This window comes from Spodoptera frugiperda, chromosome 25 (genome assembly GCF_023101765.2).
Source record: "Spodoptera frugiperda isolate SF20-4 chromosome 25, AGI-APGP_CSIRO_Sfru_2.0, whole genome shotgun sequence".
Taxonomy (NCBI): domain Eukaryota; kingdom Metazoa; phylum Arthropoda; class Insecta; order Lepidoptera; family Noctuidae; genus Spodoptera; species Spodoptera frugiperda.
Window position 1 is genome coordinate 15,703,937 of NC_064236.1, and position 60,948 is coordinate 15,764,884.

General features: G+C 36.5%; 1 protein-coding gene across 1 annotated transcript; it reads left to right on the top strand.

Moving 5' to 3' along the window:
* The first annotated feature begins 14,835 nt into the window (after nucleotides 1-14,835).
* Nucleotides 14,836-59,090, top strand: LOC118266331 (arf-GAP with Rho-GAP domain, ANK repeat and PH domain-containing protein 2). Its single transcript, XM_035579742.2, has 13 exons — nucleotides 14,836-16,732; nucleotides 17,085-17,283; nucleotides 40,443-40,563; nucleotides 42,807-42,928; nucleotides 48,411-48,534; nucleotides 50,646-50,790; nucleotides 52,241-52,308; nucleotides 52,903-53,093; nucleotides 53,687-53,923; nucleotides 54,252-54,608; nucleotides 55,108-55,229; nucleotides 56,012-56,158; nucleotides 56,994-59,090. The coding sequence occupies exons 1-12, from the start codon at nucleotides 15,171-15,173 to the stop codon at nucleotides 56,142-56,144; spliced, it is 3,381 nt and encodes a 1,126-aa protein (XP_035435635.2). The 5' UTR covers nucleotides 14,836-15,170; the 3' UTR covers nucleotides 56,145-56,158; nucleotides 56,994-59,090.
* The last annotated feature ends 1,858 nt before the right edge of the window (nucleotides 59,091-60,948 follow it).

Consider the following 60,948-nt stretch of genomic DNA (forward strand, 5'->3'; position numbering starts at 1 on the left):
TATAGCAGGACGTACTCGACATTTATGACAAGCATTATCGCAAAAACCTTTAAACAAAGAGGATGGTACGATTGGTACGGAAGCCTTTAACTTGTAATAGGATGATCGTGGCTGAATTTTAAACCTTAAGGTACACTACTCTTTATCTATTAAGTCGGTCATTAAGGGCGTGTTCACAGAATAATTTTGATATTTTCGCATTTCTTGTACCTAGTCGTGTGTCAGGATCTAGCATAGTCATTTGAATTTTAGCAACAAAGAAGTCTGTCCGCTCATCAAAATAAAATTCGCATGTATTTATTTCTGCATCCTGCCACGTAGGTATTTACATGAAAGAATCATTGGCGTATTGGATGTTGAACCAAGAGTGTTTATATCATTTGAAAAAGATTGATCTATATTATATTTCTCAGTATGGCAACTTTTAACTAGCTCGCCGAAGAATGGAGATGAGAGCCAATTAACATGTAAAAAATCTTACGATTCCCGAAGCGAGCTAAACGAATACGTAGGTCACCTAAAGTTAAAACTCTTGAATAAACAATAGCTAAGACCGAAACTTTATAAGAATGAGAGCAAATCCTTTATAACATAAGATGTCATCTTAAACTCAAGGGTTTAAAACGTTAATTGGCAACTTTTAAAGTAGGATTTTCTCAACAACCGCAACACTTCATGAAGATAACTTTTATATTCGCATAATTTACACATCAAATACATATCACTAAAATTAAATGATATTTCATTTCTGTTTGTTGAACGTCCAATTTCCATACTAAATCACCGGTGATCCTTTCTCGGCTTACATCGATAAGATTCTAAAGAAATAAAATGGGCCAATAAAAAATAATAATTACAGAAACTTCTTATTTCCCAAAAAGAGGCACCATGACGTCAAACAAATATCTGTACGTTTATCATGCGTTTACACACACATTATTTACTGACCGGGTACAAAGGAGCTTTGAGCCGGAGCCCCGGTAATCTTTTACGTTGTCCGTAGCTCCAGATCGGGCATCAGCCTTAATGGGGCCCATCTGTGGTGGTCTCTTTCTTTAAGAGAGAGAGTCGTCTGCGTATTAATAATAATAGTTCAAGCAAACTTTCCGTGTTCGACCACCTCCAAGCGTACATGATCCGGTGCGTGTGAAAAAAAAATGTGCCTCGATGGTCTCTGAGCGGGTCTGTGTGAACGGACCCTAAGAAGAACGATGGTGTTGATGAGGCGTCGCACAAAATATATCGTCATAATTATACATATATGTAAAAGTCCATGTCATGCCACGATAATTTGATATTTGACATCTCAAGTCACGAACAGTCTACGCTCAAGCTTTCGCATGTCGAGTACGCGCATCTATCGTCTATTTATGAGTGGAGTTATGGCAAGCAAGCTTGGACTTGTACAAATTCACGTATTTCGGAGCCGACCACAAACGGCTCAATCATGCTTGCACAAATATCATTTCACTGATACAAGCGTACAAGCGTGCGTACCTGCTCCATTTAAAACAATATCATTATTCTTGAAAATGAGCTACCTGGTTGCGTTGTTTTGTGCTATGTATGATGCAGTAGCATTAGTTGGCTTTATTTTAGCTACGAAAAAACTGAAAACTCACAAGAGAAATCGAAAAGTAAGTATGGACTAAAGACTGGTTAATAAAATAAAAAGAAACCATTATTCGCACATCAATTTGTTAAATGAATTGTTAAAAGAAGCCTCGTTCATTTTGGCGCCAAAACGACGTGCGTCGGCGGCGTACGGTGGCTAGAACAGACTGAAACTTGCGCGCGCTCCCCACACACGTTCATGTAAACTTGCACAAACGCAAATTTGCACAAGTTGGAAATTGAAATTTGGAACTTTTTAATGAACTTGTGCAAGTGAATAATTTGCACAATTATCTTCCAACACACGATACAGTATACTTGCGCAAGTCTGGACTTGCGCAAGTATACTGTATCGTGTGTGGCTGCCATTACGTTCATTAATCAGTCCGTTACTCAGCAGATGACTTACGGCGCATTCCAATAACCTACCTATCGGTAGATTTGCCTACCAGAGGTACAGGTAGGTTATTGGAATGCGCCGTTAAACCTAATTCGTAACTTAAAGGCAAAAATAATCATGTTTATTAATACCGTGACCATTGGGCAACGCAATATTGGTATGTACTTATTAAGTGAGGGATCATGACTTGAATTACTTACAGGTACGACTGTTATTCGTGTAGTAGCTGGTGCTCGTGATACTGGTGCTGCTGCGCTGACTGCGCTGCGGGCTGGGCGAGCTTCTATAAATACGCGGATTCTGTGGGCTGCGGAGTCGTCGTTCGGCGGGTAAGTTGTGCTGTCTGCTTGTTCTTCGGCTGACCGAGTCGTTTGATCTTCGATGGCGGAGTGAATTATGCGGATTATGCAAAGTCCAATTGTTACGTGGGCTTGGTGGTCTTTGATGGCGGAGTGAGCTACGCGGATTTCGCGAGTTACGTGAGCTCCGCGAGTTACGCGGGCTTGGTGGTCTTTGATGGCGGAGTGAGCTACGCGGATTCTGCGAGTTACGTGAGCTCGAGTTACGTGAGCTCCGCGAGTTACGCGAGCTCTGCGGGCTGCGCCTATTCCTTGGGCTCCGCGGGCTGCGCCTATTCCTTGGGCTCCGCGGGCTGCGCCTATTCCTTGGGCTCCGCGGGCTGCGCCTATTCCTTGGGCTCCGCGGGCTGCGCCTATTCCTTGGGCTCCGAGGGCTGCGCCTACTCCTTGGGCTCCGCGGGCTGCGCCTACTCCTTGGGCTCCGCGGGCTGCGCCTGCTCCTAGGGTTCCGCGGACTGCACCTGCTCCTTGGGTTCCGCGGGCTTCGCGTGGTCCGTGGGCTGCGCGACCTTGGTGATTTTCGCGGGCTGCGTGAGCTCCGCGAGCTTGATGAGCTCCGCGGAGTCTGCGGACTCCGCTGGCTCCGCGAACTCTGCGAGCTCGTTGATCCTTTTTCTGCTGACGGGCTGCGTGGGCTTAGAGGGTTTGGCGGAGTTTGATCTTGTGCACTGCGCGAACTGCTAGGTATTAATAGTGGGTTTAACGGTTCTTGTGGGTTAGGTTTTTGTTCTTTTGGACTGTACGGCTGTGATTCACATTCCACAAAGACCTTTTGCGAACAGGGCTGTCTTTCAGGACTGTCCGGGCTGCGCGGTGTTTTTGGACTACACGAGATGCTCTTAGTGTGACAACTGCTGCTATCATCATCACTGCTGCTTTTTTTGGCGTCAGCCATTTTTGTGTAATAAGCAGAAGTTGGTTTCCAGTCTTTTAAGACACTGTATTCAGTAGGCAGAAGTAAGAAACAAAGTACAATATACTTTAAAATAAAGTACAATATACTTTAAAATAAAGTACAATATACTTTAAAATAAAGTACAATATACTTTAAAATAAAGTACAATATACTTTATTTTGTACTTGTCTGTTTGTAAACTAAACTTTGTATTAATTTCACTGTTTAAGTTCCAATTTCAAACAAATTATACCGCCTCTATCCAAGCCTGTTACATTGTGAAAATATTTATCGTTTTCGTCCTCAAGTAAAATAAAATAGTTTTATCTCTGTCATATCTTTACAATAGTTTTATAAAGAAATAAAATGTAATAAGAACCTGAATTATAAGGAAAGTACATAAATAAATATATACAATTTTATAAAATTATGTTTAGTATTTAGAAAACCGAAACAAGCTTGCGTTGTGTTTTATTGTGTGAGTGAGGTCACCGGACTTAGGTAATAAGTAAAACAGTGAATAAAAAAACGACTAAAAGAAATTCTCTCAATTAGGCCAATGAACCTTGTAATTTTGTAAAAAACAAACTTCGAAACTTTCGAAAGCGTATTGATAGTACATTTATCAATACGTCTCGCCTTGTAATCCTCGTATAGGTTACATCTAATGTCTCATGTTAAGCTTAAGTTGAGGAATATTTTTTAAACTAAAAAAAAACCTTTATTTTGTTTATCTTATATTGTTTTTCTTTATGTATGAAAAGTACTTTTTGGCAAGTTGTTTTGCCCCGGGAAGAAATCGACATTGTTACGGTGTATATATAAATGTAGTTTAAATCTAACCCAACCATTAATTCTGTATATTCGGGTGTTTAGTAAACAAACAAACACATGAAAAGATTTTTGGCGATCACTATTTTTATCATCCCGCTTTTTTTCAAAGATTAATTGATAAGTAACTTCACTTTCACTTCACTTCACACTTGACGCTACTAAACGAACTAACAGAGGACCGGCCGTGCAGTGGAGTGGACTACGACTACTCTGGGTACTGTGTCGACGGGGGCTCGAATCTGAGATAATTTCAGGCGCATGCGTACAAAGTATACCTGCAAGGGGTGTAAATCTGGCTAGTCAATGTGTGCGTGAATGCCATTCATGCTCATTCGCTATGTACAGGATGAGTGAAAGATCGGTGCAAAGCAAGGAAACTTCTCTCAGACAAAGTCTTTACGTAGGGTCGTTACTTTCAACATCTATTAATTTTGATGTATCATGTTTAGCCGAAGCTATGAATGACTGGAAATGCGAATATTTGTAATGTATTATTTTAATTGCCCGAATATTGACCCTCTTGTCAAACCATTCTCCCAAAGACAATGGGATAAGCCGTTCTGCAGAAAAGTAACCGAAACTTTAATGAATTCCTCATTCTCCTCTTTTGTTCTACATACTGCGGAGCGAGTTTGCCTATTGGCTGTGGGTGAATGGGAAGTAGGGCTATGGGTTCTTGCGTTGCCTTCGTCTAACCTAGGTACTTTGTTGGACGACACCACATTCCGTGCTGCAAGTTGTCTTCGAATTGGAGCTCCCTTTTGCTTACCTCATCATTCATCATCGGTGAAGATACCAACAGCATAGGACACCACGTCTTGTTGTGTAGCTACAGTGCAGGTCGTTTTGCTCTACACTCTAGCTTTAATTATTAAGTCTAGCTTTAAATATTGCTAATATTCAATGAGCTTTTGTCTCCGTCGCGTCGGCGTGCCAGCTACCGCACAGCCTAGGTTTGGTACGCGACGACGCAGATGTGATGGGACTGTGTACATTAACTTACTGGTGTTTGTGAATGTATATGTGTACCTACTATCGTCAGTAGGACAGCCTAGGTTTGGTACGCGACGATGGCAAGAGAGACCCGACGCAATGTCTTTATTCCCCTGGAAGATGGGTAGGCCTTAAGTATGGGACGCCACTTGCGTTGCTACTCTTGCGCCGTCCCATCTTCAAGTTCATCGTGTCAAGATCGTGCTGCTGAGAACCTCAAACGGCGAAAGTATAATAGTCTGATTGGCAATTATACTTTCGTACCTTATATTATATTATACTTTTGGGTGGATTTTTTTTGGGTCGTGGGAGCCAAGTGTAGTGAGCATGGATGACACTTCAGGTGATCGAAAGGCTGCCAGCCTTTTGGGCACCCTACGTCATAACTCAGATTACGATCATATTATTTCGATCCTTATTTTCGATCGATATTTTTCTTTTCCTAGTTTTTATGTTTCTTTTACAAATACAATATTAATTTTGTAAATATTATAGTTATTGTATTTTAGTCATACCTTCTCGTAGTTATTATTATTATTCAGGTGATGTAGGATATATTTAAGTTAAATAATTTTGGTTTAATTAGGTACAGTTTATTAACGTAATATTTAAGTAAGTATGTAGTTTTGTTTCTATTCAAATTTTAAGATTAAGATAACATAACCAAAAATATTTTTTCTTCAACCTGTACCTGTGCCAGAATTAGTTACCATTTATTTATACTCAAATAAAACTTCATAATTCCCAAGCATTTTGCATTATTAGCATTTATGCATTATTTAACAGGCAACACTTGAGTCAAGTTGAGCACAACAGGAGTATTATAATAGGTATTAGGTATAGTGCGAAATATTACGGATTACCCCTATAAGCTTAGTTTCCATCTTCCCAACACTCTGTATAATACACCCTGTAGTATGCCGCCCATGGCACACAAAAAAAAATGAATGCGTATGGAATAAATTCAATAATATAAACTAAACTTTAGAACATATTGCAAAGAGTTCACAGTCCAGTGTTTATGAAAGCTTAGCTTGAATTTTCACGGTGCACACAAACAAATGCAGATGTGATGGGACTGTGTACATTAACTTACTGGTGTTTGTGAATGTATATGTGTACCTACTATCGTTGGTGTAGGGCGGTCCGGAGCTGCGGACAACGTAAAAGGTTACCGGGGCTCCGGCTCAAAGCAGGAGAAGGAACGGGGTGGTTTTTAGTCAGTAAGAGTCTGACACTCCCTCCCGCCTCACCCAAGGTGGGAGAAGTCATTGGATGATTTGCCCCGTTTAAAAAAAAAAAAAAAGGGCGGTGGCTAACTGCGACTAAAAGTAGTTAACTGCATATATTACATGTAACTAAATCTAACTTCATAAAGTAGTTATTAATTATTAATTCCATTACTGCAGTATACCTAGTAGTTATAAGTAGGTACTGATTATTCTTGTCGTCTAACGGCGCATTCCAATAACCTATCTATCGGTAGATTTGCCTACCAGAGGTAGAATTTTGACATAAGCTCCATACAAAATGTGTCAAAATATATGTAGATAGGTAGGTTATTGGAATGCGCCGTATGTCTAATATTTTGCAATGAAATAAACATTTTAATGTGTTATTAAATAAGTTTTGGGAACTGAATGCATAAAAAAAAATATCAGTTTATCTTCAAGCGATCACGACAATTTCACGGTATGTATTATAGCCACAGAATATGTGTAGCTTCTGTATGTAGTAGCTTGCTATACTATAAAATATTTTGATATATTATGTATTAATATACTAATGAATAAGCTACATCTGTGACGGGTTCTAGCTTTTTATACAAAGCAATATCATTTTAAATGTGTAGTTATATGAAATTAATCTCGTAATCGCGATGATGACAACTACAATTAGGTATAATCAAAATACTGTGTGTATGATGCATTTATAGGTACCTCTTTAATAGATCTACAAAAACTGCGTTAAAACGTAGTTATTGTCGCAGAAACCGATTTGATAAAGTAAAAGCTAATAAAACCCTAATAATAATCACACCAATTGTATAATAATAATCAAACCATAGGTGTAAAGTTTTCATAAAAAAAAATTATTAAGCCCGAACACACGAAGCTACCTTGTAGAAAGCTACCGTTAACCGTCGAGGACTTTCTTCAACTATCGTACTAAACTACCTCTCTTTATTATCAGACCCCTAATGACATTCACACTCCTTCTGAGTAAAGACCAAACACGGGGTCATTGCTGTAAATCCTCGGAGAATTCCCTCAACAGTCTCTCAGTTTTAACTATCTACCTATCAAATAACAAACTTCACTGTACGTCAACGTACTATTACTACTACTACCACCTACTTGTCGTCTCAATATTTTTTTAAAGTTGACCTCGCTTTCCCTGGTATCTCCTCATCAGATCCTGACGTCGTAGAAATGGGACCACTTCGGAGCCTCGGACCTATCACCTTTCCAACAAAAAGAAAGCATTTGACGTGATTTTTTTAAATGGAGATTTGTTGAAGGGCTAGAAGGAGCCATAGGCTACTATTTGTTCGCTTTTAACCCCCCACTTTCTTGATATGGGGGGTGTAAGTTTGTATGGAGTAGAAAGCTAAAAATTTGTTTGCTGACTATTCATTACTAAATAAAGAAAACATCATTTTTTCATCAAGGGTCGGGTGGTATCAAAAAAAAAAAGAATTCACGTTAGCCAACTATTTAATTAATGGACTAGCTTCTGCCTGCGGCTTTACTCGTACACTCTTAGGAGGTTGGGGCAGATAAAAAATGAATAAAAGAAATGGTGCACAATTTTATTTGTTGGGCACAAATAATCCACATACTTTAGCTTTCTACCCCGAAAATTGAGAAATGCTTCATACAAACTTCCACCCGATATTTTAGGGGTTAAAAGAGACAAAAAGTAGTTTACGTTACTCTCCAACGTTTCAACTCGTAACCTCCACTTAAAAAAAATCACGTCATATATTCTACTGCCCTTACCTACTGCCGTGTAAAACAGACAAACAAACAGACACATACTTTATACTATTCGTATTCTGGGCAACTTATGGCGCACCTTACTTAGTTCTATTTGTTCGATTAGTTTGTCACAATCCAATTTGTTATTTACCAATTTATAAATATTTCTATAATATTTTATATATCAATTTATAAGTATTTCTAAATTGGTTATACAATCCTTCTCATGACAATGAGGAATACATAAAAAATCATCCAATTTGGTGCAGTCGTTTAGAAGTTATGCGCGTACATAGATTTTGGCGATTTTTATTTATATAAATAGATTATTTTGATGGCAAGTTGTAGCACCTCAAGAAGATGGCAAGTTGTAGAAAAACGGCACGTTTACACGTAAAGGTTCGCCATCTCCAAATAAGACGTTACCTACCGATGTATTATAGTAAAAAACAAACCAACCTGCAACCTGTTGACTTTAAATTCCTCTCTAAAATGTGCGAGCAATATTAAACTTTGCAATTTGTTGCTCACATAAGTTTTGAATTCAGATAAGTTATATTTAGCAAGTCTTGTGAGTTTACCATCGAGAGTTTTGATTCAAAATAAATTGGAAGTTTTAAGTTCATGTCTGCATTGCTAAGTAAGATTTCTAAATGAACATATTTTTTTTAGATTATAAATAAATATTTAAAACTCGAATAAACAAAACAATACCATCAAAAAAATCTGTAAAATGCCAAAGTCTCGCACCACAGTCCATCTATTTTATTTAAAACGTAAAATTAATGTAATATTTAATTGATGGTAAATAGGCTGTAGGGTATAGCTAAGGTACATTATAATAACAAACATTTATACGCATAAATAAACAAACATAAACATATCATTTACAGTCATACATACATAAATACATACATAAATAAATATAAACATTTACATACATACAAATACACAAATACATATACATACAAATCTACATACTACATACATTACATTCACATTCTTACCATACATACTACTTTATAACTTTATTTCATCTATACACGGCCTTATGCCTGCGCAAGTATGTACACGCCCTTAGCTATACCTACACACCGTCTGGCCGCTAGCGGAGCCCTGGCGCCCGCGTTGACAACATGCTCGGGACACTTCGGGAGTTCGCGGAGCCGTTCGGCACGCGGCGCGGCCGCCGCCTCCACCCCGCGCTTCACTCGCGCCCCTCGCTCGCCCACGTCAGTGACGTGAGTCCGCCTCGGCTAGCGATCGCGCGCGCATTGAAAAACTTACTCTCGCGTTAATTTTATATAATTTCGTTGATCTCATAACTAAAACTGTATATTTTATTATTTTATCAATATAGACTATTTAAAGTTAGTGTCTAGTATTTTATTTATCTCTTAATACTATAAACACTACATTGGTGACCCCGAAGACTAAACACGTGCTTGTGCTTGTGCTACCTACTTTGTGCGCGGTGAACTTAGACTCAAACGCAGTAAACTTAGTGACTATATCCAAGTGCAATACGTATCGTAAAAGATGTGCGAATCAGAGAACATGATGACAAAATCCGATTTAACGGGTTCGAAAGACATTTTCCGTGTAGGCGTGCGCGTTCCGCCATTTTGGCCTGAAAAACCCGCGATTTGGTTCGCACAAATAGAAGGCCAATTCGCAATATCGAACATTACGGCGGACACAACTAAGTTCTTCTACGTCGTGAGCCACCTGGATCCAAGATATGCGTCCGAGGTGGAGGATATCATAGTGAGCCCACCAGCGGACGACAAGTACGGCCGACTGAAAACGGAGTTAATTAAGCGGCTCTCCGAATCCAGGGAAAAGAAGGTGCATCAACTCCTCACCCATGAGGAATTAGGCGATCGGAAGCCATCGCAGTTCCTCAGGCACCTACAACACCTCGCCGGTCCTAAGGTACCCGACGAGTTTTTGCGGACAATTTGGTCCAGCCGGCTACCGAGCAACATCCAATCAATCATAGCATCCCAATCATCATCGCCTCTGGAAGTTCTCGCTGATCTCGCGGATAAGATCCACGACGTCGTGCCGAAGGGTCAGGTCGCGGCCGCATCGTCCCAAGTAAGTGATGTCCTCACCTTAACTAAACAGATGACAGAACTGGTGAAACAAGTAGAGATTCTAACACGAAAGGTCAATGACCTTACCCGTCCAGGACGATCGCGATCGCGTTCATCTTCCCGCCATCGATCTCAATCGAGATCCGACGTGCACCCTACGTGTTGGTACCACTACAAATTCGGTAAAAAGGCTACTAAGTGCAACCAGCCGTGTAACTTCGCTTCGGAAAACCCCGAAAGCAGTCAGTAATGGCGGCTGACGACTGCTCTACATGTAAAGGCCGCCTATTTATTTCGGATAAACGTACCGGCGTACAATTTTTAATAGATACGGGTTCCGACGTATGTGCCTACCCAAGGACGTATTTAAAAAATCAGCTGTCGTACGGTAAACTCAGTACCTACGAGCTTGTCGCGGCAAATGGTACTCCCATACGTACCTATGGTACTTACCAACTGTCACTGAACCTGGGACTACGTCGGGAATTTGTCTGGAACTTTATTATTGCTGATGTGTCGAGGCCTATAATCGGAGTCGATTTTTTAAGTTATTATAACTTATTAGTCGACTGCCGACGGCAAAAATTAATAGACTCGATTACGAATTTAACTGTTGGCGCGCCTGCAACCCACGAGATAACACATGAAGTGCTATCATTAAAAACCATCACAGGGCATTCAACCTTACTGGACCTACTACGTCAATATCCAGAAATCACACGTCCAGCTGGGTCTTACCACCAACCCATACATAATACAAAGCACTACATCCGTACTACTCCTGGCCCACCGGTAACATCACGACCGCGTCGTTTAGCACCTGACCGTTTGAAGATCGCAAAACAAGAATTCGAGGAAATGTTACGTAACGGAACGGCTCGCCGCTCGGAGAGTCCATGGTCTTCTCCACTACATCTTGTTCCGAAAAAAGATGATGGTTGGAGGCCGTGTGGAGATTACAGGCGGTTAAACGCGCGAACGGTGCCAGATCGCTACCCAGTAAGACACATTCACGATTTTGCTTACCAACTATCCGGTTCCACTATATTTTCAAAGATTGATCTCGTTAAAGCCTTTAATCAAATCCCAGTTAATGAAGACGACATTAAGAAGACAGCGATAACTACACCGTTCGGTCTTTTTGAGTTTACAGCGATGACCTTCGGCCTAAGGAACGCAGCTCAGACCTTCCAGCGATTTCTAGATGAAGTTCTACAAGGTTTAGATTTTACGTTTGGATATCTCGACGATATTCTCGTATTTTCAAAAGGGGAGAAAGAACACATTGAACACTTGACGAAAATATTCGAACAATTAAAGAAATATGGAGTAGTCATTAATACTAACAAATGTGTCCTAGGTGTTAGTGAAGTTACTTTCTTGGGTTATCACGTATCCGCAGCTGGCATTCGACCCCTCCCAGAAAAAGTTCAAGCTATTCGTGACTAAAACGGCCCTCCCTAAAACAGCTAAGGAGTTAAGAAGGTTCCTGGGAATGATAAATTTCTATCGTAAATTTCTACCTGCTGCTGCACAAATTCAAGCCCCCCTCAACCAAGCTTTAAGTGGTCCTAACATTAAAGGGTCAACGCCCATTACAGTAACAGCTGATATACAAAAAGCATTCGACGCCTGCAAGAGGAACCTGCTGGAAGCTACGCTCATCGCACATCCAGACCCGGAGGCCGAGTTAGCACTGTTTACTGACGCATCAGATGTTGCCATCGGAGCCGTCTTACAACAACGAAGACAGGACAGCTGGCAGCCACTTGGATTCTTCTCTCGCAAGTTATCTCCTGCTCAAACCAAGTATAGCACTTACGATCGTGAGTTGCTCGCGATACACGAAGGAATAAAGTACTTCAGGTATATGCTCGAAGCGAGAACGTTCAAAGTTTTCACCGACCATAAACCCATCACATTCGCCTTCACAACAAGCCGAGATAACTGCTCACCCCGTCAACATCGCTACTTCGACTTCATATCACAGTTCACCACAGATATCAACCATATAACTGGAAGTGACAACGTAGTTGCCGACGCATTTTCACGTCTAGAAAGCGTCGACACTACCATCAACTACAAACAGCTACAAAGAGAACAGGAACATGATCAAGAATTACAGAGCTTACTAAAGAACAACACAGCATTAAAGTTAGAGAGAGTCAAAACGATGGATGCCTACATATATTGCGACCAGTCTACTTCTCGCCCTAGGCCATTCATCACACCAACTTTCCGTAGGCAAATCTTCAACAACCTGCATAATCTCAGTCATCCTGGTCCCAACGCTACAGCAAAATTGATCTCAGAAAGATTTGTGTGGCCTAAGATTCGTCGTGACTGCAGAACATGGGCTCAACAATGCACAGATTGCCAACGTAACAAAGTCACCCGTCATACCCATTCTCCTCTTTCCTCATTTCCTGTTCCTTCCAGCCGCTTCTCCCACGTCCACCTTGACATAATAGGCCCTATGCCACTATCTTCTGGTTTCAGGTACTGCCTTACAGCCGTCGACCGATTCACCCGATGGCCTGAGGCGTACCCTCTCGCTGATGTCACAGCGGAGACCTGCGCCAGCACCTTCATTGCTGGCTGGGTCGCTCGTTTTGGGTGCCCAGAAACCATCACCACGGATCGAGGAAAGCAATTCGACTCTCAGCTGTTCCAGAGCATCTCGTCCATCATAGGCGCCTACCATCGCCCCACCACATCTTACCACCCACAGTGCAACGGGTTAGTCGAGAGGATGCACAGACAGCTGAAGGCCGCCATCATGTGCCACAACAACGCACAATGGTCAGAGACGCTTCCTCTGGTTCTCCTTGGCATGAGGAGTGCCTGGAAAGAAGACCTGCAAACCTCTGCAGCCGAACTGGTATATGGCGAGCCACTCCGGTTACCTGGTGAGTTCTTAAAACCAATAACTCACCACAGCATTGATGAAGCAGACTTCGCAGCACGGCTGAGACAGCATATTTCTAAGCTATCACCTGCATCAACTTCATGTCATGGCGAGAAGGTATTTTATGTTCCCAAAGATCTCAATACAGCTACTCATGTCTTCCTGCGGAAAGGACCTTTGAAGAAGTCATTGGAATCACCGTACTCTGGTCCACACCTAGTCATTGAAAGAGGACCAAAAACCTTCAAAATAGACGTCCAAGGGAAACATATAACAGTAACCATTGACAGGCTTAAACCAGCTTACATGAACAATGATGATGGCTTGTCACACAAAACATCGCCGTCACCACAACCACCAGCTGCTTCAACGCCGTCACCACCACCGTCATCTGCTCCATCGCCAGTTCCACCTCAACCACAGTCGCAGCCAGAGACCACCACAAGGAGCGGAAGAACTGTGAGATTTCCACGACACCTGTCTCACTATCGACCGTGAACCGGTCTCAGCGGGGGAGTGATGTAGGGTATAGCTAAGGTACATTATAATAACAAACATTTATACGCATAAATAAACAAACATAAACATATCATTTACAGTCATACATACATAAATACATACATAAATAAATATAAACATTTACATACATACAAATACACAAATACATATACATACAAATCTACATACTACATACATTACATTCACATTCTTACCATACATACTACTTTATAACTTTATTTCATCTATACACGGCCTTATGCCTGCGCAAGTATGTACACGCCCTTAGCTATACCTACACACCGTCCGGCCGCTAGCGGAGCCCTGGCGCCCGCGTTGACAACATGCTCGGGACACTTCGGGAGTTCGCGGAGCCGTTCGGCACGCGGCGCGGCCGCCGCCTCCACCCCGCGCTTCACTCGCGCCCCTCGCTCGCCCACGTCAGTGACGTGAGTCCGCCTCGGCTAGCGATCGCGCGCGCATTGAAAAACTTACTCTCGCGTTAATTTTATATAATTTCGTTGATCTCATAACTAAAACTGTATATTTTATTATTTTATCAATATAGACTATTTAAAGTTAGTGTCTAGTATTTTATTTATCTCTTAATACTATAAACACTACAAGGCATTAAATAAAATAACCGACTTGGTATTACATGGATCTCACAATTTTTTACGGTAGGAAAACTGAGGTCGAGACTTGGGCTTTTTACAGGATGTTTTTGATAGTATCTCACTTCCTTTTGTAGATTGAACAATTATTCCATTAAACGTTAAAATGCATCAATATCTTTGTAATCTCATATATTTGTATGGATTTATAAAGTTATATAAGTAGGTATTGATACTGTTGATTTTTTTAGAAAACTAGACCTAATTTACAAAATATTAAGTATATTTCCGGCTCCGGCTCGACAATCAGGAGTAGGAACGGGGTGGTTTTTAATCAGTAAGAGTCTGACACTCCCTACCCCATTAGATGATGGCCGTGCCGTATTTTTTGTTCGACTTAGCGGGGGCACTGCCTTGCCCCAGAAAGTGACGTGACACAGATTGTTAAGACCCCATGAATTTATTACATTGATTGATTTAAAATTAAATTATGTATTTACGTATTTTTCATGTGAATTAATAGCTTGTAATAAGCTAGTTAATTGTTATTTCTATAACATGTTACGTCAACATTCAAGAAGGTGATCGTTTCAGATTGAGGTAACATTTTCTCAGTTGGTAACATTCACATTGTTATAAACAGCTCACTATCGCTTGCGCTGTGTGTGTGTGAGCGTGAGCGCAGATGATTTTGAAATCGTAGTGTTTAATTTATGCAGATATTTATCCTCTAATTCCTCTATACGTGACGTCGTAGCGTCGATTAAAATAGTTCCTGATAGCGTATTTTTGTTTGTTTGTGGTTGTAGAACGAATACTCAAATTAATAAATTCGGGTCACAGTGATGTGTGTTATTTGTTTCGTACTGAGTCATTCTAGTTTTTGTTTGTGTTACTTATAGACCACTATAACAATGTTATCTTTTGTTTTAAAATAGTTATTCAGTGATAGCTGCCTCGTGTTAAATCAAAGTGATGGATTCGCCGCCGGTACCAAAGCCAAGGAGTGCTTTTTTGCCTCCTAGCGAGCCTGTAACTCGGCCCGTGCCAGTTCCACGTACCAAATTGCCTCAGCCTACAGAACGGGTCACTGCCTCTGATATATTTAAATCAATAAGTACTGTTTCAAAGCAATTATCTGAGGATGTTGCGCTGAAAGTGAGTAATTCTGCCAAGACTGCTAATGAAAAGTTTGAACGGTCCATTCAAGATGGTTCAAAATTTGCTAAAGATACATTAGAAAAAACGCTTACAACTTCTCGAGCTGTACGTCAGTCTGTGACTAAGTCTGTGATAGAAGGAACTAGGACAGCGGGCCTCAGGTTAAGAAGAACAAAGAAATCAGACAGTCTCGATGAAAATGACCAACAAAGATGTGTTTCAATGCCATCTGTTGATGTTAGTTTATTTGACAATATACAATTCAATTCACCGCTTCTGGAACAAAAGAGATTTAACAATGATGGGCTTAGTGCTCAGAAAAGCCAGGAACATCCTAATTTACAATTAAATACATCCAATTTTGATGATTTGTCTCTGTTTTCTAGTAATTCAGATAATACAGATTCAGTTAGCAGTTATTCTTATGACATGAGCAGAGAATTAGAACAAAATGCCTCTAGTTTAACTCAGGAAAATGAACAAATGACATATGACATACCAAAACCCTCTAGAACTAACAGCATAGTTAGTTCTCTGAGTTCAACATCTATCGGGTCAAGTCCAGACATTCCAGAAAGAAGAAAAAAGAGAGAAAGTGCTATATCAATGGAAGTAATGCGACAAAACTCTATGTATGAAAATTGGACCTTGCCATTCCAATCATCAAAAAGTTTAGTTCCTGTTAAAGAAACAGTGGCAAATGATGCAGAGATGCCACGGCCAAGTAAAAGTACAATATATGAGTTTGATCCTTTACAAGTAAGTACATCACCACAAAGGTACGATGGTGTAAGCAATGAGTTATTACTATTGGAATCATTCTTAATTGGAGATACTTATGGTACGATAGTAGCGTCAGATACTACAGAGGATAGTTTTGAATTTTGTGAAAGTGATTATTTTAATCCACCAACTCCACCAGAGCGTTCTGACAGTCTTTTTCCTGACACAAAAACAACGAAACTAAATGTTGTCAATAAAGATAGGAATTCTAACTGGTTTGTCAGTATGGACAATAATGATATGAAATCTGTACCAGAAGAGGAAAATAAATCAACAAATTCAGTTATGCAAAAATTCACTCACATATTAAAATTTGAGAAACTAAATAAGTCATCAAAACCAGTGCCACCGAAGGTAGAATGTGTGGAAAGGCCACCAGTCAACTCATTACCAGTCCCGTACTTTAGTGGGTTACTAACACGGATTGTATCAGGAGTAGTTGAAGATTTATTTAAGAACTCACAGACAAGATTTTGTGTGCTTTCTGATCAAAAGTTGATGTGTTACTCAGATCCTACAAATTCCATATTGAAAGAAGCTTATACATTGGACAATATCTACTCAGTACAGATTGTTCTGCCTCTGTCCTCTAGGTGAGTAAAGTTATTACATAGTTTGTTTGTTAGTTATTTGAAAAACCTATAATCAATATCATTATTATCTGCAGTATCTTTATGACAATAGCAAGTACCTTATTAATGTTACCATATTAGTGTAATCATTTGTGGTTACGAATAAATGTATTTGCAAGTATTATTATTAGTATTTGTGCACTTAAAATTATATAAAAAAATTAAAATGAATTGCTAAACATGTGGCTAAACGCAAATCTCAAGAACAGAAAAATCGATTACGCAAATTCTTTTTTGGTGAGTTTTTTTATTTTAGAAGAAAAAGGTTCTTATGTTAAAAAATTAACAATGTATGTATTATTTTTTGTTTTAGTACAACAAGTAACTCGTACTGTTTCGAGATAATGGTATCCTCCGGGGGCATGAGAGGTTCTCCTCGCAAAATACTGTTCAGCTGCGCTAGTGCTTCTGAACGTCGTAATTGGGCTCAAAAGATCGCGGAGCATTTAACCTGCGGGTTCGCAACCAAGTACACTTCGGAGTTCACCAGGTGTGGTTGGTGTTATCTGAAGGTAAGTCAAGTTCAAGGATGTTTATGAAAATCACAAACTTATTTAAATTAGGCTTTCTTTTTCGTGTCGTTGCCGAGGCTACCATAACTATTTACAGCTGCGCGATTTGTTATTGTATTTGTAAACATTTTTTTTTAATAAGGTTTCCACATTATTTGCATTTCCCAGAATTTATTACTTATATAATATGAGGTAAACAGTACTAAATTGGGGTTAATAATCTGTGTGTCAAGGTCCGAGAGAATGTTGAGTTATGGAGGACTCGTAGGTATTTATAGAACTTCATGATATCATTCGGTAATGACCACTTACAGACACATAAACTATTCCTTAGCAACGAGATTTTATGAAAACAATTGCTAAGGACTGGGGAAGTATCCATTTAATGACCGAGTCGGAGGTTAGTGTAACTTACACTAAGTGGCCATACTTCTATACTTATAAAGCTAAGCCTACAGATGGCCATCTTTGAACTCGATATGACTCGTTTTCTTACAATTTTAATTGTGTGTACAACGCGAAGGTTTTCTTTAAAGGTAAGCGTCCACAGGCACGCATCGTACACATTCCGTTTGACGTCTTCAGTACGCATCGCATGTAAGCATTGCCGATGATGCGGTCCGTACGGTGCGGATCAGTGGACGCAATTGTATGAGTTTCTATACAAGGCAAACTAAAATGCGTTGTGTACGATGCTGGCCTGTTTTTGTATCTACTATATTGATCAATGCGTCCAATCACTATTGCATTTGGTGTGATTGTTGTGTATATGTGAAACATCTAAAACATCATTGAGGGAAACGATACGATGCTCACGAAGAACACTGTGCCTTAATAATAGGTAAATAAATCAATTCGATCAGTCTCCAATTTTAATTTCTTCTCGATTGCGTAGAAAGTTTTTTTTCAATAGGAACATTGTTATGATTTGACAGGATATCGCTATGAATTTGACGATTGTTTAAAGTATGACTTTGTAAGAGCGTTGTATATAGGTTGTAAGTATTTATTTATATACAATCGACCCACGAGATGATGAAAAGCAGATAAAAAAAGTAGTCATGTGCTTACGCATGTGTCACACAAACGATGAGTAAGTTGATAATTTGGTCCTTGCCGTCTGTTTGATAACAATTTACTGCAGTCCTGGGAATAAAAAGGAAAGGCCGGGATGAATGACGCACTTGCATGAACTTTATTTACGTGCGTCATAACTTCATAAGAACGAAATCCCACAATAATGTATTGTGGTGATAGGTATTTTGGTTCAGAATTTGAAAAATATTGCATTGTTTTACTTCTCTACTTAGTTCTTTTGTAGATTTTGTAGTAAATTATGCCAAATTCTTACTTTCTCTTATCAAAACTAGAATACGTTAAAGTTGGAACTAAAATCGAATAATACAGATAAATCCATTGTTGAACACAATCCAGAGAGTATCTTCCACACGAATGGGTAGTAATACAAATATCCGACAATAGTCAAACAATCAAACAACGGTTTAAGTATTGACCTAGTTGGACTATTGTGCTGAGCGCACTGACAGTAGTTAGCCCGGCGGGACTAGCTAGGTATAGCTAGCTAGTGACGTGGAATACTGCACAGATATCACAACTAATGACTAATGAACTCAACTTAGTACGAATGCCAGTGGAAACTACGCTTTTATGTAGGTAGAAAAAAAAGACTGCCTATTGTTTAATATTATTTGCAATACCTACGACTGTCGATTCTCGTAAAAACATGATCCTTGCAATATTATTATGCGAAAGTAGCTATATCTCTAACCATTTTATAGCATCGTACTATTCCGTTGACTGTAATAGAAAATAAGATTGTTTTAAATTTCTTTGTGATTTAAGATAAAGGAAAATTGCATTGGCTTTTAATTACTAACTAATGCTAATCATAGAGCAAGGCTGTTATGTGGCTTGAAGGAATCTATGACCTTGATTGTTCTGGTTAATGGATGAATATTTATAAAACTTAGCTAAAATCTCTTAAACTAGAATAATGCATACAACAGAGACGAACATGTCAGCTTGGATGTGTAGCATGATAAGTACGGTACGTACAAAGACTAAATGTCATTATTTTTATGACTAATGATCTTTCAAAACGAAAAAATGTGTCATCGGATTCTAAATAATCTATTTACTTCACTTAATTCTCCTCGATTGTCAAGTGGGTTATTTTACGAACCCGCATCATGTTTTTTCACATGTGACTTTAACAGAGGAATGCATTCCAGTATGTACAAATTTGGATTAGTTTAGTTATTTACAAACTACTAGCCACTGACTTGTATTCAGTTGAATTTTTTACCATTCTAGTCTCGGTGTCTAAAGGGAAAATGATGAATAGGACTGTTATACAATTCACACATACATTCATGTATAATGCGAGCAATGCTTGAACCAGTTGCACTCATTTACTAGTTAACTATGGTTCGTATTGAAATAATAAAGGCAAAAGATATTGCATTTACTTTAGTGTTGTACTAGTTAGTTTACTTCCCTACTTATTACATTGACATGACTTTTTAATGTTACATCGTTATTATAACTTGACCGTTACCTGTATCTACCTGGTATCCTGGTAACTGTGGCATCATCTCAATACAAATCAGAAAGTTACATAGACAAAAATATGACTCTTTTTATTCCCTGCATGAGATCAATTTTATTGTAAAAAGAGATCAGTCAAACCAAGTCAGTTTAGATCGCTAGCGATTTGTGTCAAGAGCTAATCTGCAGTGTTGCAGATTGCCGATGATAGCATTAAATGAGAGTCAATTGTCTGTATCACTATCTAAGCACAGTCAACAGCAGGCCAACATACTCCTATTTGTCAATTTTTTTAATATTGAAAAAATAAATAGCAGGGGTTGTTACTGGATCGATCCAAACCCAAATATGTGATTAATTTTTTTTGTCTGGCTGTCTGTATGTTTAGGCATCACGTGAAAACGAATGGTTCGATTTCGATGAAACTTGGTATAATTATACCTACCTAGCTGACCCAGCAAACGTTGTTGCCTTATAAATTATGGGCCGGCTCGACCGGAGTGATACCACGGCCTCACAAAAACCGACCTAAAACAACGCTTGCGTTGTGTGAATGAGATTACCGGAGGCCCAATCCCCCCCCCCCACCTTCAAAATTCCTCTACAACCTTAAATTCCTAACCCCCAAAAGACCTACAACGCATTTGTAACGCCTCTAGTGTTTCAAGTGTCCATGGGCGGCGGTGATTACTTACTTTCAGGTGATCCGTCTGAACGTTTGCCGGCTTATTTGTCTGCCCGTCCGTATGACACAGCCATTTATTTCCGAAACTGTTAGGCCTGCATAGTTGAAACTTTGTAGGTTGATGTATTCCGGTAACCGCTATTCGAATTTTGAATAAAAATTAATAAATTTAAAAATTAAAGGAGGGCACTCCATACATGAAACAGATTCAAAAACATTTTTTTTTCACCTAACCTATCCGTGGCTGGTGTCTATGGATAGGACTTTAAAAAAAGACAATAAGTTTTCTAAAACCATTTTTCGTCAAAATCATTCGTTTGAAAGTTAGACGCTTCCAAAGTGGAAAAATTTGTTTTCCACCCCCCCTTTAACTTTTAAAATAAGAGAGTGAGAAAGCTACAAAAAATATATGCCGTAGATTTTAATAGAAACTTACAACGTAAATAGTTTTGAACCATATATCATTATTAGTTTTTAAGAAATAATACATTTTAAAAAAACGCAAATATAAGTTTGTCATTCATACAGACACTATGTTAAACCAAGTTATTTTATAACTTTCATATTATTGTGTATGTGTGTTATTGTTATTGTGTGTGTGTTTGTGTCATATACTTGTTGCTACGGAAACCTTCATGGGCGAGTCCGACTCGCACTTGGCCGGTTTTTTATTTTTGCAAACTTTTCGTCACAGTCAGTATCTAATTTACTGACTACTACATGCTACTTATCAAGGTCCTAGTAAATACTATGAAAAAAAATACTACAGAACGCTAGCTCAACAGCAGTAGCTCAATAGAGGGATCTCCTTAATTATTATGGGCCTAGCCGTATTTGGGATAATTGATATGTCAGACATTGTCTCAAAATGGAGAAATAAAACATCCGCGCGGACGGAGTCGCGGGCGGAAGCTAATAAATATAATATAGGTTGTTGCTATTATGGATGTGCGAGTCAGAAAGGTTTTCCTTAACCAATAATTAATGAATATTGATATCATTGAGCGTTTTACTAAAACTACATTTAATTAAATAATAACTACCTAATCAAAATCCAAACAGATAAATAAACTTTAAAAGTACAATGTAAAAGATGATAAGTGTAGAGCCAAGCACATACTGTGTGCTATATGCACTCGAGAAATTACGTCGACCAAGTATCTAAATATTTACAAAATAAAGAATCACATAGTAAACACAGTTATTGAATATTTGATATAAAATAGAAAGAGTAGAGAGAGACGCCGCTGCATAATGTTTCAGCGGTCCGATTCCCGTTCGAAACACACTGTCTTTGAAGAGCAGTTTGCACATTTGTTTGATTGGCATGATCAAATGGTTGTAGCGGGCCTAAATGTGATGAAAAAGATACATCTCACTCATTGAACTGTAATGTTTAATAAACGCTTTGAAAGACATCTTAATAATTGTTATTGGTAGGTTTCAAAATATTATGCAAAGTTCGTAGCGTTGAGCTCGTTTGCGAAAAATTAAACATTGTTTGACAGGGTAATGTCCAATGTTGACGCCTACGTCTAGTTGTAAAGATTTTGCCACATTGAAGATAGTAATATTCTATTAAATGCTAATTGCGTCTTATGGCGTCTTTAAATAACGTAATAAATAAATAGAATAAAACGTTGGTTTAATGAGTCTCGATGTAATTTTTTTTATCTTAAGCAAATCCATTATCACCACCGTCTACTTCGGATGCGAAAATAGATTAATTAACTTTACACACTTTGTAAACATACGAGAACCTGGTTTATGGAGAACAAGAAAAGTATTGAGTCAGTATCAGTAAGGTGGAGTGACCTAAATGAATTACAATCGTTATTTGTTCCTATATCAAACAAACGGAACAAGCTGGGGTGTCAGTGACAAAACATGTCAACCAATGCAATTTTTGCATTATAGTCCACATCCTAAAGCGATTTGTCAATTTTAATTTTGGTATATAGAGTCACAGCGTGCGCCCTCCTGTGTCATTCACCTGCTGACGCTTCAAGTTTAACATTTGATGCACATGCCATTATTTTCTGTATGTTATCATTATTCTTTTTATTTACCTGTATTGCCCGAAAATGTACCAACATTTATCAAAATATTTCTACTTGAAGTCATGATGTTTTAATTTTCTATTAAATTTTCTTTCTAAAAATCATCAACAATAGAAAAATATTGCGTTATGCAATAATAGTTATGCGCAACGCAATATACAAAGAAATATTGATAAGAAATGATTGAAAGTTGAAACTAATTACTTAGTTTATTTGTAGTTTATTGTGGGATTTAATTACTTAAATCCCATAACATCCCGTCAGTGTGCTGATGACCATTGGAGAGACGAAATACTATAGCATGCGTAGTTTATTTAAAATGCGGTCAAGTTTACTGAGATCTGCATTCAGATATATTAACATCATGTGTGACCTTAGCTGAGCCTAGTAGGGAAAAAACTTTATTACGTGGAATCAACATGGTATTACAATATGTGGATAAACATGGTTGTGATATAGACGGTTGGTTTTGTACATATAATGTGCAATAAACAACTATGGAATTAATTTTGATTTGTTCATTAGCTAAATTAATAGGGCTATCTTAGTAACCAAAAAATACATCAACCAATGTAGAGCGTACATTGGTTAATGTATTTTTTGGTCATGAATATAAATAGCTGCTAGTTCTAATTAAGCCTATGTCGTCAAAAATATTCAGGGTGTTTACGTTAGTACGTTCTCGTGGTTCGAGGTTTGGCAAATCTCCAGCGACACCAGTTGCATCTCGCGATAAAATTCTCGTAACTTAACGTGCAACTGGTTACCTTGATACAAAGAGGCGTGTCGGTTATAAAATTGATTCACGAATAACATTCATGTAAATGTCTCTGTGTGGAAACTAACCGGTGAATAAAAATATACGTTCCCATACTTGTGATTGTTCAAACAATTGTTAAACAACTTGTTTTTCTCCTTAGTGATTATGGCTTTGTGTTTGATATATAACACATCCAGTGTCTTGTGTAGTTTCAGTTCATATTTCACACGAGAAAGCGCAGCTTCGTTGGGTGACTTACATTGAATCTCTCAAGGTCGTATGGTCCATCGTACATCTGCAAAAAAATACGACAAAGAACTTATTCAACTTATATAAGCTCAATGTTAAGTGTTCCTACGGTATCGATGGTAGGAGGATAAAATGAATATGACCGGTTTCACGACAGCAGCAGCTGATGCATAATGCTGATGTACCTTCAGATTAACCCCGAACAGGACACGACAAACCTGTCTATTTATTATTTTGCAAAGCTGTATTATAGTGTATTGATATAACAAATTTAATAATGGCTGTGCGACCGAATGCTACGTTACTTATTGCCCGTTGAATGTATGATTAAAAGCGACGATGTGAGGTACTGGTATCTACAGGAACCCACATGAAACAACCGGGGCACGCGGGCCACCCATCTCATAACAATTCTGGGTACAATATAGCACAGTTTATTAGTAATTACAATACAATCTACTGGCTACCAGAAACGGTAACGGTAAACGGCGAGAATCTAAACTTAAAACATTGTGTCGTTGTAGCAATTGACGGCATGAAATTCTTGAGTAAAAAAACATTTATAATTCACAGAGACATATCATTATATTTCTGGTAGAACGGCTTCCAGATAGAAACAGCGTATTCTAATTGGGATCTTATAAAATTTTTATATATGTAAAAAAAGTAGAGGGTCGCACAAAGTTTAGAGTCTGGAGGATCTTATAACGAAACCATACATCTAACAGGCTTTATTTATTATGTTTTCAAAATGCAAACGTGAGTCAATTGTTACACCAAGATCGCGAGTAGAATTCATCATGTTCAATTGATGGCCATTCAACGTACATACCTACCCAAAGTTAAGAATATTTAGATTTTTCGTAAAAGATGTACTGTGACATTTTGGAAGACTAAGAAGGAGTTTGTTGTCTTTACAGTACCTATTAAGTCTGTGAAGATCTTGGGGCAGAAAGCAGTCATCGATAGTATGGCAGGCTTTATAGATCTTCATGTCATCCGCATACAATAATAAACATAAGTGCACAAGTCTCTCCAATAGCTTTGACAAGGTGGAGAGGATCGATATAGGACGGTAGTTTTCTACATAATTTTTATCGCCACTATTATAAACAGGCAATATAAACGTTTGCTTCCACACGTTAGGCAAGGCTCATTCGTGTAAGCATTTACTGAACTCGCCTAATTTGAGCGTAACACTATGTTAGACAATTTAATTGTTTCATCAGGTGTATTTAAACTACACCGTAAGGGTTGTTACCGTAGTTTATTATATCCGTATAATAAACTTTTAATCCTATAACCTTTTGGAATCTAGAACAAATCGTGCGTCTAGGCGTTTTTGCCATACCTATTATTCGAAGCAAGTATAACAGCTTACACATAGGACCGATTTAGTTTTAAATCTAATTTTCGTGGTGTTTGGCTAAGACATAATGTCTCCTGCATTAAATTCAGCGAAGAAAGTGGAAATTATCTTTTTCTTCTCCTCTAATAATATCTTCTGATTTAGTGCGGGATCCAATACAGTCTTTAGTGTTCCAGTGTTTTCATGGTTGTATCTACTATAGATCCTGGCTTACAGGAGTTGCAGCTGTTTGGGAGGTAGTGGCGTACTGGTCTTAAATTAAGTCGGTTAAAAATAGTTTAGTTTCACTTTTTAGTCACTATTACGACGTGCACGTACAATGTCGATGATTTAATTCTTCGTAGTTACACTATTGCTATTGAAATGATCTAAATGGCCAAGTCAATCTATTTTATTTAAAACGTAAAATAAAGTAAATTGATATGATAACAATTTACATATAACAAATTAAGACAGAAGGTCCCTTTAAGTACGGAGTAAATAAAATAACCGACTTGGTATTACATGGGTTTTACAACTTTTTACGGTAGAAATACTGATGAGGTGCGAGACTTGGACTCTTTACACGATGTTTTGATGATATCTCACTTATTTTTGTAGATTCAATTATTCTATTACCTTAAAATGTAACTACATCAGTAACAAACTTAAATAATAATTAATTAATTATTATGTTATCGGCTTACTCACGTAATTGTTTGATGAGGAACTCGACTAGTTTCAAGCCATGCTAGAGGCTCATGTTCATGAGCAGCATTCCGCGACAGGCCTCTAGCATGGCTTGAAACTAGTCGAGTTCCTCGTCAAACAATTACGTGAGTAAGCCGATAACATAATAATTAATTTAGTATGTCTTACGAAAGTTACAATAAAATTAAATAATTATTATTAATTTTAGCGACTATGTTTTCCTTCTCAACCTTTTTTATTCAATGGCGCGTCCTTTTCTCCCCTTGCGTATCCCAAACGACTAAGAGTCGAGTACCTATTTAATATTAATATCAATGTTGTTTTCGGGCTCGATGTCTGAGCCAAGAGTAGACACACACATACAGACATTTTGAGCTAATTGATTAATTCTATTATACATTGTAGATTAGCGTGCGTCTGATTGAGCAGTGGTTTGTATTGAAAATGGTTCGTATAATAATTGGAGTTTCGCAACACGGTGAAAATGTTGTATTAGGTAAGTATTAAGGATTTCCATAGTATTGATCGATTACTTCTTAGTCTATACTGTGCGACAGATTTTGTTAATCTCAAAAGATTTTCTGTTATTAAGAGAGAGTAGCCTCATTGCTAGTTGTTTTCTCGTTTGATTAAATTGTCAGATTCTAAAATTATTTTGGTAGTACCACGCAGCCCAGGGGTGAACCAACGACATGCTTGGACTGAACTTGTTACTGTATTTCTTTTTCTTTCAAAGAATTCATTTCTCTTTTGCAAAATATGTGAATTTGCGGTATACCTACAGGCAAACCTACAGGGCTTCAAGGCTGTTTGACGTATCTACTGCGTCTGCGAATGTTTTGGTTGCAGCAAATTTTAATGAATTTGAGTCTCCCTTCGTCTCGCACACAAAGCTTATTGGGGTCTTGGGGTATAGGAACGTAGACGTAGGTAAAAGTCTTCGTCTGCAACAAGATCAAAGACTAAAATTATTAAGGGAAGAGAAATTCAATATACATTTTTAAAAAAGGATTTTACTTTAGAAATGTATTTCTAAAAAAATACTTAAGTATAACTTTGCAAATCGAACCCTTGGTACCTAGTTATATGGTTACGAATGAAGACTTATTTTGAAGTTGTTAAAAATAGATCATAAGACAGAAAAAAATGCGGGTACATTCCGGGCGAAAATAGCAAGCTTCCATTAAATAAACTAATTGAATTAAAACCTGGTTTGTGTAACATTATAGACAAAAGATTATTTAGACGTATTTGATGAAAGTAATAAGAGATTAAATAAGGTTCAATTTTATATAAAACTAATCTTGTTATTCGCTGTTGGCATACTTTGATATCTGACTATAGACAGGGCTCTCATTCTCAGGTATTTTAATTTAAAAGCTTTGTGAGTTTTCGTAGATCAGATTTCTCATTATTAGCTTTTGTCAGACTGAGGTTAAGAAATTATCAGCGTAGTTTTATGTATTTATGTGAATGTGTCATTTTAGCTAAGTTTTGGTGCTAACAAATTATTTGTATTTTACCAGTTTATTTGTAAAAATCTGTTATCCTTTATTAACCTCATAGATGTCTCTTTTATGCATAGATAATTAGATACGATGTATTTAAACTATTTGTGTAATTATTGCTAACTTGGTGATTACAACAGATCAAATTAACACTGACCCGGCTTAGTTGGTTTATTTGTTATCATCTTGTGTTTGTGTTTTGTACTTAAATAATGCAAATGGATTGCATAAATACTGGGTATTTTGTAGTAAGTTCTCAATTCATTTCAGGAAACTTACAAAATTAAATATTTGCAATTAATATAATATTTCCCATATTATCTCCGTATCACCTAAAATAGACTGCGGAAAATGCCTGTGGCATTCATCATACATACATTATGTATAATTTTAACTTTTAAGTGCATAAAATATAAATAAATAATATTTGACGTGACCCAAGAATCAGTCGCCTTTCAATCGCCCGACTAACGAGACAGTCAATAACCTTTATTTAAAACTTTATAAGTAAGTCTGAAGTTCCACTTTTGGCGAAAAGAAAAGTTCTTAAAGAAATTCGACTTAAATGATGTTCAACTTGACAAAGCATTGTTCATATTGTGCAACAGGTCGATGAGATTTAGTGATTGAAGAGTCTCAAAAAACACTCTTCTATCTAGACTTAGGCATTATAAGACGAATGAAATTATACTATCGTACATTCGTACCTCATCGAATTGGACGTGACCGCGACTCGTGGCAGATTTCGAAGGTAGATAGTTCATTCACCGTCTGTTATCGGTTTTTATTCATATTTTAATACCTACTTAAAAGCTCTTATTTACTTGGTAACAAATAAGGTGGTACAAATAAATTGCATGAATTTAAAATTGATGAACACAGAATATGATAACATATAACATAGAATATATAGTTTAATCATGATTATTAATTACTATGAAGTCAGTGAAAGTGTTTTCTTAAAGTAATGATAGAAGCCACGTGAATACGATGCTTACATTTCAAACAATAAAGAAATAAAGTGCTGTTTAAAAAGAAAATAATACACACCGTTTAATACTTTTTAACATATTTTTTTATGCGTCACGAGTAGGGTTGCCAGATCCAGACTGATAATTTCCTGGACATTTCTAAGGCCACGAACAGAATCTGACTTAGTGCGCCATCCGAGACGAAACTGTAAAAATAGGAATAAGTAGGTACCTAGAACTCACCCTTCCCGCCCTTCAACCATCGTAGCGCGACTTGCGACTACGTCACAACGTTTGGTTTGACTTTTGCAACCATAGTATTGTATTTTTGTAAAAAAGAATCCAGTATTTTTCATTCCGAGACAGCAAAGTAAAATTACTGGATACGCGACAGCAAACCATATTCCGGAACAATCCCGGAAATCCCGGCCATCTGGCAACCCTAGTCACGAGGCTTGCTTTGGTTACCTTCTTACCTTTTCATAATAAGGTTGAAAAATCGAATTCAATACAGATAATTTGAATAAACCGCAACAACGTTTTTTCGTGCAAGATGGCGCCGTACAGGCAATTGACTTCACATCCCTATCAACAAGTAAACCAACATCAAGTTTTCATGACAATAAATGTATGATGAATTTTGTATTAAGAATGCATTGAAAGCCACCGACGAAAATAAATACGAAAACAGTACCAATATTATAGTAGGAGAGCCGACGATGCTAATTTTGGATTTACTCGAACGTCGTAGGGACCTACTGAATTTTAAATATATGGCGATATAAAGAAAACATGGTTTAGTGACATATTTCCTTCCACCCGGTGGTGGAAGGGGCAATTTACAAATCTTTAAGATTGTTATTCGTAACTTTTGTGCCATTGGTCGAGCGTGTCAGATATTGATAGTGTACATGCTAATTGTGTCTGTAATAATAAAAAACCCTTATTCTGCCAGTTTGCATGGTGGGGTGGAATGTTCAGTAGGGTGAACGCTTCAAAACCCTCCCATTTTTAGGAATCCCGCTCGAATGGGCAGACTTTTTTAAATGCGCTTCCATTAGCATGCTATCTACCTCTCTTCCCTTAATCTGACGAAACTGACTGGAGTTACTTAATCAGATTTTTTTTTATCCCCCCGTCTAATCAGGTCGGGAATATGGTGGATATATTCAGAATGACACTAGGTATTCCCCATTCATTAATCTGACGCGCTTGAGTAACTACTGAAATCCCTTCATGGGCTCCCCTACTATTATGACAGGAAACAGGTTACGTCACAATTGATTCGACCAATCCTGACGGATTTATGTCACATGGTTTTAGTATAAAAATAAGAAGTTAATTCGATATGTAATCATTTTGGTTATTTTGGATAAATCATTATTTATATTCAAGATTTTTAACTCCGTCACTTTTTTTAATTCATAGTTTACGTATATAGCGTTCAAAGGCACTTTATTTTTCATACTGTCAAAGAGCTTATTTACGGCACTCGCCTTTTAGTAGTATAGACTATTAGGAGTAAACAGTTAATTTATTTCAGTTTATGTAATTTTTATGTTAATTTAATTTTAACCTTATAGGATAAGTTAAAGTTGACTCTCCATCTTTCCGCTATTATAAGCTCGGGGGGAAATGCCACAAACACTCCAATTCATCAAAATATTAATCTGTCTGTTGATTGATGCTCTCTGTAAGAGATGTGTGATTATGGCATATAATTGAGTAGACACAAATCCTATGGGATATTTTCCCTTTGAGTGTACCTGTACCGGATATTGTCTTGTTTTATCAGGTTTAGTAAGTTTTGTGTGGACTGATTGGAGTTTTAAAGGAATTTGTATATTTAATTATGAGAGGCATTAACATAATGTGACAACGGCATATACATAATTATTTATTTATCTTTTGCTTGTGTACACAAACACATTTCTACGCCACTTTTACTAAAATTCATGCAGGTCACGTCGGAATATTGTTGTATGGACATTATCAATGTAACGTGCTTATCTACGAAATAACGTATCCATATCTCATTTAAAGATAATATGTTCGAGATTAGGCGACTAATGTGGGTCGACACGCCTTAATGCATATCTATTGTTTTCATTAAATATTATTACCTACACTTTTTAGGGTTCCGTTTTTTGCCATTTGGCTACGGAACCCTAAAAATGAGAGCCCCCCCCTAACTTTTAAAATAAGAGAGTGAGAAAACTAAAAAAAATATATGCTGTAGACTTCAATGGAAACTTTCAACGAAAAATTAGTTTGAACGAGATATCATTATTGGTTTTTAAGAAATAATACATTTTTAAAATATGCAAATGTAACCTTGTCGTTTTCTGTTTTCTAAGGGCCGGCGCCCACTGCTGGCACTGCACGGCATGGCACGGCCAAGGATTTTAATACAAATTAAGTTCTTTTGAACCTTATTTCAATAAATTTAGAATTTATGTTAAGTACATATTTTATTTTGATACCACGATGCCGCGGCATGCTACGGCACGTCACGGGATGCCGTACTGTGCCACAAACGCACTAACAACAATGAAAAATATAGCCGATCAAGCTTAATGGGAAACGCTAATACAAAATCGGACTGATTTTGGAAAACTATTCTAGATTATTTTAAAATGTCCTATGGACAGAAATGTCATATGGTGGTCAATTAAAAATCGTTAAGAAGTTTTTTTTATAGCCACTCTAACGTCCAGCCGCGCACGGCATCCGAACCGCGCGCGACTCGCAAGTTCGTCGTAACAAAAAACCTATATAGCTACTGAACCGTAATGCCTAGAATAAAGAAAAGAATACCAAAAAAAAGATTGAAGAATACTGATCAATCTTAACGATTTTTTTAAATCTTTAGTTAATCTTTAAAATACAATAAAACGGGTTAAACATGAAACACAGAAAAAAAAACAGAATTATTTCTACCTTTTTAGAATATACGGCACAACTATTGCATATTTTATCAATAAAATATTTTTACAACAAACTAGACTCATTACCCTTTCTTTTGATGTATATATGATTATATTCGGTTAACTCTAAGTATTGTAATTAAATCGAAAGAAAACACTACTCGTAATTTTACACATCAAAAAACCTGAGGAACACATTGACATTATTATGGAATCTTCAATGAATTTAGTATATTTCTCTTTGAAAAATGTATTATTTTGCTTATTACGAAATGTATTTCGATATTTTATATACTATTGTAATGCAAAGTATGTAAAATATGTATAAACAAAACTAAAAGTGGCCAACACCAGACCGGCCATTTTTTTCGAAACAACAATCGTTTGAAGTTAAAATTAGACTAGATTTATCAGCTAAAACTGTGATATTTGTACATCATCGTAAAGCACAAATCTTCTAGTTTATTTTGATGTATAACACTTGCAAGATAAATTAAACAAAACTGTAGTATTTACGACATAATTGTTGGAACTCACAAAAACACTTCAAAAACGAGTCAACTAACTTTAAAAATTTATATTTTGTTTGTCAAAGCATATTACAACGCCATGTCTTATTTTTTCGTCGAACAATTTATTCAGCTGTATAGATAATCAGTCAAAACTCACCAAACTAGACCGTATTTTAAACTAGAGGGAGTTAAACAGAACTCGTCACTTTGGATACTATAGTATCCATGGACGCTAGAGTGGATAGATAGTCTGAGAAAGGACCTGGGGTGTCTCCCCTCACATATTCCCAGACCCTTGTATAAATACCCTTGAACTTTAAATCAATAGATTTCGGGTACAAGCGAGAAGGTTACGAAGCAGGAGCGTTCTATTCATTCAGCAGAATTTAATTTTTTTGCAGTTTATTGGGATTTGCCTGGTCCTAATAGCAAACTCGCAAATATGAATACGCGTATACTGACAAAGTTACTTTACCTGTTGGTCGATTCGAGTTACATTGTGGAGTTCAGTAACCAAAAGTTAATTGTTCACCGAGTTCGCTTTAGGTCCAGAATATATTACCAGTCATTCAATCGCGCAGTATTTGCAATTATTTGTTCAGGTTTAGTTTCCAATTGAGGTAACCTATAATTGAGTTCCAAAATTTTCTACATTCAGGTACTGTTAGGCATGGTCCCCTTTATTTAAGACAGTCGCCTCAACGTTGTTTCTTTAAACTTACAAACAATTTACATGCACAGATACCGCAAGCTTGCGTAAATATGTAATGCCGCTAAAATATTCTACCGAATAGTAGTTATTTTTACACAACTGTAGGAAGGGTTTATTAGGTATAGGTATTTTTTCAAGAGTACGATTTCTTTTCCTTGTGATGATATGATTTATTCCCCTAAAAATATTGTAATCGAAGGGGATCATGGAAATAAAATAAAATATACCTAATGGTAGCAATATTATGACTTATCCTCATAAAGTAGTGGTACTCAGCGTTCGTCAAGATTCTCAAGAAGTTTTTCGCATGAATTTGTCTTATATCATGTATGCCTCATGAAATTTCCCAATTAGGAATTTCATTGTAATCCTATTAAGAATTCACATTTTACCATGGCTGAGTATTAGAACCACTATACATTGTGCTGTTTTGAAATAATTTTGTTTGCGTTCTGCGTTACTAACAGTAGGTACATAAGTGTTTGAATGGACGTATTTAATCTCTTTCAAATAAACAGACATTATGAATACGTACATCTCTTTGATCGTACAGAGTACAAAAGGACCCTACTTTTTGCGAAATGTACAAAAGGGCTACCCTTTTGTACTTTGCATTTCGCAAATTCATATTGCAAATTGACATGTATTACTAAACGGTCAGTGAACAACAAATGTCGACAATTCGTTAATTATACTGAGATGTTATTACTGCCATGGTCAGCGACTGAGTTTCTATTGATTTTAATTTGAGGAAACTGAGGGTGAGGGGGATTTGAGCTTCACAAAAGGGTTTAGTGAAGAGTTCAGATTACCTATTTCGGTAATACTATGTAAGAGTAACTTTGTGCTCTGGCAGATAGTATGGGTTTTGTCTGTATTATGTTTGGATGCTTATCTTGCATACAATGAATACACTGGACAGCAAATAAACCGAGCCACCCGCTGACTTGGAACTCTATTCCGATTTTCTCAAAAACTATAAAACTTACAAATATCTAAGTTATACCTATAGAAAGAGCATTTCTTAAGGATTAAAAAGACTACAAATTTCATTTAAAGGACCATCAATTCACACTGTTATCAAGCAACAAACACAATACTAACAATTTTCTCTGTTTTGATTAGAGTTTGCGCTTAGCTTTATTTTCTTCTATACTGAGTGTAGTCGGATATTTCTTCACATTTCTTTAGTTTTTATCCATCGTTTGCTTAGACGCGTGTATTTTTGATACGTTGATTGGTAAATAATGGATACGACACCTCAGGAAGCAGCGCAAGCTGTAGCACTACTTCAAGCAGGCCTTGGGCAACGTGAAGTCGCTCGACGACTTCGAATTAGCAGATCTTCGGTGCAACGAGTTTACAGACGATACTTGGAGACTGAAGCATTCGATCGCCGTCCAGGAACGGTCAGACCTAGGGCTACATCAGCGGCAGATGATCGTTATATCCAACTTTCTGTTCTGTGAAATCGTCGCCTCAACGCAGTTCAAGTCCAACGAAGTCTGCGTGATGAACGCCAAGTCGTCATAAGTTCAGATACCGTCAGAAGGACACTTGCTGAACAGAACCTGATGCCAAAAAGAGCTGCAACAGGCCCCGCATTAACAGTAGCTCACCGTAGAGCACGTCTTGAATATGCTCGAGAACATAGGAATTGGACATTAGAGCAGTGGGGTAATGTACTCTTCACTGATGAGACCAGGGTGAGTCTACATGGCAGTGATCGACGTCAGAGAGTATATCGTCGCCCTGGAGAACGTTACTCTCAGTGTTGTATCGAGGAAACTGTTGCTTACGGAGGAGGATCTGTAATGGTCTGGGGCGGCATATCGTTAACCGCACATACAGCGTTAGTTTTCATCGAACCGACGGGCCGTACACGTGGATTGACTTCTCATCGCTACATCACTGAAATCCTCGCAGACCATGTGCTACCTTACTCAGGTTATATCGGTCCAGATATGCAATTGATGCATGATAATGCACGGCCTCATGTTGCTCATGTGGTAACCCAATATCTACACGACGTCGGCATTCGTACAATGGTGTGGCCAGCTCGTAGCCCGGACTTGAATCCGATAGAGCACTTATGGGATGAGCTGAAACGTCGGGTTCGAGCCCGGGTACCTGCTCCGACAAGGCTTCAAGAGCTGAAAATCGCGATTAAAAAGGAGTGGGATGCGATTCCACAAGATTTCATCGTCAGGCTTGTTAGATCGATGAATACGAGGATGCTAGCAGTTATTCGAGCAAGAGGAGGAAACACTCAATACTGAAGAAAAACGTTTTTTCCATTTTTTCTTTGTTTTCGGCTTAAATTTTTGTTTTTACTGGGTGATTGTCAATGGTGTTCACGGCTGTAAAATGACTCTTCTTGATAAATTGATCAATATACGCTTAATAAATCGATAAATCCCAATGTGTTTCCATTTATTTTAATCCTCATAAAACGTACTTTCTGTAGGTATACTTTTGATATTTGTAAGTTTTATAGTTTTTGAGAAAATCGGATTAGAATTCCAATGTAGCGGGTGGCTCGGTTTATTTGCTGTCCAGTGTATTATTTTTGTATTCAAACACAGTATAGTTTCAACGATGTCTGTTTTTTTATTTACTTTTAATAATAAAAAACAAACATCGTTGAAACGAGATTTTTACTTAGGTACTTATGCTCAAAAATAAAATAAATAGAATGGATGTTTTAGTAACGGCGAGAGCGATTTCGTTGCCCTTTTATAACGGGTGATTTTTTAAGTGGTTAGAATTTGATTTTCAAAAAAAAAAAAAACACAAATACATATAATGAAAAACTTGATGAGATCTTTATTGAAATCGATAGAACGATCAATATGTTTAATGATGATTTCATCCAAATGCTGGCCGCGACTCCGATTTAGATGGCCAATATGAAAATATATAAAAAAATGGTATAATTTTATTTTATCAAACGTTGTCAAAAGAAAGTCTGAGTTTCTCAACACTTGCGTGTAGTGCAAACCCACGTTTCAATTCTAAATAGTATTCAATCCCTTTACAAAAGAAAAATATACCTAATGGGCATTTTAAAATGCACAGGCTTTCTACCAATTTCAAACACACGCCCTCTAATTTTATTAATTCTCGAAGTGAAGTCATAAAAAAATGATGTTCATACTGCATCATTATTTGCAATGACGTGGTTCACAAAAATGTATTGATTCAATGTTGGTAACTGGACACAGGAGGGTGGAGATGGGGAGTACCTACATATTGCAATATTGGTGTCTATGTGCTTGTTACTAAAAGCTATTAAAGCTTTGAACCTCTAGGGTTGATGTTGAGTTGTACATGTTATGCACACAACTTGTGTATGTGTCACACACGCAATACAGACACGTATACACACACAAGCACGCTAACACACACATGCAAGGCAAGGGCGCACGCAACCAGACACACAAAACTCCATTGCAAATCTGTTGAACCATGAGGGCTTGAGGGTGTTCTGTAAAGTTAAAGGTGCATGCAGATTTATGCGATATTAAATTTCAATATTTTTATATGTTACGTATCCATTATCTATGCATATGTAATGTCGTACGAAATTAATACAAAATGTTTAATCACTAGTTTCGATTTTAGTACTGTAAAGATAAGGCTATGATTTTCTGCTGTATCAATTAAAACTATTAATTTACTATAACAGTACTACGTACTATGTTACTATATCATTGCGTAACTCGCGTAATTAATGGTCAAATTACTTGTCATAGTAATTTGGACCAATGCCTGTGCCAATGCGACTCAATGTCTAAGATAATAGGGTAGCTTACTAATTTTTATTTTAATGTCCGTCTTATACAATATTTTAAAACATTTGAAGCGTATTTTTTATTCTCTCGGAAACAAAAACTTTGAAAGATAATAATAATTATATTGATTTGAAATCTCGCGTGACGTCCCTGCTAGCACATTTTATGCGTAGGAATGACGTATTTGCTCCCACTCCTAAACTTTGATTGGTTTTATCATTTATAAGTATTGTTACCTTATATGACAAAATAAAAAAAAAAAACGTGTCTATATAATATTTTTACATTACCTAACTGACGGACTAAATAGATTTTTAACTTTCATACCCCGTCATCATCTCTATTATCATGTATTTGTTAACTACCACAATTAATTCGCAGTATTGCTGTGAAGCAGTCCTAATAATGATCCCTCAACGTCGCATTATTAAAAGCGTACCTGTCTGTCCCTCATCCCAAGTCATACGGCAGAGGGCGGAATATAATAATAATTTCATCAATAATTGTGAGTGTGTTTGTAGGATTATGCACGTGTAGTGTACCTTACCTTCATGTGGATGGGGGCACGCAGTTCCCCCGCCAAATCGGGCAAAAAAACGGCACGGCCGTACCATCCTTTTTGAAGCCGTTCAGGCCAACTTCGACCGTTGTCGATGTTGATAAAAGTAGAAGCCTAGAAGAAGATACTAAACAGACATTGCACAAACATGGTATAATTATTTCAATTTTCATTAATTTTAAGAATAATAATTTGTCAAACTTTCGAAATTTTGTCACTGACTTATTGACCGATCATCGAAAGTTTAAGACCCTTCTAGTAGATACAGAAACTTTAAAAGAATACAATTTGTCTTTAGTAGGTACCTATATCAAAAGAAAAATCTTTTTTTTTTTGTAAGCATACATTGCATAATTATGATTACACACGTTACTGAAGCAGGTAATGATAAAGTTTGGTGGGGATTTAAACCTAGCGGAGTGAAAGACGGCCGGTAGTAAAATCTATATTTAATCTATATTTCAGTACTTACATCATTTAATAACGAAACACATTTAATCTTTTTATTATTTTATTTCTCGTTTTGTCGATATTTCAAAACGTCTTGTCGATGCCACATTACGTATGTCAGATGTCACATTGTCTTGATTAATAGTCCAGTAATTATAGTATGTTCACCTCGGACTGCGAAATACCCAGCTGTAAGTTTGTATATACTTGTATATTGACATCCTAAAACTTGTCTCAAAACCGACATATGGTAGGGTAAGCAACTATTAAATTTTGAGGTCAAACGTACCAAAAATCGTCAATTCTTTTTAGTTGTAATGATTTATTTTGTCACTTTCATGATACTCTATACTGGGTAATTTATGTTTTGCGCAAAGCGAGTGCCTTATATTATGTTTTAAATAGCTGCAAGTATTGCAATGCGAGCGAGACATTAAAAAAGTTTATGGTTGAGAAGGCATACTACACCATACTTGAATTTTTAAATAACAAAATTTTACTATGCATATGACGTATTTTAAGGATTATTTGGCTCATATATATATTGTATTGAAATATTTGATTAAACTGATGACTACAACAAGAATAACAATTATATACATAATATGAACAATATCATTGTAATAATTTAATTAATGACATTTCATATTGTAATGTAAACCCATTTTTATATTTGTACGCCGAAAGGCCAAACATGACTGTGCTTTACCATATTTTTTTACCATCTGCATGTTGTATTTTGATGTAACTCATGTAATGACAAATAAATGAACTATCTATCTGCGACAGTTATGTTGTGATTCAGCAATTGTGATATACTCTGAGGGCTAAGTAGGCTGGGAGTAAGCCTACTTAATATGGTAGCCACATAGATGGTCTAAAATTACGCGTTTAATTGCTAATTTACACATATTATGGTAGTTGTATGGGTATTTTAATTATACTCTGTATCAACTATGTGACCATACGCACAGAGAGAACTAAAATTGTATTGTTGTGTGCCTTTGTTGGTAAATGTAGTAAATACTTAATGGCTATTTTATCGTACATCAAAGCCTCTACTAATGCCAAATTGCATTGTGCATTTCGATTTGGGGGTGACGCCATGACGTGTGATATAGGGGGGGGGCAGTGGGTAGGCATTAGGCTGAGTGAACGTACGACTTTATTCAGGAAATGTAACTTATCTATCCTGTATAATCTTGGATAGTTTTGGAATCAATTTCATCAAGAGGCCAACATGCATGAATATGACAATGAGAAACCAGTTGATTACGTTCACCATAGAAACGGTGATTGCTTGCGTGTTTTATTATGTGATGATGTGAATGAAATCTGTGCTTTATAATATTTTGCTGCGTTTATTGTTTTATTTTAATTAATTATTTGTTTATCACATAACTGTAATTTTTTTTATAAATGTAGTCAAACTTTTACTTTTTTTGATTTTTGGAAGGGAACAGGCATGCGTTCTAGTCATGATATTGATTTCGTTGTGAAGATTATATGGAGTCTATTGTCGTTATTAATTGATATGATATGGCAATACTAACTAACTGTTATCGATTAATATATCAGTTCTTTTCATAGACTGGCCTGCCTGTACTCGTCTATATGAATGACTACCTGTGTCCGCGACTTAGTTCGCGTGGATGTCGGAACTTGAATATTTTTTTGTTTATGCTAGTGCTTCTTTATAAACAGCATTAGCCGTGGATCGACTGGAGTGTACACAAAAAGGTTATTGGGGTTGTATACGCGTGAAAGAGTATAGATATATAACAGTTGTTTAGATAGAGTATAGTTGACCATGGGAAAAGCATCCAATACTTAGGTCCACCCCCGCAACGGATAATGTCTGGCCCTGAGCTTTATTAATCGGCACGGCATAACAGAGACTGACTGGGAATTGAACTCGTTTGAAAGAAAAAGGAAAATTGTTTGGAGTTATTGGTATTTTTGAAATAAAAAAATATCACCTGCACCGCAACCGGTTAATAATTCAGCTTTTATTATGTTTTGCTGCAGATTTGTAACTTTGAGTTGATGCCATTACAAAGTTTGGGAGGACATAATTTCTTTATAATTCTGTTCAGATAGCATCGAGTTCGTTCAGCACCGAGACGTGATTGATTCTGTTCGTCTAATATCACCTATTCTCTCCTTCTCAGTTGCTAAATAACTTTCATCGTCCAACCGCGCGCGAAAATAATTATTCCTGGCTGTTGCTAATCGTCGTTCTCATTCTGAGAGGTTCGCGCTCGCGTGTGTGTGAGAGAGAGAGAGAGAGTGGCGCTCTTGGTCAGCTGGTAACCGTTTTTCAATTTCCTCGTTGATTTCTTAGGATCGCAAAGCCTCAGTCAGAATTCTTTGCGAACTTAACCGTGACCTGTGCCGTGACTCCCTTTCGGCAAAAGTAGGGTTGCCAGATGGCCGGGATTTCTGGGATTTTCCCGGAATATTGTGTGTGTGCTATCCCGTGTCTAGTATTTTTACTTGGCTGTCCTGTAATGGAGAAATACTAGTTTTTTTCGCAAAAATCAAAACAAACGTTGTAATGTCCTCGCAAGTCGCGCTGCGTGAGTTGAGAGGCGGGAAGGGTGAGTTCTAGGTACCTACCTAATTCCAACTTTTACAGTTTAGTCTCGGATTCCGTTTGTGGCCCTAGAGGAAATGTCCCGCAAATGATCAGTTTGGATCTGGCAACCCCAGGTAAAAGACTCTCAGACTCACGTTAGAGGGCTCTCGGTCAGCCGTCAATCTCCCTTCGCGTTCCTCCAAAGTTTCCTGTGATCGAAAATATACCGTAAGAAAACGCTGCATACTGAGTCGATATTCACGATGGGTAGGCATTTCTGACACAAGAGTTCTAACTTGCCTTGCTCGAATTGCTGTTAGCTTCACTTCACGATCTTTATCTGAGTCCTGGGACCTATTTAGTCTCATCCTTTTCGCATCGGCTACGTTGCGAAAAGATTGTTTTTTTTTCTAGAAGGCATTTAAAAAAGCAAACCAAATAAATCAAAACCAAATGAGATGATGAGATTTTGATTGACATTGACTGATCGGATTGCAATGAAACAAATGTTACTAAATGTTACTTGAAGTTAGGTTCAATCATTGTGTATAAAAGTTATCTTCATTGCTTTCGTACACTTTACGTGATGCCCGAACAAATAAACAGACAAACAGACACAAATTCTAAAAATAGGTTCTATTTGTTGTCCTTTAACACCCTAGCTATTTTTTATTTTTGATATTGATGTACATAAATGACTTTTCTAGTTTTATTATCCGTGTATAGATAGACAACAATAAATGTTCTATTTTTGTATTGTTAACTAGGAGGGAGTGACAGGAGAGTGGCGAGGTGCCTGGGTGATGCTTATTCGTCGTGTGATGGTCTACTACACCACTAAGGAACCCACAGTGCGTACTGTTGACCTCAGGAAGACCAGATGTGTCGGTAAGTTCACAGCCCAATATTGGGACTTCATTCTTACACTTAAGTCTCTACATACGGTTGGTATTTCATTTTTATTTAGTGAGTTGCAATACTAAATAAAATATAAATATATTGTATAGGTTAATTAGATGCAAACGCGACTCCTAAGACATTCCTGGGTCCGGCAATATAAAGGTACTGAAATTTTTCGTTTTGCACGAAACCTAGAATTGTGCCGGCAATATGCTCGCACTTTATTACGTGGATGTGGAACTGCCACTGTTAGCTGGTAAATAGTGGGTGACCCTATGCCGATAATGTGTGTAGTGCTCATGTTTCCTATCCTTTGGAGGAACACAAAGGCGTGTATTATGTTGATTCATAACTAGAACGTCATTTATTTATGTTGTCTGAAATTTAAATTAGTCATTCTGTTACGCTCGTCGATTCCCATGAATCACTATACTTATTAAACATGGGCACACAATACCGAGAAATCTCAGACCTGTAGGTAGTATTCATTCGTAAATAATGATGATTAACACGTCGTATTAGACACCTATGTCAACTTATTCTCAGTTACGCTATTAATTAGTGTTTTGGAAAAAAATCTAAGAGAATTTATTTATGTAGTTTCACTAAATTCTGCCCGCAACTTCGTACACGTTATCACGTTTTTTCTCGTTTTCGTAGGTTTTCGTTTCCTTCTTGCTTCGACAAAAAGTACCTCTATATGCTTCTACTGGTTCTAAGCTACCTTACCAATTTTCACTGGCTGGGGAGGACTTATAGGTGAGAGTTGCGATCCGCCATCTTCAGATTAAGATAATGCAAAATTTTGTGTGTGTAATCACAAAGCCACAGACCAGTCGTGGTTTTGGGTAACCGATAAAATTTATTGTGTAAGGGTACCGTAAACAAGGGAGAATACTATTGGGGTATGACGTTAGGGGTAAAACCGGATCAGATAACATTTGTAATTTTTTACCCGTTCCTAATAGGAGGAGCCAAGTTGGTCAAAGATTAGGCTCCACCCAACAGGACACGCCCACCTTGGCTTACAAGGATGACCAAGTATTTTTTTTTTAATAAATGTTACATTTGTGTTTGTTACGACAACACAGTTAACTGTAGATGGGACATATTATGCGCCCCATACTATGAGGTCATAGTTTGACTTAACTTGATACAAGTTGCTATAATATATTGTGACGTTTTCTTAATTACATAAAATAATAATTTAGGTTTTATAAATGTTTACAATCTGTGTGACAAGTACTCATTTCTCAATATCTTTATTACTTTTCCACTATAAAATTGTAAATACAGGTGTTACAATATATATGTATACAATACACTCTATCTAAATGAATTAGATAAGCGGTTTAATTTCACCAGGGACCGGCCTAAATAAATTATTGGAATGCCCAGAATTGGTACCTATGTAGGCGTCACAATTTGTCTAACGAAGTTAATCGTCAATAAATATACATCGTGCCGCCGTCCCGGATGTTCCATAATTACGTTTTATTACCACAGACACCGGCATACTGTTCACTTCATAATAGTGTTTCCTGAGATAAAATAATTCAACAACAGTGGAAGGTCATTGTTTCATAATCTCATAACTCACGTTACATATTGAATATTAAGTAACAGTTATGCGTTATCGCTGACTGATGATTGATAACTTCTCTGATAATATTCATCTAATAGAACCATGCCTTTAATCAGTCCTTTGTTGTTAAGTATTAACTACGTAATATTCTTGTTATTTCCAATGAATATGTTTTTATTCCGATAACAGAATAGCGCACTTGATCGTAAGACTAAATTTATATTTTTGTTACTCTTTTGATATGCAATGTAATCAGTTATCCACGACAGTCTGACGGTCCTCTTCGGCTTGTTCAAGCAGATAGATTATCCAACCTGAAAACAAAAACACCTTGAAAACATAAGTCCAGCACTCCATGTCGTCCCCAAGATGAGGGAATTCCATCACAGAATTATTCATAAGTTCATGACCTACTTATCAACGTGACATACATTGACTCCTGTAAAATATTTAACAAAAAGCAAGTTTGCACGACGAAATTCTTTTAAATGTGAACAATTAGTAGAAACCATATTACTAATATGTATTTGATTATTTTTTATTTGATTCAAAGTAAATTTTCTTTTCTTGAAGCATTTTGTGCTGTTACACATCTGCTCAAACAGGGAACAGACTAGTATTAAAACTGTATTTATATTATTCACAGTGACACAAGAGGCAGACGAGGACACTAAGTCTGTCTGCCCGACAGACGGGAGTGACAACTTACTACTCGACTGTCCACATGCCACACTTTACTTGCGGTTCCCACACGAGAGAGAACTGAAGGTAAGAAGAATTAAGGAATTAAGAGATCTATTTATTTTTTATAATCCTTTCATTACCAGCATCAAGCCGAAAGACTTCCATTGTTAAACAAACTCAACATTTTACTCACACACAACTATCCCCAAGTTTCACGTTCAAACCAAACATTTAAAATTGTTATTATAGATTCTTGTGCGATAGTTTTCTAATCAAAAAGATGGGTATTACGTAAACTTAGTAAAGTTTTTCTTTAAAAACTTTACAAACTTTGTTGTTGTAGTTATAATAAGTTTAATTATTGCTTACTAAAGCTTAAAGTAAATTATTGATTTCCCAAAAATGTTAAAATACCGTTTATAAAGTTTCGAAAGTCTTCCTAGTGTTCTTTACACAAGAGCTCGTCAGTAGCGCCATCTTGCTGCAGTGCGTGCGTTTGTGAACCTAGACCTTCGCCGCGGCGCTAAATGCGTCAACAAGCATTTCACGAGCTTGCACTACAGATGGCATGTCATTGAGAGTGCAATATTAAAATTTTATAGTTATGAAAATTAAAATACAAATAGCCATTTTACTTGTTTTATTATTTAACTAAAATATATTGATGAAGTAATACGATAAATGTTCGATCTTGCAATACAAATAAATACCTATTCACTTTTAACTTGACAACATTGTGCTACCTTCCATCTCGCTCATTTAATCAGCAAACTCGTATAATAGTAAGAGATGAACGATTGTTGAATTTGATATACCTAAGTCATTTTAAACCGTAAGTGAGTGTACATAGGTGCGACTATCGGTATATTTAGCGGGTTGAACGTTGCATCGGATCAATAACGGGTTGGTGAGGGTGATATCGGTTCAGTTCTACATTCGAGGCTGTATTTCACACTTACAGTGTAGTGATTTTCTGTTTTGTCTGGATTTTATCTGAAAAGTGAAACAAGGACACATTTCCATCGTGAAATAAAGTATTAATTATCATGGATATCAATAATGGCCAAAAATCTAATGATAAGAAAGAAGACAAGCCCTCTCCAAGTAAGTCTCCTGACTGTAGCGAGAATGGTATCGATCCACAAAAACCACCACCAGAAGGTACTGCGTCGAAAGATGCTTCTAAACGAAACCAACCAAAGCGCCCAATTGTGAAGATGCCCATGATGGATTTGCAGTCTGACAAAGGTGAGTCTATTGCGGGAGGCGTCGTGGAAATGGAACCAGATATGCCGGACCTGGTGGAAGCCACTATCCCTGACGCCGTTGATGAAGCACAAATGTTAGAACGATATGTCAGGCGACTTCCTGAACGTTTACCAGAACCAGTCATTGTGATTAATCGTGGGCGCGTCATCTCTGATGACCCGACGCGTGGGCCACAGTGGCGTTTCCAAATTTTAGTTCGTAAAGGGTTCGACTTAGAGAAACACCTAGGTTTAGATACCCTGCCGAGTTACGTGGCTGCAATGAATGCAGAGGCGCCAGTTCCAGAACGACCCGTGGAAGAGGAGACTCACCAACCACCCGCCAATGTAGAGGCGCCAGTTCCAGAACGACCCGTGGAAGAGGAGGCTCACCAACCACCCGCCAATGTAGAGGCGCCAGTTCCAGAACGACCCGTGGAAGAGGAGGCTCACCAACCACCCGCCAATGTAGAGGCGCCAGTTCCAGAACGACCCGTGGAAGAGGAGGCTCACCAACCACCCGCCAATGTAGAGGCGCCAGTTCCAGAACGACCCGTGGAAGAGGAGGCTCACCAACCACCCGCCAATGTAGAGGCGCCAGTTCCAGAACGACCCGTGGAAGAGGAGACTCACCAACCACCCGCCAATGTAGAGGCGCCAGTTCCAGAACGACCCGTGGAAGAGGAGGCTCACCAACCACCCGCCAATGTAGAGGCGCCAGTTCCAGAACGACCCGTGACGCTGGAAGCCCTATATCACCCCGAAGCTGTTGAAAATAGTGTCGAATCTGGCAACGACGGCACTGACCATGAAGACCAGGTTGGTGATACCCCATGTGATGACGCAACAATTAGTGATGTTGGTAACGAGCAGGAGTCTGGTACCCCGAATGAGCAACAAACGTCTGAGGATAGGAAAGTTGGAAAAAAAACCGTCACATTTCAAGATCAACAACCTCCTCAGAAAGACGCGGAAAAACATACAGAACAGATATCGAAGGATGCAAATGATACCAAAGAATCTGCAACCGACACTGCGAAAACTGAGAAAAAAACCAAGAAAAGAGCACGAAAACATCGTAAGGGTAAGAAACATGTGTAAAAACACAAAAGACCTACTATGCACAACCTTCGTAAAAACCAATGTCTAAAATGAATAACGCATGTAGCCCCAGTAAAATGTAATCTCCCAGTAAAACCAATTCCATTTCCAGATATTCACAAAATAAATATGATTTCAGTTGCATACCGGAAGTTCAATGTTAATCAGCTAAAGCATTTATAATTTCGTAATTATTATTAAGTCGCATAACGTCATACAATAATCGTATCAGAGGCGGATTAAACCTGGAGAGGTTCCTAGGCAAGTACCTCATAGGCGCACCTAATTTTTTGGCGCCGCCGTCGTTCTGTGGGCAGTGGGGCACACGCGTCTCGCGGCGCCCCTCTGTATCACTACTTGCCTAGTTTCTCTTGCGTATAATACGGCTCTGACTCGAATGTAGGTGTGATAGTGATCATTTTCGTGTGTTAATTAATAGTTTGTACTTCAAATGTCCTTTGGAATTCCTTGAATTTATTCATTAACGTATTTTTTTAAACTAGTCATGTGACATTTTATAAGTATGACTTCACTTTTAGTGAACTTTAGCTTCTTGACCTATTTGTAATGACATGATGTAAGCCTCTGTAACTTGTTACACTATTTTAAGAATATTGTAGTATTGTCTGTGTGTTGTGGTTAAATAATTAGTATGTTCTCCTAACCTTCCCCGAAATCAATAGCGTGTTTTTCATATTCAATATACGTAATTGATAAATAAACAATGATTATATCAACATCAAATAACTTTGTAGTATGATAGAACTAAATGTATTTACAGTTGTAGTGATCTTGAATGCTCAATATGCTAGAGTTGTTGCATTTTAATAACATACTTTAATTATTCTCTCATAAGTTATTGACATATTTATACAAAACTAATAATAAATACTTGTATTTTGTTTATTAATCTATCTTTGTACTTTAATATCTTTTAAATCTGGATTGTGCAAGTGTAAGCAGTAGATTCGGAATGTTCAGGGTAAAAATGAAATTGTATTTTCTAAACAAGTTCTATCTACATGAAGCATTTTACTTCATGATTATAGACCTTGTGTTTTTATTAGTATTAGTTTTTCTATGATGTATTGTATTGTATTTGGTCTCGTATAGTCACCATGAAGGATTACAGGGACTATATTTTAATTTATGAATATTTATACTCTACTATTCCATTAAGTGAACACTCTGACATTCATTAATCATAATTCCATTATTAATACATGTATGTAACTGTACAACGTTTTACTATTACTCATTAATATTACATTTTTACTCTTGATGTCAATTTAATTAATATTTCGTCGTAATAAATGTCAACAATAAACATGATAATCAAGTAATTCAGATGCTTTTATTGCCAATGCAACAGTCTTTTTGTTGAATATCCCTGAAAGTGGCGAATGAATACGTAATATATTTGCAAAGCTTTGCGAATAACACTTAATTAAAGAAAATTAAAATTTCCTTTCTTAATTATTTTTTTTTCCATTTGCATATAAATGATATTTATATTCATTTAGTATTGTGGGGTACAGGGGTAGTATCTAAAATATTTACAGTGGTTGATGAAACCCAGTAATGTGTGTTGAAAATATCATATGTTTGGCAGTAACATTGCCAAACATTTTCAATCCCACCATATGAATAAAGTATATAATCCAATATTTAGTCTTCTTTTGGAATGGTATTTGTAGTCCAATACTTAATCTAAAGGACAATAATTAATACATTTCAGATTTTGGGTATAATGTCAACTAAGATTAGACAAGTGAAATTGTGAATAACATTTGAGTGAGATACATACATGTAGTTGTTAATAAATAATCTATTACTATTATTCATCTGTATTGAATAATATCAGAGGAGTAGATAAGGGAAATTCAGATATTTTGGGAACAGACAACTTTTACACATTTTCATAAGTGACATAGAAGTATCTTATTTGGAATATATTAATAAATTGGCTGTCCATTGTCTCTGCCTGCCCCCAAAGGAGACAGGCGTGAAGTTATGTACATATGTATTAAGAATAGGTATTTATTTTATTTTATTTATTTATTTGCTACAGGCATCTAAGGCCCATAGAAAAATACTATACATAGATATAACATACAATTGGATTACATACTAATAGGTACATATTTTATATAAAAAATAACTTAAAAACTAATAATATTCACTTCATGTCACCTGACCATAATAGTATTATGACTATAATAGATTTATGATCAGCTAGTAAGTAAAGAAAATATTAATGTAGAGGGTTCAATGAGGGAGATATTATATATTGTGTATAGTAAAGGGAAGTCCTTATTAAAGTCTAGTACAAATGAATAACCTTTGAACGATGCTCTGCTGTACCTAGCTTCTTCTTTTCCTTAATGTCTGATTTAGAAAATGGTAAACAAACAAAATGGACCGGACTTTCATATTTTCTGTTTTTTCAGCGAATTTATTGAATGCGAATGTTTACCAAATTTTATGTAATTAAATAACGCAATGGTTTTGGTTATCTCATCTTAGTCAATTTTGTTATATGTTGGAGATGAATTTAAAATAGTTTTCTTGTGGTTTAAAAGTTATTGTGAAATTAATGATAAGATGTTATTAGCTGTTTAGTAAAACTTCCAAAATACTAAAATAAATTATATAAAAGTAAAATAAGTAAAGTTTTGACTGAATTATGAGATCAAATTTTTGAAGTTACATTGGGAACAGTTCTAATCTCTCAAGTAGGGCTAAATCAGAATGATGCTCTCATTCCAACAATATGGTATTGTGTTAGTTTGCGATGCATAATACCTGGTAATAATTATATTAAATACTATATCTTTATTCAATAACAAATGTTACTGCTTTTCCAACTATTAGCTCACACTTTTCTCCTTAATTACCTTTTGGGTTAAACAAAGACCCCAAGCTTTATTCTAGCAGGACTTTCAGGAATTATAAGGTTAGTACTTGTTAGAATATGATTACTATGTTCTAGAATTAGCCACTTCCTCACAGTTAGATTTCTTCATGTAAAGGTTGAAGAAGATATCATATGTATTCACAGTCAAAGTATTATTTAGGCCTTATTATATCGAGAGATGTTGTTGCGAAATGTGTTTGACATTGTTGTTTTTAGGCGAATTATTTTATTTTTATATGTCCTTTTATAAAAATACCGACTTTTGACTAAGTTTATGAATTGTTTGCCGTCTGGTTTCAAGGGATGGCGGTACATGGTGAAGCTGGCAGCCCACAACAATGGAGCTCACATCCACCACCAGCAGCTGACTAAGGAAGATGTTCCCGCCATCGTGGACAAGTGTCTTAGCTTTATATATGCTCACGGTACGTATACAAAGCATCCGCTGTATATTTAGGAACATTTTACGTTCTTTTTGTAGGTTTAATAATAGATTAAAGAGACAATGATCTTTAATTTCGTGTGCTATCATCCATTTTGATACAAATAAATTTTAAGTATAATGCTGTTACCAGAATATTGGCATAGGTAATAAAAAATAATTAGAAAACCACCTTCTGTAAGCATTAAACAGTTTTTTCTTTTTTTTTGTACCTATTTGTTATTGCAATGTTTTCCTTTTAACATTCAGCAAACGGTTTTACTATGTTTCATGTTTTGGAGGAGAGTCAGTCTAGTGACATATCGCCTTTATTATAGATGGTTTTTTTAAGCATATGGCATGGTATATATATTATAAATATACCATGCCTTATACTTAAAGAAATATCTATGGTATGGTATGGTATGGTATATTATGCACTTTTTTTAAGTGTATTATAGGATAAAGGCACCAATAATCGATACATACATGACGTTATGCCATTTTTTTAATTGTAATATATTATGGTATTTTTATTATGTTTATAATGAAAAGTAACAGTAGTTTCACGCGGTACAATATGCTCGAGATATGAATAGGTTATATTATTACCTATTTAGTTTTTTATAAACACTACTTAATAAATTTCGAAAAAGTAAACATATGAGTAATCTCCAGTCTTAGAAATTTTTACAAATTCTATAAGTAACGACAAGTTCCAAGGTTCCTATTGTGTAAACACATTTGCAAACCCCTTTTAATAGTGTAATCACACGAAAAGTAATGTAAAATTTGTGCAAATACAAAAGTGAAAAACTTGGGCGAGTCCAATTTTACTCGCGTCCTGCCGCGCTGGTTGAGTCTGTAGGTACTGGATAGATAGCAATTCAATGTACCAATTTGTTGAATCTACCTTCCTCAAAATCATCACCTGTGCTCATCGAGTGAGAACGGAATAGGAATGGCTTGTCATGCCGTCGAAGAGAAGAACTGTGATTTCATTATCGAACGCGATATGATGTACGGAGAACATGCTAAATACCCTTGTCTCTAGCCCAGCATCGCGAGAGGTCAAGTGGACAAACAAACAGATTGAAAGCAAAGCTTTTTGGCAGGAAACAAAAACGGTTTTTTTATGGAATATGTGGCAAAAGAGCAACCGAGACACCTATTGATTACATACACCGACGCACACACGCATGCGCCGCGTGCATGTAACTTCGCCAAGTGCACGGTACGATTTAGCCACCTGAATATAATACGAACAACGAGGAACGCGCATGAGCTCGAAGATTTTATCGAGGCGAATTATACCGTGGCTGGACCAACGTCAGCGACGAGCATGCGTTGCGCGGGCTGCCGAATTGCCGATGCTGTTGGCCGGTGAGACCGATATCAAGTCGATGTTTAAATTGCCGCCACCCGGTAATCAAATCTTCAGTCATTTTCGCTAGGTACCGAACAAAATAGGTAACAAGCTGACATTATATTTGAGGTTTGTTATCTAAAGTACCGCGTCTACATAGTACCGGGGGTCGGTAATGAAGTGATAGGTACGAAAAAACAAATTATAAAAGCTTATTACAATACAATTTCATGTGTGTATACCTACTTGTCAATTACTGGAATTAAGCCAATTTTTAGAACAAAGTACCTATTAGACAACACAATTTATACTCTAGAAAGTGACCACGGAACTTTTGTTAATGTTTTGTAAATGGATCTTATAATTCTCATAAAACACCGCAAATTTCATCAAATTCAAATAAGTTTTCAGTGCATCAAAATAATTACAAAAATTGTACGTTTTTTAGCGATTTCACGCTAAGTTTGTTATTATTCATTCTCAATCAACTGATTGAATTGATTCAAATGTGCTTTTATTGAAAACGTTTCGGCCGTTACAATGACCACGATTGAATGAACAGTAATAAAAGCAATGAAACCAGCTTGGTGGATACATAAAATTATATTATAGGTAGATTATTAAAAATAATTGGTGTGTTAAAAAGGGGTAAAGGGGTAAAGGGGCCTTTTGAAAATTAAAGATTATTTTATCTTCAACTTTGCTTTGTCTAAATTACTTAGGTTGATGTGCTGACTGTGTGTTTCCAGGCAGTCTTTCGGAAGGTATATACCGTCGTGCAGGCAGTGGCTCTGTGCTGTCTGAGCTACTGGCCCGGTTCCGTCGCGATGCGTGGTCCGTCCAGCTCAGCCCCGTGCAACATTCCGAGCATGATGTTACCGGCGTTCTCAAGAGGTTTGTATTTATTTTGTACACATAGTTAGCTCCTTCTCTTAGGGCTATATTTCGCTAGGAGACCATGACGGGGCAACCAGGCTGCTGAGTGACTGACAAACCATACAGCACTATTGTATTTTTTAGTGGTGTGACCATAGTGTTCTAGTGAAATATAGCCCTTAGTGTCGCAGACTTGCAGAAATTTATTAGTACACTAACCAGTTGGTCCATCTGATTGGTTTACCTTATCTCTCATATAAAAGTTGTAAATGTAACAGAGATTAGATATTAGATATTGTTTATAACCATATATCAATTTATAATTATACAATACAATACTTATGTGCTTACCTGGGAGTGACAGAAGGCCACAGTTAAATTCTAGTAAAAGACAGTATTTGCAACAGACTTTTGTTTTATTTAAAAATATGCATAGACAATCATACAATTTATTTTTAAAACCAACATTGTTTACATAAGTATACATATAGTGTATACTTTGCTCAAGAAAAGTAATATGGAAAATCATTGCTATATACCGAGGAGGGTGTTTAGTTTTGAAGCATGTGTGAGAAAATTGAAGTTCTGTTAACCTAAATAATTATTATAATCCTTCAATATTATTATGTATGTTCTTTACATAATCCTTCAATATATTATTATATTTCTCATCTGAAATATCAAATTCATTATAAGGAATAGCTATTTTGTTGTTTAGAAATAAATCTCAGTAGGGGAAAATACAGCATAATTATGTAAAATTATCGAACTGGGTACTCAATTTCCTTTTAGTGAAATGTAATCCCAAGTAGGCACCTCATTAATTTTGCTATTTTAAAACTGACTGATTACCTATTGTATGGTATGTTAACACATACACAACAATATACATGCAACACCAAATGTAAAACTCTGCTTTATTGCCTTCAAACTGCTGTTGAAAACCAGTCAAAAGTAAATTAATAAAAATATGTACATAGATATATATACACTGATACATTGTGTAATATTATCCTACTAATGTAAATGAAAGATTTTGAATATGTGTGTAGTTATGTATATTTTTGTTTGTAACTCTTTCATGCATATCATGCATTGCATACTACCTACTTAATAAATCTAAATACCATATAATTAGTTATTGTTTGGAATAACATAAAAACTGCTTTTATCCTGATAACTGGGGAAAGCTTCTGTCAGATTATGGTATAATATTTTATTTTATGAAATATCTTTCATACTTTACCTAGTGGAAGAGGATTATAGCTAGAAGACTGTAAGTGAACCAGAGAATTTGTCATAATTTCAAACGATTTTCACCAAATAAATGACTATACTTTCTTACCTAAGTGAATAGAAGTGTGTTAATCTCTAGTTAATCTTTTGACTTTTTTATAGGTATTATCTACACAATATGTTATTTCACTATATACATAAAATATAATTGTTTTTTTTTTTAATATTCCAGGTTCTTCCGCGACCTGCCAGAACCTTTGGTGCCGCAAGAAGTACATAAAGACCTGATAGCAGCTCTAGGTGCGCTAAATAAATTTAATATATTTTGTTAATATACATCTGTAGTTTCCAGGCGATTGGTAAAATATATACATAGCCTAAGTTCACCTGCAATAATAGAAGTATCTTAAAAATTTTGATGATAAATATTATTGTAGTCAAGAATAAAAAAAATAATATAACCGCTCCTTCATTAATATTACAAGGTCAATTTCATGAAAATAATAAATCGATTTTAATGAAACGTGGTATTGCTGCTCATGTACAATATGTCGAGGTCTATGTATTTATTAATACATAGACCTCGACATCTTTAATCAAGCTGTTAAACAAAGTTTCAAGTTTTTTAGACACTTAAAATGCCTCTTTGTAGTTCTCTTAACTCTTACCTATTTGGGAAATATATTAACATTCCAATAAACTACGGATCGGTAGATGTGCCTACGAGCCGTAGAATTTTGACACATTTTGTATGGAGCTTATGTCAAAATTCTACGGCTCGTAAGCAAATTTACCGATCGGTAGTTTATTGGAATGCGCCGTAAATGTATCTATTGGATAAATATCTTGACCCCTCATTTGCAATGATATAAATACTCTTATAATAAATTACAGAGATATCAGATGAGACTGTTCGGCACCATGAGTACCATCGCATCATGTCCTCACTGCCTCTAGTGGCTCGCAACACTGCGCGCAAATTGTTCGCGCACTTACACTTCCTGCACACAATGGCACACGCCAACAAGATGGGTGCCGAGAACTTGGCCTCCGTGTGGGCTCCTACTATCATGCCTGCTGCCATGGTAAGTTGCCATCTTACGAGAATTTATTTATTATGGTCTGAAAAATTATACACTTTGTAGGACTATGGATATGGGTTGGAAAAGATGGTGATGCATGTGAACATTAAAATTAATTCGGGTCGGAATGCCTAAGGAAAGAGGGCGCCTTCGTGTGTGTTTTGATTGCGAAACATTTTAAATAAAAAGGAACGCCTGAATGCTGAAAATGTTTATGCATAGGAATGTTGCGTGGCTCGTTATTCGAATGGTCGTAAATGCGCCTGCTCAGCAAGGGACTTTAGGTTCCGTTCCCGGGAGCCAAAGTATTACCTACTTATCATAGTAATCATTGTGGTTTTTTCGTTTTTCCGATTGTTTTTCTGTAATAGCAAGGGCGCTGAATATTACACGGGACTCGTAACATAACTGGTGAAAAAATTGTTTTACATTGCATCATATGTGCACATTAACCATGAATAAAAAAGCCGTAACGATATTAGCAACACAGCTTAAACATTTTCGACCTTTACCTATCAACACGATGCTCTGTGCAATAATGAGAGTTAAAGTCAGTAGTCAAACATTGTAAGTAACTTATTTATTCATATGTACAGACTAGCAACACGCTGCAAACTGCTTGGTCGGCCAAGGAGGTGTTCGTAGTTCGAGACCTGATTGCCAACTTCGAGTCTATATGGGAGCCTACGGAAGCCGAAAAACGTCGCGAAGCGGCCGTGAGACGAGTCATCATGAGAGTACTCAGTAACTCCGCTCCAGCCGCCCCGAAAGCAGCCGGTGATTTGAGAACCTGGGTCTATGTTCACGATAAGTCCACCTGCTATCAAATCACAGTAAGTTACAAAAGAATTAAGAATTATGTAGCAACTAATTATAAAAATAAATATTCTTTTCGGTGTCCCATTATAATAAATGCAGGTATCATAATGTGATATTACACTGCATGTAGTTATCAGGTTTCATAGTAAAATACAACACGTTTTATATTTGTTTGCATGGTAACGTTAAATGTTAATATTTAATTATGAGCACTGAATAAAATCAATCATCGTGTAGACTAACAAAACAAGCGGAAATTACCACTGAAATTACCATAAGTTCCTTAACGATTATCAGTCAATAATATTACAATGATTTATTTTCCTTTATTTCATTACACAGCTAACACCAAACAAAACAAGCTCAGACGTGTGCATAGAACTGTGTGAAAAGGCGAAATCAGAGTCCCATCTACTAATGCTAGAAGAAGTCATATGCAATGACACGATGCGGCGTATAGTGCATATTGATGAAGTGGTACTAGACGTGGTACTTCGATGGAGTTACTGGGACGAAGACGACAGGAAAAACAACTATTTGATAGTAAAAGAGAATAAAATACTTCATGATATGGAGGCCATGAGACAAACGCCCTCCGTCTGCGGTGAGCTCAGACTTGCTACTGAAGCCATGAAGTCTTTTAAACTACACATGTTTGAGGTGCAAAACTCTAGGCTGTGCTACTTCAAAGATAAACAGGTATGTACCATGTCAACAGAGTTAATGGTGATTGATTATTCAACAAGTCAATTTGTGAAACATAATTTTAAAATTCTGCAGTTGTAATTATTAATTCTCGTCTTGGCACGGAAGTCTACCGTCATAAAGCGCCCGTTTCTTGAGCATGGGGAACGGGCGCCTTTTGTCGAACCGTGCGGGTTCAAAACCTGGCAAGTAAGGGAAAATATAGTGAGGAGACCTGAACTCAGAATTTCAAATTATAACTTCTAATATGGTGCATAATGGTCATTCCTTCATTGTCTGTGATGAGGTCTTTGCTCAGGAGTTAGCCACTTATAGGCCAATGATGATGATGAATTATTTTCACTTACTACAGTATTTTAATATTTGGTTTCATGCAATCATTATTTTATTAATTATCTATTACTTACACCTTTGCACTATTGTTATAATATCCAGATCAATCAGGTGTGTATTAAAATGTGCCAGATCTCAAAAATATTTTTTATATTTACAGGGTTCTCATAAGATAGAGGAGTGGAAAATAAAGGACATCCTGTGGTATGTGGGTCATGAGATAAAGAGGAATCCTCAGTCCCGGTGGGCCATCACATTTATACCTAGAAACAAACAGAAACGGTAACATAAATACACCATTTAATATTTAATTTTATAACTAGCTGGCCCGGCAACGGCATACTTCGTTTGAGTCAAAAACTTTTTTCGCACATTTTAATCCTTGGAATGCTACAAATAATTCAAGACCATATTGGTCCAGCCATTCGAGTTTTAGTGACTTTAAAAAACAGCAATTAATTTTCATCTAGGTACAAAGTTTTTATAAATTAAAAATGTACGCTCTCTCTAGGACTTTCTCTTACGGTGTAGATGCGTTTACTAACGTACATATACACTTATACATCATGAGTTCATCAAACGGTGTTAGGTTAAAACAGAATTTGAATATTTAAATATGTATATTTTCCAATTTTATGGTACATCCATACAAGAAAATCTTTTTTAATGTTAATTTACATTACTTTAGCGAGTTCGTTAATGTTAGTATTTGTTATATCAGTCATTTGTATTTATTTCTTGGGAAACTATTTATCAGTACCTAACAGATAAACTAACATAAACACAATTAATTGTTTGCCGAGCAATATAGTAGATTGCATTAGCAAATAATATCATAAAGATATTGAGGTTTCCTTATGTATCATTAGGTGTGAAATCTATGTGAGTAATCCTTGTCCACATAGATTTAGTAACAACAATAATTATGTGTTTCACTGGGATTTTCTTATATGTCGTGAGTGTGTTTACAAACGTATAAGTTAAGTAACACGTGAAATTCAGTCCTGAAAGGAGAGAAAGAACTTTAAATGTATAAAATGCCTAATATTATACATACTTTGCAGGAGTAAAGACAAGCCGTGGTTCGGCTGCACTATAGCGGGCGCGGTGACGGAGGACCGGCTCAAGTGGATGACGGCGCTCATGTTCGCAGAGCATTCGACAATACTCCCTACCCCTCGACTAGTTATTACGTAACCTCGTATCTCATGGTAAGGCACAGATATTTACAACGTGTAACAAAAAGGGGGTATACATATCAATTGCACGGTTTCTAGATAGCATAACAAATGATATTGGAAAGGTTTTTTAAACTCATGTTGTCATGGTACCAAGTTATGAATTTTTCAAATCGTTTCAAGCGCGCGAATCCAAGTTAGGTAGACAGGTACTAAGCGATCAGATTGACAGAAGAAATGTTTCGTAATATTAGCGAGTGACCCCTGTAGTGTTGTGACACGTTTGTATGATTTGAAATCAAGAACTATGCGATACCAAGTATTTGGTACAATTTTTTTTTAAAACGCTGGAACTTTGTGTAGAGATTCTATTCAACATGTATTCATCAGGGCTTCTTGATGTATATGGGTATTTTGTTACACGTTGTATAGTATTACATCAATGTAGCTCGTTGCGATTGTTTGTAAGCTACATAAATAACCCTCCTTCTGGCGCAGTCGGGTAAAAAAACTTTCTGCATTCATAAGAAATCCTATCATTTATTTTTTTCCATCTTAACAACCCTGTTGAAAATAAATCATTGGCAGTAACCCTACTGCCAATGATTTATTTTCAAAACGACTAACATTATTTAGAGCGATTACGGTATATCGAATCTGTATAAATAAAACTAAATCTGATCATATGTATGGCGCTCAGTTTTAATAAAACCCCAGTAAGATGAATGATTTATTATTGTTGTTTCGTTACCTCCAGAGCAAGATTTCCATATATTTGGCATTCGTGAAAGCAGAATACCAGTTACGCAAATCTAAGGTGACTAGTTATTGTGATATAAATTAAAATGTTTGATGTTATTGTTTACAGGAGAGAAGTACAACAAGTGTCATTAAATTGACTTCGACGTCATAGAGTGGCCACCAGCACCACTGTCAATATCTGCAATATGTTTAATTTATTAATGTAAACAAACACTCGTGTTTCGATGCACACATCAACGTTATGTACAACAAACTTGCCAAGATTGTTTGCAATGTAAAGAATATTCTACGTCCGGTTTTTGGAGTAAAATAGGTATGATTACACTCGTTATTCTTTTATATAGTATGAAAGTAGTATAAGTAGTTATAGGTACATGATACTTAGTCAGAGGTCGCAGTCAAATGTTACAAACATTACAAAAACAGCCCATGAAGGTAACGCTACATCTTGTCAATACGCGCGTGGACTCACACTACGGCCATTTTAAAAACTGCTATTCGTTGCGACCAGATGTAGTCTTTTATGTTTCATGACATGTCACATAGATTTTGGAATTAGTATTGAATAAAATGCAATCTTCAATAATGAATTAAATTGAATTATAACTTTTACTTATTACAAAGACCGTGGCTTTCTTGTTTGAGTAGAATTAAAAATCAATCCCTTATTATTAATTTATTTCTTTGTTACCTTCTTTTCCAAAGTAATTAGGTAAGGATTTAACCTATGTTAGCAAAACCATTTTTTTTTAATATAATATAATTACGAAATCTACTATTAGATTTGATGTTGAAAAAATGCAATTAACTCAATAAAGACATAGGAATAAGTTGTGTATATTATAATTTGTATTTAGTATACAAAGTAGTTACGAAAGTAGAATGAAATATATTTTCAATATTCGTAAAATAGTACAATTATATTTTAAAACATGCTATCATTTAATATTTGAATCTCTACTTGGCTAATTATTATTAAAAGAGTTTATATTTTAATAGATTAATTATTTTTGAGTTTATGTTTGTAATTATGTATGTATGTATAAAAGTAACTATTAGTAAATATAATGTATTGTATTTGAACCATTAATTGATGCAATTTTATAAATGGTAATAAAGTTCAGTAAGACTGTGATTTGACAAATTATATTGTTCACAGTAAGCTTGAATATCATAATCAATAGAAAGAGAACCAATGTTCCTGTTGACCTAGTGTACACCATGTAGGTGGAGCACATTTAGTAGCTTATAGTATTATATATTGTATATTTACATTGTGCTTATTAACCAATCATAAGACCTGACTGCCAATAGAAGAGTTATGTTTTATTAACACCTGACAAATATATTTGCCGTTATCTTGTTCACAAACATTACAGTAAATACCTTGCCAAATAGTTGAATACAATTGTACATAATGACACAAAATGATCACACTGCCAGCTTATATACCCAAAGTATCATATTGTCATGTTTTTTATATACTTGTGTATCTTTCTCTGGCTATTTGTGATATTAATGCTGTACCTACACAAGTACACAGATTTTATTATTATGTTTTGTTAAATATTTTATTATAATAAAAGTACTACTCATAAATAATATTTATATAAAATATTGTAAATGGAATATCTATGAGTTTAGATGTACATTATTTTATACTGTAGTTATAACATATTTCAAGAAAATAAAATGAGTCATAAAGTGAAAACGTCGATTACAATCTCTTCACGGGTGGGTCTCCGTGTTATAAATAATATAAGACATTTACTTGTGTGCTATGTGCGGGTACACAATATAAAATAATTATGAAATCATTATCATCCTGGTTTTGTGATAAAACAGTAAATTTGTGAAAGCACGTTGTTTACTTAGGTTTAGAAATAATTACATGGCGAGAGTTAGAAGTATTTACAGAGGCGTCTAAATGACGACAAAACTTTATTAGACTGAAATGGACCAGGATGTCAATTAAACAGGTGATTTATTATAAAAATTATGTTGTTTTAGGAATTATTTATGAAAAACGCAAGCCAAGTTTAACAATTGTGTGTCTTAGAATTATTGTCCTTTCAATAAATCATATTTGTTATTATTCATATTAATTTACCATATAAAGTATAAGTAAAGTAATAAAATATAACATTTGTATGTATGTCTATTGTATGATAACGTGTTCAAATAAACGCGTTGAAAAAAATAAGTTTCTTTTGTTTTCCCTTCGGGGATTAAAAGGCCACAGAATTCATTTTCTAATTTAAATGTCTAGATTCTGGGTGGAGGATTACCAGACAATAACAACAAATATGGCGCTGCAAAATTCCTTACATGTGTGCAAGTTTTTTTTACACGGTCACTGTGTCTAAAATTTCCTGAAGGCGATTGGTCAAGTGTGTCTGATCGTCGATGAAGGCAGTTCATAGCTAGCATCCTCTGTATCCCGTGTAAGAGGCAAGTTACCTAAATGGTCTTTAAAAATCGACACGAACCTTAATGTCAGTGAGACTTTTGAGGTGGCGTAGAAATTGCGAGGGCTTCTTTCTATCTCCGAAGTCCTCGTGCATCAAAAGTTTTTCAGCCGCTATATCAATTCGCCTTTAAGCTTCTCGTATCTATTTGTCGCTGGAGGGTTGTAATGAGGTCCTTACTTCTCTTCTGTATTGGTATCTAGCTGGCTTATTAAGTAGTGGATTTTTTTGGAGTCATTGGTGATTCTAATACTTTGAAATAAAAAAAGAAGCAGATAAATATGTGAAACATTTTACACACTACAGTTAGTATCTTGAGACACGTTCATTGATCCATTGATCGCCAAAATTAAAGCACATTTTTTGTCAGTGTATTTATTTATGTATGTTACAAAAGTCGTCTTTCATATTCCATCCATTGATGTAGTTTGCCATACATAACTCTCATGCTCGGCACACGTCTGCTCAAGCTCTGATTCATGCCGACAATATCTCTATCTTTTATGCTTAAGTATATGTACTACATTGCAATTACAATGTAAATTAAGGCCATGGTTTACAATAAATCCTTTAAAAACATTTTTTCGGGCATAGTTTGTGGTGCATATAGGAAAGGCGCACGACGCGTACGTCGCAGTGGCGCGTTAAAAGTTACCTGTGCCAGTAATTCGAACAAGCTCATATCCGATATTCTGCGTCGATCTTCTAAGGTTAAATAAAAATTAATACAATGTGGCAATTTTCATTATCGCTACTGTCGTCACTTGCGGTGTATTTTGTCCATAAACTACGTTTTCCTACGGTTTACCTTTTTGAGTAATCGGCGTATCGACAATGAGGTATCGATCATTAGGAAGCATACCAGAGTGCCAAGCACGAATAACTATCGCATTCGTTATTTCATTCATTCTGATGTGTTATTACATTTCTGATAAATTTACGCATTTTGGGAACTGCCATTGTTATTAATGCTACTAGTTTTTTGGACAATTGTTCTAATTGTGACCAACGAAATTACAATTCGTACATTTAGTTATAGGTTTACCACACTGCCAAATCACGTGTCCAGGATTGTTGCAATTAAAACATGTCCAATTTCCTTTTGGGTTGGTTCATTAACTTTCGGAGCGACACTATTCGACGACTGGGTGGCGTTTGAAGACTGTGTATCCATCGACTCAGTGTCTTGCCTAAAGTCATACATACCTCATGGATGGATTATTTTTAACGCTTTTAAAGAACTCTAATGTTTCCTCGGGCTGTGCAACAGAACAAAATGTATATTACCTTGTCCTGCGGGAGTCAAAATGGCGGGATAATATTATAATTGATATTGCAACAAATTATACCTGGTATCAAAAAATTTTACCTAAAAATTATACTATTTACTACATATCTTTAAAAAGTTGTGTATCTGTGACATCGCCACTGGCCGAGAAATAAAGTTCGTATGCCGTGGCAATCATTACGTCTACACTGTCCTATATTATTTTCTTTACATAACATTGCCTCTGCCGATTGTTTGAGCTTTGATACATTTGTCATGCTTAGATTAAATGGTAAAAAAGCTATTTTTCGTTGCACTTTGTTTAT

Coding starts and splice junctions, on each gene's coding strand:
- LOC118266331 (XM_035579742.2), top strand. CDS start 15,171: ATGGATTCGCCGCCGGTACCAAAGCCAAGGAGTGCTTTTTTGCCTCCT. Junction 40,564..42,806: donor CAGGAAGACCAGATGTGTCG/GTAAGTTCACAG, acceptor TATTATTCACAG/TGACACAAGAGGCAGACGAG. Junction 53,924..54,251: donor CCACCTGCTATCAAATCACA/GTAAGTTACAAA, acceptor TTCATTACACAG/CTAACACCAAACAAAACAAG.